Source organism: Triticum urartu, chromosome 4 (genome assembly GCF_003073215.2).
Source record: "Triticum urartu cultivar G1812 chromosome 4, Tu2.1, whole genome shotgun sequence".
Taxonomy (NCBI): domain Eukaryota; kingdom Viridiplantae; phylum Streptophyta; class Magnoliopsida; order Poales; family Poaceae; genus Triticum; species Triticum urartu.
Window position 1 is genome coordinate 368,026,562 of NC_053025.1, and position 72,089 is coordinate 368,098,650.

The following is a 72,089-nucleotide window of genomic DNA, read 5'->3' on the forward strand; positions in this document are numbered from 1 at the left end:
ACAATCCCTAGATTCATCAAAATAAGCACACAACGCAAAGAAAACAGAATCTGTCAAAAACAAAACAATCTGTAGTAATTTGAAAACTTCATATACTTCTGCAGCTCCAAAAATTCTGGAAAAATAGGAAAACGTAGGAAATTTGTATATCAATATTGTGTCAAAAATTCAGATTTTTATGGCGCTTCTGTGATTTATGAAATTATTTTACTCTGCACAAAAGTTTCTGTTTTTCAACAAGATCAAATCAACTATCACCCACCATGAGCCCAAAGGCTTTACTTGGCACAAACACTAACTAAAACATAAAAAAAACACAATCATAACAGTATCATAACTGTGCGAACACTCAAGAACAGAAAGAAAAAGGTAAAAATAAAATTCATTCATTGGGTTGCCTCCCAACAAGTGCTATCGTTTTATGCCCCTAGCTACGCATAAATAATTGTAATGATGCTCACATGAAAGATTGCAATTGAAACACGAAGAGAGCATCATGTAGCTTGTGAAAAACAATTTTAAGTCTAACATACTTCCTATGCATAGGCATTTTATAATCAAACAAATTATCAAGACAAACAAAAACTGGCATATGCAAGGAAGAAGAAAGAAACAATAACAATCACAATATAACAAGAGGTAATTTAGTGACATGAAAATTTCTACAACCATATTTTGCTTTCTCATAATAATTACATGTAGGATCATTATCAAATTCAACAATATAGCTATCATATAAAATTTTCTCTTCATGATTCACACGCATGGAAAGTTGACACTCTTCCAAAATAGTGGGATTATCATCAAACAAAGTCATGACCTCTCCAACCCTAATTTTATCAAAAAATTCATAATATTGATCATTCTATAAAGTAGTGGGATCATTATTACCTAAAGTTGGAAATCTTCCAAACCCACTTTAAACATTATCGCAAACATATTCATCATGAGGCTTAAATAAATTTTCAAGATCATAAGAAGAATCACCCCAATCATAATCATTGCTATAAGTAGCGGACATATCAAACTTAACACCCCCAAGCTTGGGGTTTTGGATATCATTAGCACAACTAACATTAATAGAATTTGTAATAACATAATTGGAATCATGCTTTTCATTTAAGGAGCTATCATGAATCACTTTATAAATTTCTTCGTTTAACACTTCATCAATATTTTCAGATTCACGAATCTCAATCAAAACTTCATAAAGAAAATCTAGTGAACTCAATTTACTAGAAAGTGGTTCATCATAATTGGAACTTTTGAAAAGATTAGCAAGTGGATGAGGATCCATATCAATAGATTTTTAGCAAGCAAAGATGCAAGTAAATGGAAGACACATGTCAACATAAGTAAAGAAGAGATCTAACAAGAAAAAGGCAAACAAAAAGAAGGCAAATATTTTTGTGCTTTTCGCAAAAACGTTTTAGAAGTGGGGGAGATGAAAACGACAGGCACATGGAAAACAATGTAAATTGCAAGGAGATGAGATTTGTGATTAGGAACCTGATAGATGTTGATGATGTCCCCCAGCAATGGCGCCAGAAATTCCTTTTGATGTCGCTCGAAACTGCGTCAGTATTTACCCAAAGAGGAAGGGATGGTGCAGTTCAACTACGGTAGGTATTTCCCTTAGTTTTGAAACCAAGGTATCAATCCAGTAGGAGAACCAAGCAACACTATGTAAACGGTACATGCACACAAAGAACAAATACTTGCAACCCGACGCGTATGAGGGGTTGTCAATCCCTCTTTCGGGTAACGGCGCCAGAAATTGTCAAGTTGAGGGATACATTTGTGATAGATTGGATAAATAGATCTCAAATAAGAACGAAATAAAATATGCAAATAAAAAGTGCAGCAAAGTATTTTGGGTTTTTTTTTGGAATAATAGATCTAAAAATAAATGCAAATAAAATAGATCTCAAAGCAAATAATAGATCGGAAAGCAAATATGATAAGGAATAGACCTGGGGGCCGTAGATTTCACTAGTGGCTTCTCTCAAGAAATAGCACATGGTGGGTACACAAATTACTATTGGTTAATTGATAGAAAATCGAATACTTATGACGATATCCAGGCAATGATCAATATATAGGCATCACGTCCAAGATTAGTAGACGGACTCCTGCCTGCACCTACTACTATAGCTCCACACATCGATCGCTATCCATCATGCATCTAGTGTATTAAGTTCATGGAGAAACGGAGTAATGCAGTAAGAATGATGACATGATGTAGATGAGATCTATTCATGTAGGAATAGTCCCCATCTTGTTATCCTTAATATTAACGATACATGCGTGTCTTGCTACCCCTTTGGTTACTGGGAAAGAACACCGCATGATCGAACCCATCACAAAGCACCTCTTCCCATGGCAAGAAAAATCGATCTAGTCGTCCTAACTAAGCCAAATATTCGAAGAAGAAATACGAGGCTATAAATAATCATGCATATAAGAGATCAAAAACTCAAATAACTTTCATGGATATAGATTTGATCATAAACTCAAAGTTCATCGGATCCCAACAAACACACCGCAAAAAGAGTTACATCAAATAGATCTCCAATAGACCATTGTATCAAGAATTAAGAGAGAGAGAGAGAGAGAGGAAGCCATCTAGCTACTGCCTACGAACCCGTAGGTCTATGGTGAACTACTCACACATCATCAGAGAGGCACCAATGAGGATGATGAACCTGTAACACCCCGGATATGACTTTCCCAATTTGAACTCCAACTCTTGCCGTTTTCGACGTTAAGTTATTTTATTTTCTTGGGTTCGGGTTTTTGTCTCCGTGTGTTGTTGTCGTTGTAATGCATCCCATATCATGTCATCTTGTGCATTGCATTTGCATACGTGTTTGTCTCATGCATTCGAGCATTTTCCTCGTTGTCCGTTTTGCATTCCGGCGCTTCGTTCTCCTCCGGTGGTCATTTCTAGCTTTCTTTCGTGTGTGGGGATTAAACATTTCCGGATTGGACCGAGACTTGCCAAGAGGCCTTGGTTTACTACCGGTAGACCGCCTGTCAAGTTTCGTATCATTTGGACTTCGTTTGATACTCCAACGGTTAACCGAGGGACTAAAAAGGCCTCGTGTGTGTTGCAGCCCAACACCACTCCAATTTGGCCCAAAACCCACCAAACCCTTCTCCATCATCTAGAGCGTTCGATCACGATCACGTGGCCGAAAACCGCACCTCATTTGGACTCTCCTAGCTCCCTCTATGCCTATAAATAGACCCCTCCTCCGAATCCGGATCTCCCCCTCGTCCCTAACCCTAAAAATCCGCTCGCACCGCGCCGGACATGTTCGATCCGGCCGGACAAGCCGCCGCCGTCGCCCGCGGCCACTAAGGCGCCGCCACCTGTCGCCACCACGTCGCCCACCACCGCGGCCCGCGGGAGCCCGGAGCCGCCCCCCCGGCCCAAGCCGCCTCCGATCCATGCCCGCGCCTCCTCGCCTACCCCGCTGCCCGATCCACCGCGCGCGCCGCCGAACCTCGCCTCGCCGCCGTTCGCGTTCACCGGCGCCGGCAGCCGCCCCGCTCCGGCCGCCGAACCTCGCCTCGCCGCCGCCCGCGTTCAACGGCGCCGACAGCCGCGCCGCTTCTCGCCGGCCACCGCCTCCCCTGTCCCCGGCAGCTCCACCATCTCCGGCCGCCATCGTCTTCAACTCCGGCGAGGACGGCGTCGAACCTCGATCCGCGTGCCCCGATCCAGATCTGGGAATATTAGGGTTGACCCCGTTTTTTTCCCTAAGTCCTGAGATTTCAGATCCATGTGCTCATGTTCATAGCATCGTATCTTTGCATCCGTAGCTCCGATTTGGGCATATAGCATATCAAAATGTTCATCTCAGAGAGTACATCATTTCACTCCATTGCATCATTTTCATTTGAGTTCATCTTGATGCCCAAAATGCTATTAGAAGAGGGTTACTTGAGATAATTGTCAGATCTGCTACTCCATTTGCATATTTGTCATTTTTGCCATGATTATTGTGTGCATGATATGCCCATGAGCTCTGCATATGTTTTGTTAAGGGTTTTGTCATCTTTCCAGAGGTGCAACCCATGTATTTTTGTGATGTGTGTGGTGACTAGCACAAGCTTGCGAAGTGAGGCAGTTGGTAGTTCTGATTTCAGGGACTTAGCAATTCCACTAAGTCCTTGAGCTGTTTATCTCATGTTGTCATATGTTCATGTTGTTTCCTAGTGATCCGTGCCTCTTTTGAGGATGTTTTGTTAATCTTGTAGTGCTCTATCCATCCATGTCTTTGTTTGCAATTATGGAGCACCCTAGATTCAGTCAATCGAGCTCTACTTTTGCTACTTTGTGAATCTGGGCAGATTGTCAACTTGTTTGCAATTTTGCCGAGGATGTTGTAGTTGACCCATGCATGCTATGCTATTGTTCTTGCCATGTCTAGCTTGCATTTTGTGTGTTCTTGATAGATGTATGCTTAGTTTGTCATGACTTGCTTCGTAGTGAGTGCATCGAGCTCGTAAACATGCCTACTTGATATCTGTTCTCAGCATGCTCCAGTTTTTACTAAGTCTGAGAACTGATTATGTTTTTGCCATGTTCACATGCTTGCAATTGTATTTTCTAATCCCTTTTGGCTCAAGGTCACTAAGGGACTTTTGTTAATCTCTTTGAGTAGCTCCATGCCATGCTTTAATTTGCCATGTTCAGGTCCTGTAGCATGTAGTTTTGTTGCTCCGAAGAGAGCTACCTGATCTGAAATTCCAGACAAGTGTTAATTTCACTAAGTCTGAGATCTGTTTGCCATATGCATTTTTGCCATGCTTGTTTGAACCTGTTAATGGATGAATTGGCCGTAGCTCAGTGCTAGACTTTTGTTAAGCATCTTGAGTGCAACCCTGCCATGTATTTTTTTGTCATGTTTGGGTGCGGTATCATGTTCATCTCATTGCATTTAGTTGGCTACTTGCTGTAAATCGCAGACCGGTGTCATATTTGTTTTGCTTGCCATTTCCAAACCGTAACTCCGATTCCGGTGATCTTTATATCGTTTTCAATCGATTTCATCTCATATTTCCAGTGGCACACTTGGATTTCCAAGTTGAGGCCAGGTTCATGCATTCCTTGTCAAATCTTGCATATGCATCCCGCATCGCATCCCGCATAGCATATCATCTTTGCATCATATTGGTTGATCCTTGAACGTGGTTGATTGTGTCCTTATTGCTTGTTTGTCTTGTTTGGGTAGAGCCGGGAGACGAGTTCGCTAACGAGGAGCCCGTTGAGTTTGATTTCGAGGATCCAGTCAACTCTGACAACTTTGCAGGCAAGATGATCATATCCTCGAAATCACTACTATCTTTGCTATGCTAGTTTGCTCGCTCTTTTGCTATGCCAATGCTATGATGCCTACCACTTGCTTTCAAGCCTCCCAAATTGCCATGTCAAACCTCTAACCCACCATGTCCTACGCAAACCGTTGATTGGCTATGTTACCGCTTTGCTCAGCCCCTCTTATAGCGTTGCTAGTTGCAGGTGAAGATTGGAGGCCGTTCCTTGTTGGTACATTTATTTACTTGTTGGGATATCATTATATTATCTTGTTATCTTAATGCATCTATATACTTGGTAAAGGGTGGAAGGCTCGGCCTCTCGCCTAGTGTTTTGTTCCACTCTTGCCGCCCTAGTTTCCGTCATATCGGTGTTATGTTCCCCGATTTTGCGTTCCTTACGCGGTTGGGTTATAATGGGAACCCCATGATAGTTCGCCTTGATTAAAGCTTTTCCAGCAATGCCCAACCTTGGTTTTACCATTTGCCACCTAGCCTCTTTTCCCTTGGGTTTCCGGAGCCCGAGGGTCATCTTATTTAGCCCCCCCCCGGGCCAGTGCTCCTCTGAGTGTTGGTCCAACCGAGCGATGTCCGGGGCTACCAGGGGCAACTCTGGGCTGGCCTACCCGACGTCTGGCTCATCCGAGTGTGCCCTGAGAACGAGATATGTGAAGCTCCTATTGGGATTTGTCGGCACATTCGGGCGGTGTTGCTGGTCTTGTTTTAACCTGTCGAAGTGTCTTGAAGAACCGAGATACCGAGTCTGATCAGAACATCTTGGGAGGAGGTCTATTCCTTCGTTGACCGTGAGAGCTTGTCAGGGGCTAAGTTGGGACTCCCCTGCAGGGATTTGAACTTTTGAAAGCCGTGCCCGCGGTTATGGGCAGATGGGAATTTGTTAATGTCCGGTTGTAGATAACTTAAACCTTAACTTAATTAAAATGAATCAACTGAGTGTGTTACCGTGATGACCTCTTCTCGGCGGAGTCCGGGAAGTGGACACGGTGTTGGAGTAATGCTTGCGCAGGTTGTTCTCTAGTTTCTCGCTCGGGCTTTGCCTCCTCTTCTCGCTCTCTTTTGCGAACAGGATAGCCACCATATATGCTAGTCGCTTGCTGTAGCTCCACTTATATTTACCTTGCCTTTCCTATAAGCTTTAATAGTCTTGATCGCGAGGGTGCGAGATTGCTGAGTCCCTGTGGCTCACCGTTTACTATTACACCAGATGCAGGGCCTGATGATTCCGCTCTAGGTGACGCGCTCGAGCTCAAGTGGGAGTTCGACGAGGACTCTCAACGTTATTATGTTTCCTTTCCTGATGATCAGTAGTGGTGCCCAGTTGGGGGTGATCGGGACCATGTCGCATGTTGGGTTATCTTTTATTTTGGCGCCGTACTCGGGCCATGAGTGTTTTGGATGATGTAATGTTATTTATGTACCTTGATTGACGTGGCGAGTGTAAGCCAACTATGTTATCTCCCCTTTATTATTATATTACATGGGATGTGTAAAGATTACCTTACTTGCGACATATTCCTTCAATGCGATTATGTCTCTAAGTCGTGCCTCGACACGTGGGAGCTATAGTCGCATCGAGGGTGTTACAAAACCCCTCCGTGATGGTGTCTAGATTGGATCTCGTGGTTCTGGAACTTGTGGCGACTAGAATTGTGTTTTGTCGACTCCCCTAGGGTTTCTGGAATATTTGGGGATTTATAGGGTGAAGAGGCGGTGCGGGAGGCCACCAAGGGGGGCATAACCCCCTAGGGCGCGCCTCGGCTCCTGGGCGCACTCTGGTGGGTTGTGCCCACCTCGGGCCTCCCCTCTGGTACTTCTTTGGCCCATCCTGGGTTTTCTGGTCCATAAAAATTCTCCAAAAAGTTTTGCTGCGTTGGACTCCATTTGGTATTGATTTTTTACGATGTAAAAAACAAGCAAAACACAACAACTAGCATTGAGCACTATGTCAATAGGTTAGTCCCAAAAAATGATACAAAGTTGCTATGAAATGATTGTAAAACATCCAAGAATGATAATATAACAACATGAAACAATCAAAAATTATAGATACGTTGGAGATGTATCAGCGTGTTACTTGTGATAGGCGTTGGGATTTATCCGAAGACGAAGGGTGATGTAGTACAGTAGTAGATAGTATTTCCCTCAGTTAAGAACCAATGTTTAATGAATAGGTAGGAAATGCGGGCAAATAAAGGTAAGTAGTACCTGCACACACACATGCACACACACACAGACACACAACAAATACTTGCACCTAACATGGGCATGAGGGTTGTCAATCCCCTTGTACTTATTAATTGCAAGGATTAACTCAAATAGTGGTAAATAGATAAATATAAAAAGAAATAAAATTAAATAAATTGCAGCAAGTATTTTTTAGGTCTTTAGTAAATATAAAGTGAATGGACCAAGGGACCGTAGCGTTCACTAGAGGCATCTCTCTCATGAGCATAGTACGGTGGGTAGACAAATTACTATTGGGAAGTTGATAGAATAGTGCGTAGTTATGATGATATTCATGGCATGATCAATACATAGGCATTACATCCGAGACAAGTAGACAATTAATCTTATTAAATCTACTACTATTACTCCATCCCTTGACCGCTATTCAGCATGCGTCTTAAGGTATTAAGTTCATAACAAACAAAGTAATGCTTAGAGCATGCTGACATAATGTAGACAAAGTAAAATCAATTAATATGATTGAATTTACCCTTAGTAGCAACAATACAAATACATGCCTTGCAACTCCACCTGTCATATAGTAAGGACAACACAAGATTGAACCTACTACCAAGCACCTCTCCCACTAAAGATAAATCAATCTAATTGGCCAAAAGAGATAGATAGATCAGAGAGAAATACAAGGCTATAAAATCACACATTATAAATCTCAGAAAAGACTATTAATTTCAATTAATAATCTAAATAAACCTATAATTCATCAGATCCGAACAAACACACCACAAGAATTACATCAGATTGATCTGCTAAGAGATCATTGTATTGAAGATCGAAAAGAGAGAGAGAGAGAGAGAGAGAGAGAGAGAGCGAGAGATCCATGTAGCTACTGCTATGGACCAGTAGGTCTTGTGGGAACTACTCACACATCATCATGGAGGAAGAAAGGTTGATGAAGATGGCCTCCATGATAGAAGAGTACCGGCGGAAGAACATAGGCTTGCGGCAGTGATAAAATTGTTTCGGGTCTCGCTTTGGGGATCTCTCGATTTTAGAGAATTTATAACACTAACATTAGGTCAAACGGGGCCTCGTGGGACCCACAAGCTCACATGGAATGCCCCCTAAGGGTGCGCTACCTGAGCTTGTGCCCCCCTCGAATATGCTCTGGTGCATCCGCGAAGCTTCTAGGATCTCTTTTGGTCCAAAAAATATCATTGTAACATTTCATCGTGTTTGTACCTCGTTTGGTACGGTTTTTCTGCGAAACAAAGAAATAGGAAAAAAATAGGAACTGGCACTTGGCAATGAGTCAATAGGTTAGTTCCTAAAAATGATATAAAATGGCCTATAAGCATACACGATTGGTAACATAATAGCATGAAACAATAAAAAATAATAGATACATTGGAGATGTATCAGCATCCCCAAGCTTAATTCCTGCTCTTGCACGAGTAGGTAAATGATACAAATTATAATTTTTGATTTGAAATGCTACCTAACATATCTTAATCCTGTAATACTTTTGGGTATGAATGTTGAGAAGTGATGATTTAATAGATATCGCAACGATAATATAAAGTATGCCAGAAAATAATCATTACTCTTCAAAATAAACAATGCTGAAGAATGTTGTTCCTACTCATTTGATCATGTAAGCATGGCATAACTCGGTCTTCCTAGCGTAAAGTATAAATCACGAACACCCCGGTGCCAAACCAAGCAATTTTTTTGTACGTTTTCTCGCTTTAGCAGTTTCAAGTCCACTAGATACCTGATCATGAGCCATGGACTCAGCACTTTGGATGGCAAAGAGAATGATGATAGGTGATAGAGTAAATTCCCGTAAGATCCCTCGGTAGGGTTCATGACAAGACATGAAGTATCAGAATGGAGTCTGCACACACAATCTACCCAGGTTCGGGCCTTCAAAGAGTAATACCCTACATCCTGCTTTGTCTTGTTATTCATGGTGAGGGGTGTAACACCCACAATGCGGCTATATCTCCCACATGCCGGGGCCCGACTTAGAGGCATAGCCGCATGGTAGTTTTGTCGCAAGAGGGGTAATCTTCACACAATCCCATCTACTGAATAAGAAAGGGATACAGAGTTGGCTTACAATCGCCACGTCACACAATACAACAAGTTAAACATACATCATCCAGAGTACAATCAAAGGTCCGACTACGGAACCAAAATAAAGGAAGACAACCCCAAATGCTAGATCCCCGATCGTCCCAACGGGGCTCCACTACTGATCATCAGGAAATGAAACGTAGTAACGACCCAGATCCTCGTCGAACTCCCACTTGAGTTTGGTAGCATCACCTGCACTGGTATCATCGGCACCTGCAACTGTTTGGAAGTATCTGTGAGCCACGAGGACTCAGTAATCTCACACCCGCGAGATCAAGACTATTTAAGCTTACGGGTAGGGTAAGGTAAGTAGGTGGAGCTGCAGCAAGCACTAAGCATATATGGTGGCTAACATATGCAAATAAGAGCGAGAAGAGAAGCAACACAACGGCAAGAAGCTAGAAGTGATCAAGAAGTGATCCTGAAACTACTTACGTTCAAGCATAACACAAGACCGTGTTCACTTCCCGGGCTCCGCCGGAAAGAGACCATCATGGCAACAACATAATACAATATGGCAAGAGATGGGCATGGCAATGCAATATAACCAATGATGAACATGATGCAAGAAGAGAAAATGTGACAAAGGCACTCAACATAGAGGAATGAAATATGCAAAATAATTATGATAATGCAACAAACAAAATAAACACACAATAACAATGAAAAGAAAAGGAAGGAATCTGGAGCATCGGACTCGGGGCGTCACAAGGGGATACCTTGTGCAGATGATTACAATTGTGTTTGAGATGTCTACTAGAAGTTGAGTTTTCGATTGGATATCTAATGAGGACCTAGGCCTCCCTTTATATAGACAGGAGATGCCTAGGGTTTACACAGGGAGGGTAGATTAGATCAGTTTGGCACCACCCTCTATCTTGGGGAACACGCTTGTCGCTCATCGCCTTCGCTTTCTTAGGTTTACCAGATGCACCTTGAGCCTAGTGGGCCCTGGTAAAGGTCGAGGTCGGGATCCTTTACATTAGGTACCCTGGGTTTAGGACCCCGCCAGTAGCCCCCCAGTGTGGTGGAGGTTGCGAGCATTCGGGCTTTGAGACCTCCGTCGGGCTCCTCTCTTCATGCATTCGGCCTCTTGAGTCGTCATAGGGCAATTTCCTCCTCCTTACGAGTAGTGTTGGTGATTTTTCCTGGGTGATAGGGCTCAAAAGCTCCACGGGCCAGACCACCACCCGCACACGCGCCGTCTCAGGCATGGTTTGTATGCTAGCCTATTTAAATATGACGGCTGAATGGTCACATTGGGTCCTGCTTGGCCCCTCTTCTCCACCGCCAGGTCTTCCGCTGGCTCCCTCTAGATCGACGGCATCCACGCCTCTCTCTATCGTAGAGTCATGGCTTTCACCCCTTCCACCTCCGGAGAAAAACCCGGTCAAGGTGACCTGCTTGAGGCCACATTGCCATGCCTTCCTCATCTGCCCGAGTGGGTTAGTGATTGGGAGCGCTCCTCCATCTTGCCATACCAGTTGGAGCAATTGGTAATGATGGGGCACCTTCCGGAGTTCATCAATATGGGCTAGATGGTGCCTCGATCAAGAGATAAGGTCCCGCGACCATTATGTTGGAACCAGGTGATGCATGTAGCATTCATCCATCGCCCGAATGAGGTTTCCACTTAATTCTTTACCAAGGATGTGCTGGCCTTCTACGGGCTTCCACTGCATCACCTAACCCTGAGTGGTGTCCCGCACCTCTCTTGCTTCGTGGCCCTTTGCAAGTGTTTCTTAGGCATTTGGCCCCCACTTCGGCCTTTTCTGGTACTTCTTAGAAGGGATTCCCCACCTCAAGGATGGAAAGATCCCTTCCTGTGGCAGGGCCATCCTCCAACCCCTTCAGGGCTTCAGTTACTTTGGCTTGACATTAGCCCTGGAGATAGAGTCGTGAAAATAGGGGTCATTCTACGCCCTGCTACATGTAAACTGTGTTAGGATTTCCCCGAAGAGGAGGGGTGAAGCAGTACAGGAGAGATACGTATTTCCCTTAGTGAGAATCAAGGTTATCAAACCAAGAGGATAACCACACAATTTCCCGTCTTCAGTACCTACACACACAAAAGCAAATACTTGCACCCAACACGGCCAAGAGGGTTGTCAATCCCCTTGAACTCGTTATTTGCAAGGATTAATTCTGATAGTGATAGATAGATAAAAAGAAAAGTAAAACAAAATAACAAAAAATAATTGTAGCAAGGTATTTTTTTATAATACGATAAAAGTAGACCCCGGGGGCATAGTTTTCACTAGAGGCTTCTCTCTCGAACACATAGCATACCGTGGGTAAACAAATTACAGTTGGGAAATTGATAGAAAAGTGCATAGTTATGACGTTATTCATGCCAATGACCACACATATAGGCATCACGTCCGTGACAAGTAGATCAACTCCTGCCTGCATCTACTACTATTACTCCACCAATCGACCACTATCCAACATGCATCTATGGTATTAAGGTCATGAAAAATAGAGTAACTCTTTAAGCAAGATGACATGATGTCGACAAAGTAAACCCAATCAATATGAATAAACCGCATCATTTTATCCTTAATGGCAACAATACAATACATGCCTCGCTACACCTACAGTCACTTGGTGAGGACACCGCAATATTGAACTATCAACGTTCTGGGAACCAGGGTACCCAAACTTGCCTGCCTACAGCCCGCCGTGTGGCTGCATCGACGGCCTGGTATGGCCCATCTTTAACACCAGCAAGACAAGACCCTCGCAAGGGGCCAAGCCTCATGAGGCAGACGACATCAAGACCTCCGAAGTGAGCGTCCTCCTCAGGGTGGATCCCGAGGAGCAGAGGTTCCTATGCAGGCGCCCACCTCATGAGGTTGAGGTGACGCCAGCCATGACGATCAAGGCTAGGCGGGCGCCAGCGGGCGTAGAGAAACTGGTTTCCTCTTTGCTGTTAAGGTGGCAAGCGCATGCGCGAGGTCCTGAAGAATCAGCCGAAGGTTTCCATTCCCGTGCAACAATACCAAGACCACCAGGACGACATGATGGATGTCATCACCGAACCCACCCCGACATCACGATCGAAAGCTTTGTAGGAGAAGACCACCTTTCATCAGGATAGGATGTACTTCCTGCCCCCTTCAAAATTGGCCACTTTGGGATCCCTTCCCACCTTCATTTGGAGGAAGAGGACCAAGGCTACTATAAATATAGCTTAGCCACCACCATAGAAGGGGAGAGACTTCTCTTACTCACACTCGCACTAGAACAGACCTCGTGAGGTTGTTCTCCCTCTGTACTAGTTCATCCTCAGCCCCTCGTGAGGCCAATCCACCCCAAAGCAGGAGTAGGGTATTACACCACATGTTGCCCGAACCTAGGTAAACTGTTGTGTCTGTTTTCTTCCTTGTTCATCGAGCTAGGACATGGGAGCGACGAACTGGCTGGCTGGTGAGGTTGAGTTCTTTGCACACGCCCCAGAGCTCGAACCTCTCTTGGGTCTGTGGAGACCTGAATCCGACATTTGGCGCGCCAGGTAGGGGCATGATGACCCACAAGTGTAGGTGATCTATCGTAGTCCTTTCGATAAGTAAGAGTGTCAAACCCAACGAGGAGCAGAAGGAAATGATAAGCGGTTTTCAGCAAGGTATTCTCTGCAAGTACTGAAATAAGTGGTAACAAAAAGTTTTGTCATAAGATAGATTGTAACGAGCAACAAGTAACAAAAGTAAATAAAGTGCAGCAAGGTGGCCCAATCCTTTTGTAGCAAAGGACAATCCGAAACAAACTCTTATACTAGGAAAAGCGCTCCCGAGGACACATGGGAATATCGTCAAGCTAGTTTTCATCACGTTCATATGATTCGCGTTCGATACTTTGATAATTTGATATGTGGGTGGACCGGTGCTTGGGTGCTGTTCTTACTTGAACAAGCATCCCACTGATGATTAACCTCTATTGCAAGCATCCGCAACTACAAAAAAAGTATTGAGGTAAACCTAACCATAGCATGAAACATATGGATCCAAATCAGCCCCTTACGAAGCAACACATAAACTAGGGTTTAAGCTTCTGTCACTCTAGCAACCCATCATCTACTTATTACTTCCCAATGCCTTCCTCTAGGCCCAAATAATGGTGAAGTGTTATGTAGTCGACGTTCACATAACACCACTAGAGGCTAGACAACATACATCTTACCAAAATATCAAACGAATACCAAATTCACATGACTACTCATAGCAAGACTTCTCCCTTGTCCTCAGGAACGAACGTAATTACTCACAAAGCATATTCATGTTCATAATCAGAGGGGTAATAATATGCATATAGGATCTGAACATATGATCTTCCACCAAATAAACCAACTAGCATCAACTACAAGGAGTAATCAACACTACTAGCAACCTACTAGCACCAATCCTAGACTTTGAGACAAGAATTGGATACAAGAGATGAACTAGGGTTTGGATATGAGATGGTGCTGGTGAAGATGTTGATGGAGATTGCCCTCTCTCGATGAGAGAAGCGTTGGTGATGACGATGGTGATGATTTCCCCCTCCCGGAGGGAAGTATCCCTGGCAGAACAGCACTGCCGGAGCTCTAGATTGGTTTCGCCAAGGTTCCGCCTCGTGGCGGCGGAGTCTCGTCCCGAAAAGTTCCTCCTTATTTTTTTCTCATCGAAAGACCTCATATAGGAAAAGATGGACGTCAGAGAGCCACCAGGGGGCCCACGAGGTAGGGGGCGCGCCCTAGGGGGGGGCACCCTCGTGAGAAGGGTGTGGTCCCCCTGGCCTTCATCTTTGGCAAGGATTTTTCTTTGTTTCTTTTAAGATGTCCCGTGAAGTTTCAGGACTTTTGGAGTTGCGCAGAATAGGTCTCTAATATTTGCTCCTTTTCCAGCCCAGAATTCTAGCTGCCGGCATTCTCCTTCCTTATGTAAACCTTGTAAAATAAGAGAGAATAGCCATAAGTATTGTGACATAAAGTGAAATAACAGTCCATAATGCAATAAATATCGATATAAAAGCATGATGCAAAATGGACGTATCAACTCCCCCAAGCTTAGACCTCGCTTGTCCTCAAGCGAAAAGCCGATAACAATAAATATGTCCTGATGTTTAGAGGTAGAGGCGTCGATAAAAATAAAATACGGACATGAAGGCATCATGATTATTCTCATAACAGCAACATATATAGATTTTGTCATATGATTACTTATGTTCAAGTGATGATCTATTCACAATGCAAAAGTATAAATCATAAACCTTATTGGGCTCCGACAAACTATAATCTCAGTCATTGAAGCAATTGCAATTTATCATAACATCGGAAAGAGTCTATGTCAGAGCTAAAAAGCAAGTCCACATACTCAACTATCATTTAGTCCTCCATAATTGCTAACACTCACGCAATACTTGTGGTTACGGAGTTTTAGTCGGACACAGAGAAAGATAGGGGCTTTATAGTTTTGCCCCACAACCTTTTACCTCAAGGGTAAGTCAACAATAATGGTTCATGCTCCCCTACATCCAGGTAGATATATATATCATGTTCTTTCCAACATGCTGAGCTTGCCAAAGGATAAAATGAAAAAGAAAAGGTGAAGATCACCATGACTCTTGCATAAGGTAGAAGATAATAATAAAGTATAGGCCCTTCGCAGAGGGAAGCAGAGGTTGCCATACGCTTTTATGGTTGGATGCATAAAATCTCGATGCGAAAGAACGTCACTTTATATTGCCACTTGTGATATGAACCTTTATTATGCAGTCCGTCGCTTTTATTACTTCCATATCACAAGATCGTATAAAGCTTATTTCTCCCACACCAATCAATCATACATATTTAGAGCAATTTTTATTGCTTTGCACCAATGACAACTTACTTGAAGGATCTTACTCAATCCATAGGTAGATATGGTGGACTCTCATGGCAAAACTGGTTTAGGGATATTTGGAAGCACAAGTAGTATTTCTACTTGGTGCTGAGAATTTGGCTAGCATGAGGGGGAAAGGGAAGCTCAACAAGTTAGAGGATCCATGACAACATACTTTATCTCAGATATAAGAAAGACATAACTCATTACGTTGTCTTCCTTGTCTAACATCAACTCTTTAGCATGTCATATTTTAATGAGTGCTCCCAATCATAAAAGATGTCAATGATAATATATCTATATGTGAAAACCTCTCTTTCCTTATTACTTCCTATTAATTGCAACAATGACCAAAGCTATGTCTGCCAACTCTCAACAACTTTTAATCATCATACCCTTTCTATGTGAAGTCACTACTCTCAATAAGATCAATATGAACCCTTTGTTTCTTTTTATTCTTTTTCTATTTTATTTTATTCATCCAAGATCATGGAAAAATAATCAAGCCCTTGACTCAACACTAATCTTTATTATATATTGCTCACGGACTCGATTACATAGAGAGATCATAAAGCAAAACTCAAAATTAGATCATGCCATAAAATTTATTCTACTAGATCAAGATACCACTAATAGGATCGAACTAAGAAAAACAGTAAAGATAGGAGTTGTGATTGTGATACGATATCGGGGCACCTACCCCAAGCTTGGCAGTTGCCAACGGGGGTGCCCATACCCATGTGATTATATCTCCTTGGTTGGTGAAGAAGGTGGTGGTGACGGATAATCGCGCATCGAGCGTAAGAGGTCCTTCAGCTTGTGAATAACGCCCTTGAGTGCGACAATATGCTCCTTCAACAAAATATTTTCTTGTGTGAGATACTTGTTTTGTATACGAGCTAACTCAATCATCTTGAAAGCTTCGATCTCACGAGGACGACCGGGCTGGGGAAACATGGGCGATGTTGCCTCCTGGCTCTGCGGAGGGAGGCACAGCCGCCGTACCCTCCTTCCTATTCTTCGCCGAAGATGTCTGCCCTATCAACCAAAGGCGAGCGTCAGGAAATAACAAGTACCAGTAGGGACGAAGCGAAGTTCGAGACACCTACCGGTCCACCGCAAGGTACTCCACCTTTCGCTTGTGAAGCTTGAGGCCCGACAGCATCGGGGCCTGAGGGGCAGGCGCTCGGGCTCCGGTGGCGCCATGCGGTGCGGAGGCAGAACCGGATCCCGCCCCAGGAGGCATTGGGGTGGAGGCGGCACCACGGTCCACCAGCGACGACCGACCCTTCGTCGGGACGATGGGTTGCTCCTTGCCACCTTGGTAGGCGTCGGCCTCGGCATCATCAGGAAGGGCGCGGAGAATCTCGGCCTTGCTCGGAGGGGAGGTCTCCCCCACCTCTTCCGGGGTCTCCTCCGAGTCCACCTCTTCTTCCCCTCTCCGTGGGACTCGCCAGAAGACACCTCCACCAGTTTCTGCGCCGTAGGAGCTCCCGAAAACACCGGCGGCACCAGCCCGCGTGCATCAAAAGTTGGCCTGGAGGCGACGAATTCCTCCCAGTCCCTGCGTTGAAACAGGGGAATGAAGGCAGTAGGCAGGTACTCCTGGTTGTCTCCGACTATGAGACGCAGGACGACGTCTAGTTCGTCATCAGGCAGGTCCCCTGGCCTCAGGCAGGCCTTGTTTTCCCCTCCTTCAAGCTCCTAGAAGGGGCGCGCACGTACCTGGAGTGGGGCAACCCGCAGCGTCAAGAACTCCCTCAGGAGCATCGCTCCCGTTATTTTGGCCGCCCTCGCATTGCCCGGCTTCAGGTCAGTCATCATCTGCCCCAACACTGACGATGCCCGCTCATGGACAAGCTCCGCCCTAGGCCACTCCTTGCCTTGCCAGGGCGCCTCCGTCGGCAGCACCACGCGCGGATGGGCGAGTTTGGCGTCCACCATCATCCATTTGGATCAAATGTTGTCGGCCCTCTTCCCGGTGCTCAAGATCGAGTTGGCCATGCCGGATGCAACGAAGTTTGCGCATCCAGAGATGTGACCCTCGCTGACGCGGAGGATGAAGAAATGGCGCAGGAGCACCACGGACGGCATCACGCCCAGGTACGCCTCACAATAGTAGGCAAAGATGGACAGGAGGAGGACAAAGTTGGGATGGATGCAACGCTTGCAGCCCATAGTGGTCGAGGACTTCATAAAAGAAATCAGAGAAAGGAGGGACCAACCCGACGGCAACGCTGCTCGAAAAGAAGGGAAAGAAGGTGCTCCCCTCAGGCTCCGGCTCGTCGGAGGCAAGCCGGAGCTCCGTCTTCCCCCACTCATTGCTCTCCCCCGCCGTCAGCAGGAGCACGGAGGCAAGGCTCTTCTCCATGACAGTGGGCGCCTCAAGAGCGGGCTCGTACCAAGCCGGAGCTGAGGAAGTCTTGACCTTGCGCGGCGCCAAGGGCGGTAGATGCGGAGCAAGGCCGAAGCCGATCTGTAGGTAGCGGCGGCGAAGAGAAAGAAAGGGGATCTGGAGCGAGGCAAGGAAGAAGCGATGAAAGCAAGATCCGCCCGCGCCAGCCTTTTGTCAGGTCAAGCAGTTGCCGAGGCAACGTGGGGAAGCGGAGACGCCCACGTCCAATCAACCGCCACGTGTTGACCAAGGCCACAGGCTTTTTGGGTCCGCGGTGCTCCGAACTTGACCCTTGGCTTCGCCGCGAAGCCAAGCCCGCGCGCACCTTGGGCCCGGGGGCTACTGTCGGCGTTCTGGGAATGGGGGTCCCCAGACTTGCCTGCCAGCGGCCCACGGCGTGGATAAGCCAGCGAGCCGTTCGGCCCATCTTCATCAACAAAGCATCCAATACCCTCGCGAGGGTCCGATCCTCGCGAGGCGGACGATGCAAGATCTCCTTTGGAGCGGCCTGGTCGGGTAGGCTCGCGAGGAGCGGAGATATCAAGGCGAGGCGAACCTCACGAGGCTCTCATAACGTAATCCATGACGATCAACACCAGGCGGGTGCCAGGCGGGCGCCAGCACGAGCAGCGTCCTTGTTTCCTCTTTGGTGCAAAGGAGACAGGCACAACCGCGGAGTATCGAGGCCTCAGGCAAAGGTTGCCATTTCAGTGCAACAAGACCAAGACCATGGACTGCAAGACGGAGGTCATCGTGGAGCCCAAGACGGCGTCACCACTAGAGCTTTTTGCAGGCGAAGACTATGCTATCTCTTGAGCACTACGTTGGTTTTCCCCAAAGAGGAAGGGATGATGCAACAAAGTAGCATAAGTATTCCCCTCAGTTTTTGAGAACTAAGGTATCAATCCAGTAGGAGGCTACGCGCGAGTCCCTCGCACCTGCACAAAACAAATAAATCCTCGCAACCAACACAAATAGGGGTTGTCAGTCCCTATAAGGCCACTTACGAGAGTGAGATCTGATAGATATGATAAGATAATATTTTTGGTATTTTTATGATAAAGATGTAAAGTAAAATAAAGGCAAAGTAAATAGCAAAGGAAATAACTAAGTAGTAGGAGATTAATATGATAAAGACAGACCCGGGGGCCATAGGTTTCACTAGTGGCTTCTCTCGAGAGCATAAGTATTCTACGGTGGGTAATAAAGCCCAATAATGTCCAAAACAGTAGATAATATAGCACAAAGCAATCAAAAATTATAGATACGTTGGAGACGTATCAAGCATCCCCAAGCTTAATTCCTGCTCGTCCTTGAGTAGGTAAATGATAAAATAGAATTTTTGATGCGGAGTGCTACTTGGCATAATTTTAATGTAATTCTTCTTAATTGTGGTATGAATATTCAGATCCGAAAGATTCAAGACAAAAGTTCATATTGACATAAAAAATAATAATACTTCAAGCATACTAACAAAGCAATTATGTCTTCTCAAAATAACATGGCTAAATAAAGTTATCCCTACAAAATCATATAGTCTGGCTATGCTCTATCTTCACCACACAAAATATTTAAATCCCGCACATCCCCGATGACAAGCCAAGCAATTGTTTCATACTTTTGACATTCTCATAACTTTTTCAATCTTCACGCAATACATGAGCATGAGCCATGGATAAAGCACTATAGGTGGAATAGAGTGGTGGTTGTGGAGAAGAGAAAAAGGGAGAAGATAGTCTCACATCAACTAGGCGTATCAACGAGCTATGGAGATGCCCATCAATAGATATCAATGTGAGTGAGTAGGGATTGCCATGCAACGGATGCACTAGAGCTATAAGTATATGAAAGCTCAAAAAGAAACTAAGTGGGTGTGCATCCAACTTGCTTGCTCATGAAGACCTAGGGCAATTTGAGGAAGCCCATCATTGGAATATACAAGCCAAGTTCTATAATGAAAGATTCCCACTAGTATATGAAAGTGATAACATGAGAGACTCTCTACTATGAAGATCATGGTGCTACTTTGAAGCACAAGTGTGGTAAAAGGATAGTAACATTGTCCCTTCTCTCTTTTTCTCTCATAATTTTTTATTTGGGCCTTTTCCCCCCTTTTTATGGCCTCTTTTCTTTCTCTTTTTTTATTTGGGCTTCTTTGGCCTCTTTTATTTATTTTTCGTCCGAAGTCTCATCCCGACTTGTGGGGGAATCATAGTCTCCATCATCCTTTCCTCACTGGGACAATGCCCTAATAATGATGATCATCACACTTTTATTTTTCTTACAACTCAACAATTACAACTCGATACTTAGAACAAAATATGACTCTATGTGAATGCCTCCGGCGGTGTATCGGGATATGCAATGATGCATGAGTGACATGTATGAAAGAATTATGAATGGTGGCTTTGCCACAAATACGCTGTCAACTACATGATCTTGCTAAGCAATATGACAATGATGGAGTGTGTCATAATAAACGGAATGGTGGAAAGTTGCATGGAATATATCTCGGAATGTCTATGGAAATGCCATAATAGGTAGGTATGCTGGCTGTTTTGAGGAAGGTATAAGGTGGGTGTATGATACCAGCGAAAGGTGTGCGGTATTAGAGAGGCTAACAAAGGTGGAAGGGTGAGAGTGCGTATAATCCATGGACTCAACATTAGTCATAAAGAACTCATATACTTATTGCAAAAATCTACATGTTATCAAAGAAAAGTATTACACGCATGCTCCTAGGGGGATAGATTGATAGGAAAAGACCATCGCTCGTCCCCGACCACCACTCATAAGGAAGACAATCAAAAAATAAATCATGCTCCGATTCATCACATAACGGTTCACCATACGTGCATGCTACGGGAATCACAAGCTTCAACCCAAGTATTTCTCAAATTCACAACTTCTGAACTAGCATGACTTTAATATCACCATCAGAAGGTTGCCGTTGCCCAGTTGTGCGTGCAACATGACGTCCTCGTCTACCACTACCACCTGGCCACAAGGCCTTGCGAGGATTTATCCAGGTTTATCGACAGCTCCGACTACAATTTCGCTATGGTGGACACCACCAATGATCTAAAAGCGCTCAAGGTTTCAGGCTTGAAATGCCCGAATCTTGTCAACATCCAGCACCACTACAAGGTCAGGGGGAGCGACAACAACAAACTGAATTCCCTGGTTGACCTCGCCTCGACCACCATCGATCCCTACTACGTGAAGATGAAGGAAGAGAGCAAGAGGGACAAGAACACCTGGCACAGTGTTTGGCATGAGAGACTGGATGAAGAACACGTCAAGTACGCGGCCAAGGACACGTACACAAGCTATGAGACGTACAGGCAGATCGTTGACATGAGAAACTGTCTTCTTCCTGCCCTAGACGAGGGATCGAGCCACAGAGCAGTGGTGGGAGCGTCACAAGAAGTAGATGGCTAGACGATCGATTCTCCTACTTTAGAATGCATGCAATTGTTTATTGAGGTGTGTGTGCGAATGATCTGTAAGTCACTTATGTAATTGGAAGTTTATTGCAGTTATATATACATACATGTTATTCTTCTATAGACAGAGCAAATCACACGGCTTATTAACAGCAATTGTCTGTGTTATTATTGGTCTTCGCACACATTTCTGATTACGGACCTGTTTGTCGCGTATCACACACATCTTGTTCAGTTGAACCATTTCCATTGTGTTGCCTAATCACACACAGTTCCTCCTAGTGAACCGTATCCTGTATATCGCACACATCTTCATCTGGCTGCCCGTTTCTTTTGTTCCTCCTCATCACAAATAGTTAATTGAACTGAATTGTATGCCCTGCATCACACACGCAACTAAAATCTGAACCGTGTTTGATGCATCCATCGTCGCAAATGTTTTGCATCTTTTTTGATGGTTCTTTTACACTACCGTTTGTGATTATGGCATCCCACACAGCTTCGTCGAAGGGTCTCTAATCGTAGTGTCGCGTTTGGACCATGATGCAGTAGTGATGGTTGTTGCGGCCACTAGCAAACCAGGGAAAAAGAAGACAAGGAAATAAATAAGCCCAAAACTAACGCTAGGCTATTAAGGCGATTGCACAAATTACATCTATTGGGCATCAAAGTTCGCCACCAGTGCAAATATAGGGAACACCATACACTATAAAAAATGGCTTGCTATTTTCTTCAGCTGGTGGCTGCACGTTAAGAACAAATTTTGTATCACAACAAAACAAATTACAACCATAAAACAAAAGGAAGGTTGGCATAAGAGTTAATTGTTGGAAATATGCCCTAGAGGCAATAATAAAAGCATTATTATTATATTTCCTTATTCATGATAATTGTCTTTATTCATGCTATAATTGTGTTATCCGGAAATCGTAATACATGTGTGAATAACAGACACCAACATGTCCCTAGTAAGCCTCTAGTTGACTAGCTCGTTGATCAACAGATAGTCATGGTTTCCTGGCTATGGACATTGGATGTCATTGATAACGGGATCACATCATTGGGAGAATGATGTGATGGACAAGACCCAATCCTAAACATAGCACAAGATCGTATAGTTCGTTTGCTAGAGTTTTTCCAATGTCAAGTATCTTTTCCTTAGACCATGAGATCGTGTAACTCCCGGATACCGTAGGAGTGCTTTGGGTATACCAAACGTCACAACGTAACTGGGTGACTATAAAGGTAGACTACGGGTATCTCCGAAAGTGTCTGTTGGGTTGACATGGATCAAGACTGGGATTTGTCACTCCGTATGACGGAGAGGTATCACTGGGCCCACTCGGTAATGCATCATCATAATGAGCTCAAAGTGACCAAGTGTCTGGTCACGGGATCATGCATTACGGTACGAGTAAAGTGACTTGCCGATAACGAGATTGAACGAGGTATTGGGATACCGACGATCGAATCTCGGGCAAGTAACATATCGATTGACAAAGGGAATTGCATACGGGGTTGATTGAATCCTCGACATCGTGGTTCATCCGATGAGATCATCGTGGAGCGTGTGGGAGCCAACATGGGTATCCAGATCCCGCTGTTGGTTATTGACCGGAGAGTCGTCTCGGTCATGTCTGCTTGTCTCCCAAACCCGTAGGGTCTACACACTTAAGGTTCGGTGACGCTAGGGTTGTGAAGATATGTATATGCAGTAACCCGAATGTTGTTCGGAGTCCCGGATGAGATCCCGGACGTCACGAGGAGTTCCGGAATGGTCCGAAGGTAAAGAATTATATATAGGAAGTGCTGTTTCGGCCATCGGGACAAGTTTCGGGGTCACCGGTATTGTACCGGGACCACCGGAAGGGTCCCGGGGGTCCACCGGGTGGGGCCACCTATCCCGGGGGGCCCCATGGGCTGAAGTGGGAGGGAACCCAGCCCAAAGTGGGCTGGGGCGCCACTCCCCTAGGGCCCATGCGGCTAGGGTTGAGGGTAAACCCTAAAGGGGGCGCCCCCTTGCTTGGGGGGCAAGCCCCCCCACCCTTGGCCGCCGCCCCCCTAGGAGATTCCATCTCCTAGGGCCGGCGCCCCCCCTAGCACCCCTATATATAGTGGGGGAGAGGAGGGACTTCATACACCAGCCCCTGGCGCCTCCCTCTCTCCCCGTTACGTCTTTCTCTCTCGTAGTATAGGCGAAGCCCTGCTACTGTGACGCCCTGCATCCACCACCACGCCGTCGTGCTGCTGGATCTTCATCAACCTCTCCTTCCCCCTTGCTGGATCAAGAAGGAGGAGACGTCTCCCGTCCCGTACGTGTGTTGAACGCGGAGGTGCCGTCCGTTCGGCGCTTGGTCATCGGTGATTTGGATCACGTCGTGTTCGACTACATCATCACCGTTCTTTGAACGCTTCCGCACGCGATCTACAAAGGTATGTAGATGCATCCGATAACTCGTTGCTAGATGAACTCCTAGATGGATCTTGGTGAAACGAGTAGGAAAATTTTTGTTTTCTGCAACGTTCCCCAACAGTGGCATCATGAGCTAGGTCTATGCGTAGTTCTTCTTGCGCGAGTAGAACACAATTTGTTGTGGGCGTAGATTTGTCAACTTCCTTGCCGCTACTAGTCTTTTCTTGCTTCGGCGGCATTGTGGGATGAAGCGGCCCGGACCAACCTTACACGTACGCTTACGTGAGACCGGTTCCACCGACTAACATGCACTAGTTGCATAAGGTGGCTGGCGGGTGTCTGTCTCTCCCACTTTAGTTGGAGCGGATTCGATGAACAGGGTCCTTATGAAGGGTAAATAGAAGTTGAAAAATCACGTTGTGACTTTAACGTAGGTAAGAACACGTTCTTGCTAGAACCCTATTTCAGCCACGTAAAACTTGCAACAACAATTAGAGGACGTCTAACTTGTTTTTGCAGCAAGTGGTTTGTGATATGATATGGCCAAAGTTGTGATGAATGATGAATGATCTATATGTGATGTATGAGATGTTCATGCTATTGTAATAGGAATCACGACTTGCATGTCGATGAGTATGACAACCGGCAGGAGCCATAGGAGTTGTCTTTATTTTTTGTATGACCTGCGTGTCATTGAGAAACGCCATGTAAATTACTTTACTTTATTGCTAAACGCGTTAGCCATAGTAGTAGAAGTAATAGTTGGCGAGCAACTTCATGGAGACACGATGATGGAGATCATGATGATGGAGATCATGGTGTCAAGCCGGTGACAAGATGATCATGGAGCCCCAAGATGGAGATCAAAGGAGCTATGTGATATTGGCCATATCATGTCACGTTTATTATTTGATTGCATGTGATGTTTATCATGTTTTGCACCTTGTTTACTTAGAACGACGGTAGTAAATTAGATGATCCCTCATAATAATTTCAAGAAGTGTTCCCCCTAACTGTGCACCGTTGCGACAGTTTGCTGTTTCAAAACACCACGTGATGATCGGGTGTTTTATTCAGACGTTCACATACAACGGGTGTAAGACAGATTTACACATGCAAACACTTAGGTTGACTTGACGAGCCTAGCATGTACAGACATGGCCTCGGAACACAGAAGACCGAAAGGTCGAGCATGAGTCGTATAGAAGATACGATCAACATGAAGATGTTCACCGATGTTGACTAGTCCGTCTCACGTGATGATCGGACACGGCCTAGTTAACTCGGATCATGTAATACTTAGATGACTAGAGGGATGTCTAATCTAAGTGGGAGTTCATTCAATAATTTGATTAGATGAACTTAATTATCATGAACTTAGTCTAAAATATTTTACAATATGTCTTGTAGATCAAATGGCCCACGTAGTCCTCAACTTCAACGCATTCCTAGAGAAAACCAAGCTGAAAGACGATGGCAGCAACTATACGGACTGGGTCCGGAATCTGAGGATCATCCTCATAGCTGCCAAGAAAGATTATGTCCTACAAGCACCGCTAGGTGAAGCTCCCGTCCCACAGAACCAAGACGTTATGAACGCTTGGCAGACACGTGTTGACGACTACTCCCTCGTTCAGCGCGGCATGCTTTACAGCTTAGAGCCGGGGCTCCAAAAGCGGTTTGAGAGACATGGAGCATATGAGATGTTCGAAGAGCTGAAAATGGTTTTTCAAGCTCATGCCCGGATCGAGAGATATGAAGTCTCCGATAAGTTCTTCAGCTGTAAGATGGAGGAAAATAGTTCTGTCAGTGAGCACATACTCACTATGTCTGGGTTACATAACCGCTTGTCTCAGCTGGGAGTTAATCTCCCGGATGATGCGGTCATTGACAGAATCCTCCAGTCGCTTCCACCAAGCTACAAGAGCTTTGTGATGAACTTCAACATGCAGGGGATGCAAAAGACCATTCCTGAGTTGTTCACAATGCTGAAATCAGCGGAGGTAGAAGTCAAGAAGGAACATCAAGTGTTGATGGTCAATAAAGCCACTAAGTTCAAGAAAGGCAAGGGTAAAAAGAACTTCAAGAAGGACGGCAAGGAGGTTGCCGCGCCCGGCAAGCAAGCTACCGGGAAGAAGCCAAAGAATGGACCCAAGCCCGAGACTGAGTGCTTTTATTGCAAGGGAAGCGGTCACTGGAAGCGGAACTGCCCTAAATACTTAGCAGACAAGAAGGCCGGCAAAAAAAGGTATATGTGATATACATGTAATTGATGTGCACCTTACTAGTGTCCGTAGTAGCTCCTGGGTATTTGATACCGGTGCAGTTGCTCACATTTGTAACTCAAAGCAGGGGCTGCGGAATAAGCGGAAACTGGCAAAGGACGAGGTGACGATGCGCGTCGGGAATGGTTCCAAGGTCAATGTGATCGCCGTCGGCACGCTACCTCTATATCTACCTTCGGGATTAGTTTTAAACCTTAATAATTGTTATTTAGTGCCAGCTTTGAGCATGAACATTGTATCGGGATCTCGTTTAATTCGAGATGGCTACTCATTTAAATCCGAGAATAATGGTTGTTCTATTTATATGAGAGATATGTTTTATGGTCATGCTCCTATGGTGAATGGTTTATTCTTTATGAATCTCGAACGTAATACTACACATGTTCATAATGTGAGTACCAAAAGATGTAAGGTTGATAATGATAGTCCCACATACTTGTGGCACTGCCGCCTTGGTCACATAGGTGTCAAACGCATGAAGAAGCTCCATGCAGATGGACTTTTAGAGTCTCTTGATTATGAATCATTTGACACGTGCGAACCATGCCTCATGGGTAAGATGACCAAGACTCCGTTCTCAGGAACAATGGAGCGAGCAACCAACTTATTGGAAATCATACATACTGATGTGTGCGGTCCAATGAGTGTTGAGGCTCGCGGTGGCTATCGTTATGTTCTCACGCTCACTGATGATTTAAGTAGATATGGGTATATCTACTTAATGAAACACAAGTCTGAAACCTTTGAAAAGTTGAAGGAATTTCAGAGTGAGGTTGAAAATCAACGTGACAGGAAAATCAAGTTTCTACGATCAGATCGTGGAGGAGAATACTTGAGTCACGAATTTGGCACACACTTAAGAAAATGTGGAATAGTTTCGCAACTCACGCCGCCTGGAACACCTTAGCGTAACGGTGTGTCCGAACGTCGTAATCGCACTCTATTAGATATGGTGCGATCTATGATGTCTCTTACCGATTTACCGCTATCTTTTTGGGGCTATGCTTTAGAGACTGCCGCATTCACTTTAAATAGGGCTCCATCGAAATCCGTTGAGACGACACCGTATGAATTATGGTTTGGGAAGAAACCTAAGCTGTCATTTCTAAAAGTTTGGGGATGCGATGCTTATGTCAAGAAACTTCAACCTGAAAAGCTCGAACCCAAGTCGGAAAAATGCATCTTCATAGGATACCCAAAAGAAACTATTGGGTACACCTTCTACCTCAGATCCGAAGGCAAGATCTTTGTTGCCAAGAATGGGTCCTTTCTAGAGAAAGAGTTTCTCTCGAAAGAAGTAAGTGGGAGGAAAGTAGAGCTTGATGAAGTATTACCTCTTGAACCGGAAAATGGCGCAACTCAAGAAAATGTTCCTGAGGTGCCTGCACCGACTAGAGAGGAAGTTAATGATAATGATCAAGATACTTCTGATCAAGCTCCTACTAAAATTCGAAGGTCCACAAGGACACGTTCCGCACCAGAGTGGTACGGCAACCCTGTCTTGGAAATCATGTTGTTAGACAACGGTGAACCTTCGAACTATGAAGAAGCGATGGCGGGCCCGGATTCCGACAAATGGCTAGAAGCCATGAAATCCGAGATAGGATCCATGTATGAAAATGAAGTATGGACTTTGACTGACTTGCCCGTTGAACGGCGAGCCATAGAAAATAAATGGATCTTTAAGAAGAAGACAGACGCGGATGGTAATGTGACCATCTATAAAGCTCGACTTGTCGCTAAGGGTTATCAACAAGTTCAAGGGGTTGACTACGATGAGACTTTCTCACCGGTAGCGAAGCTAAAGTCCGTCCGAATCATGTTAGCAATTGCCGCATTCTACGATTATGAGATATGGCAAATGGACGTCAAAACGGCATTCCTTAATGGTTTCCTTAAGGAAGAATTGTATATGATGCAGCCGGAAGGTTTTGTCGATCCTAAGAATGCTGACAAGGTGTGCAAGCTCCAACGCTCGATTTATGGGCTGGTGCAAGCATCTCGGAGTTGGAACATTCGCTTTGATGAGATGATCAAAGCGTTTGGGTTTACGCAGACTTATGGAGAAGCCAGCGTTTACAAGAAAGTGAGTGGGAGCTCTGTAGCATTTCTCATATTATATGTAGATGACATACTATTGATGGGAAATGATATAGAACTCTTGGACAGCATCAAGGCCTACTTGAATAAGAGTTTTTCAATGAAGGACCTTGGAGCAGCTGCTTATATATTAGGCATCAAAATCTATAGAGATAGATCGAGACGCCTCATAGGTCTTTCACAAAGCACATACCTTGATAAGATATTGAAGAAGTTCAATATGGATCAATCTAAGAAGGGGTTCTTGCCTGTGTTACAAGGTATGAAATTGAGCTCAGCTCAATGTCTGACCACGGCAGAAGATATAGAAGAGATGAGCGTCATCCCCTATGCATCAGCCATAGGTTCTATTATGTATGCCATGTTGTGTACCAGACCTGATGTAAACCTTGCCGTAAGTTTGGTAGGAAGGTACCAAAGTAATCCCGGCAAGGAACACTGGACAGCGGTCAAGAATATCCTGAAGTACCTGAAAAGGACTAAGGAAATGTTTCTCGTTTATGGAGGTGACGAAGAGCTCGTCGTAAAGGGTTACGTCGACGCTAGCTTCGACACAGATCTGGATGACTCTAAGTCACAAACCGGGATACGTGTATATTTTGAATGGTGGGGCAGTAAGCTGGTGCAGTTGCAAGCAAAGCGTCGTGGCGGGATCTACATGTGAAGCGGAGTACATGGCAGCCTCGGAGGCAGCACATGAAGCAATATGGGTGAAGGAGTTCATCACCGACCTAGGAGTCATACCCAATGCGTCGGGGCCAATCAAACTCTTCTGTGACAACACTGGAGCTATTGCACTTGCCAAGGAGCCCAAGTTTCACAAGAAGACCGAGGCACATCAAGCGTCGCTTCAACTCCATTCGTGAAAATGTTCAAGATGGAGACATAGATATTTGTAAAGTACATACGGACCTGAAATGTAGCAGATCCGTTGACTAAACCTCTCCCTAGAGCAAAACATGATCAACACCAGAATTCCATGGGTGTTCGATCATCACAATGTAACTAGATTATTGACTCTAGTGCAAGTGGGAGACTGTTGGAAATATGCCCTAGAGGCAATAATAAAAGCATTATTATTATATTAACTTGTTCATGATAATTGTCTTTATTCATGCTATAATTGTGTTATCCGGAAATCGTAATACATGTGTGAATAATAGACACCAACATGTCCCTAGTAAGCCTCTAGTTGACTAGCTCGTTGATCAACAGATAGTCATGGTTTCCTGACTATGGACATTGGATGTCATTGATAACGAGATCACATCATTAGGAGAATGATGTGATGGACAAGACCCAATCCTAAACATAGCACAAGATCGTATAGTTCGTTTGCTAGAGTTTTCCAATGTCAAGTATCTTTTCCTTAGACCATGAGATCGTGTAACTTTCGGATACCGTAGGAGTGCTTTAGGTGTACCAAACTTCACAACGTAACTGGATGACTATAAAGGTATACTACGGGTATCTCCGAAAGTGTCCGTTGGGTTGACACGGATCAAGACTGGGATTTTGTCACTCCGTATGACGGAGAGGTATCTGGGCCCACTCGGTAATGCATCATCATAATGAGCTCAAAGTGACCAAGTGTCTGGTCACGGGATCATGCATTACGGTACGAGTAAAGTGACTTGCCGGTAACGAGATTGAACGAGGTATTGGGATACCGACGATCGAATCTCGGGCAAGTAACATATCGATTGACAAAGGGAAGTGCATACGGGGTTGATTGAATCCTCGACATCGTGGTTCATCCGATGAGATCATCGAGCATGTGGGAGCCAACATGGGTATCCAGATCCCGCTGTTGGTTATTGACGGAGATCGTCTCGGTCATGTCTGCATGTCTCCCGAACCCGTAGGGTCTACACACTTAAGGTTCGGTGACGCTAGGGTTGTGAGATATGTATGCAGTAACCCGAATGTTGTTCGGAGTCCCTGATGAGATCCCGGACGTCACGAGGAGTTCCGGAATGGTCCGGAGGTAAAGAATTATATATAGGAAGTGCTGTTTCGGCCATCGGGACAAGTTTCGGGGTCACCGGTATTGTACCGGGACCACCGGAAGGGTCCCGGGGGTCCACCGGGTGGGGCCACCTATCCCGGGGGGCCCCATGGGCTGAAGTGGGAGGGAACCGCCCAAAGTGGGCTGGGGCGCCACTCCCCTAGGGCCCATGCGGCTAGGGTTGAGGGGAAACCCTAAAGGGGGCGCCCCCTTGCTTGGGGGGCAAGCCCCCCACCCTTGGCCGCCGCCCCCCCTAGGAGATCCATCTCCTAGGGCTGCCCCCCCTAGCACCCCTATATATAGGTGGGGGAGAGGAGGGACTTCATACACAGCCCCTGGCCCTCCCTCTCTCCCCGTTACGTCTCTCTCCTCCTCGTAGTATAGGCGAAGCCCTGCTACTGTGACGCCCTGCATCCACCACCACGCCGTCGTGCTGCTGGATCTTCATCAACCTCTCCTTCCCCTTGCTGGATCAAGAAGGAGGAGACGTCTCTCCGTCCCGTACGTGTGTTGAACGCGGAGGTGCCGTCCGTTCGGCGCTTGGTCATCGGTGATTTGGATCACGTCGTGTTCGACTACATCATCACCGTTCTTTGAACGCTTCCGCACGCGATCTACAAAGGTATGTAGATGCATCCGATAACTCGTTGCTAGATGAACTCCTAGATGAATCTTGGTGAAACGAGTAGGAAAATTTTTGTTTTCTGCAACGTTTCCCAACAGGAGGCTCTTCAAATTCTTGATTTCATTTGTTCATCTTTCTTTTCTGGAGTTCCAAGCTTTTGCGCATTATCTTATGACGGAGATCCATCTAACTCATTACAAGGTTTCGCCTTGTGTGTTCAACTTCTCTCTCTCTTCGTTATCTTTTGTTTACCGGAGTTCTTCATGAAAGTTCTACATGATGGTTCATCAAGGATTTATATTTCTTCTCGAAGTGTTCATCGAGATTCTTTTCTAAGAAACTCAAGCATTCTTCATATTGTTATCCGGAGTGCATTTCTGTCTATCGTATCATTGGAGGTGGTATTATGTCATTCTTGATAATTTGAGTTCATGTTTCACAAAGTTATCGAGAATGGGGTATTTTAAATCCATCAATCTCGTCATTGGAGTTATCTTGGGTTATATTTCACCTAAAGCTTTCCCTAAGGATCTTGCTATTGTGAGGCGTATAATTGACCCAAGTTCTTCATTTATTCCTCCCAGTGAAATAGTTTCTTGTCTCCTTGTTCATATCAATCCAATTCTTCTTCCCGTGAGTCGCAGGTTCTCACCTCATAATTTGAGATGTATTCCATAAGACCATATCAAGTTTATCCTTTTCGTTGTTGTTTTTTCCAACAATTCCGTTCTAGCTTTTGGTGTCAGCGTGCTCCCTCAAGATCGTGCTTCCCTTCGTTCACTCCATTCCATTCTTACTTTTGCTCCGGAGCCATTGTGTTGTTGCTCTCTTCAACCCATCTTCTTGTTTTGTCAGGATCGTGTTCTTTTCTTGGCTTATCCATTTAACCGGAGTGTTGTGTCCTCGGCTCAAGTTCTTTCATCTTAACAAGTCTTTCATCTCTTTTAACCGGAGTGCTACCCGAATTGGTTCTTTCTTATCCCTCTTTCTTAACGGAGTGCTTTCAACTTCGTTCATCGCCGTTGCGTCTTTCTTTCAATTTGCTCAACCTTGCAAGGTTCTTTGGTTTCACTCGTTTATCAAAGAAGCAACTTAGTTTTACCTCTTCTATTTCTTTTCCGTTTGTCCCTCCGGTGCCATTCTAGATCTCGGGACGAGATCCTCTCATAGTGGTGGAGTGTTGTGACGCCCCCAGACCGATGTGCCAGGTGTCCTTCCGCTTATTTGTTGTTGTTGCCTTGTCTTTTGCGTGTTGCATCTTGTCATGTCATCATCCGCATTGCATCATCATGTTTTCAAAACTTGCATCCGTCCCGGTCTCCTCGTTCCGTCCATTGTCCGTTCTGAGCCCAGACACACTTGCACGCGCCCGCGGCATGTCCGAAATATTATTTTATAAGTGGCCGGAAAATGTTCTCGGAATGGGATGAAAGTTGGCGTGCGGTGTTGTTTTGTTGTTAGTAGGCCGCCTGCGAAGTTTCATCGCATTCAGAGTCCGTTTGACGCACCAACGGATAACTATAGCGGCAATAGTAGCGGTCTAACGTCGGACGTTTTCGGTCTCCGAAAACAGTTGCCGGGCTGCACTCCTCTCCTCTCATCTCATCCCAACCTCTCTTCACAACCCACTAGCCCACCTATCTAACCCCCCTCCGCTGCGGGTCATCCGATCGAGATCGAACGGCTCCGAAACGGCCTCAAACCCCCTAACCCTAGCCCCCTTACCTTATATAGACCCCCTCCATGCCATTTTGGGCCTTCTCCTTCCTCCTCCTCGAAATCCGCACCCCAATCATCAGCCAGCTGCCTCCCACCTCCTCTCCTCGTTTTCCGCATCCCGGCCAACCTCCCACCACCGCCAAGCCCGCCAGGACCCGCTTCGGGCCCTGGGAAGCCCATAGGGGCCCAAGCGCTCCGCCGCCGTCGCCCGAATGCTCCGCCCCCGAGCGGCGCCGTTCCCGCAAGGAGAGCCCCGACCTCCCTTTCGCCCTCATCACTGCCTCCCTGCCAACGTCGCCGGAGCATGGCCGCCCACGAGAACCTCCGCCAGGAGAGCCCCGACCCCAGGCAGATCCGCTGCCGCGCCATGTCTCCTTTCCCTTCTTTATCTCTCTGCCTAACCCCCTCAGTTTTCCTTCCCCACAGGCCCGCCATCGCCATGTTCAACCATCGCCGGAGCTCTGCATCGTCATCGTCGTTGGCCAGATCCGGGCCAGGCGCCCCGGATCCAAGCTCCACCACCGCAGATCTGACCTCCCTTTTGCCTCCCCAAGCGGATCCGCCACCCCATGTCGTCGTTGGCCGCCGGAGCCGCCGTCGCTGCCTTCCCGGGCAAGAGGAGGCCGAGCCCCTCGAGCCCCTCGCCCTACGTGCCTCCTCTGCCCGCACGTGCATGGGCTCCCGCGCCGCAAGGCCCAGCACACCACTCCTGCAGCCCGTCTTGCTCCTCCTTGGACCGGGCCGAAGCCCACTGGGTGAGGCCACCCCCCTGAGCACCTTCCTTTTTTTCCCTTGCTGTTGGGCCATGCTCTATACGCCCAGTTTCGGCCCGTATAGTGTTTTTCCCTGTCTGCGAAATTTACCTATTATCCTGAGACTGCAGTTTTACAGAAAAGACCCTCATGTTCATGCATATAATAACTCACAATTCGTGCATCGGATTAAAATGATTTATATATGAAACTTGCTCAGAATTTTGTCTAGTTTAATAATATGTCACTTTCATCCATGTTTAAAATGTCTAAAATGTTGTTTGTTTAAATTTGCTCCTATGCCATGCTAAAATATTTAATTCATAACTATTCAACCGTAGCTCCGAATTTAATAAACTTTATATGTAATTGGGGCAGAAAAATGCCTAGTTTAACATGGTGGCTTCATTTTGCATGCTTAACAACTCTAAAATTATGTTTAGGCAGAACAGTACCAAACCTAATATATGCATATGAGGAGTTTCCGGAATTGTTGTTTGTTTCCGGCCTCATTTAAACTTGACTAGATAGGTAGTTTTTCATTTGCTTCACCCCTTGCCATGTTAATCAACATTTAATATTGTTGGGTACATAAACGAGAGTGAACTAAATAAGTCATGTGGTGTTTTTGTTCAATATGCAACTTGTTGCATATTGAGCTCCACTTAATTTGTAGATTGTTTGTGCACTTTGCCATGCCATGCCTCTAAACCGGACATGCATCATACTTGGTTGTGCATCATGCCAGTTTATGTGTTGGTTGTTTACTATGTTGTGTGCTTCTTTCCGGTGTTGCTTCTTCGGGTTGGTTCCGATAACGTCGCGTTTGTGAGGACGTTCGACTACGTCTGTTTGTCTTCTTCACGGACTCGTTCTTCTTCCTTGTGGGATTTCAGGCAAGATGATCATACCCTGAAATCACTTCTATCTTCGCTTGCTAGTTGCTCGCTCTTTTGCTATGCCTATGCTGCGATACCTACCACTTTCTTATCATGCCTCCCATATTGTTGAACCAAGTGAAAGCACAAGTGCTCCCTAGGTGGTTTTGATAATTGATGACAACATATCTCTTGTTGGACTAACATTTCTATCTAGTATGTTTCAGATAAGTTCAACAATGGAGTGGCATGGACTAAAGGTTGTGGAAAGTCTCCAAGATGCTAAGGACGAAGGATTGGCTAAAGCTTAAAGCTCAAGACTCTTCATTTTACATTCTAGTGATCCAAGATCACATTGAGTCCATAGGAAAAGCCAATACTATCAAGGAGGGATGAGGTGTTGCTTAATGAGCCTCTTGCTTCATGTGCTTAGGATATGCTCCAAAACTCAACTACTTTCCCATATCCACATATGACCTAAACCCTAAGCCAAACTCGACTACCGATTCTTTCTATCCGGCGCCACCGAGTTTCACTTGTCATAGCCACTGCCAGAAACCCTAATCAGTTCGGTCTCACCGATGGGATCTCGGTCTCACCGAGATGGGCTTGCAAACTCTCTGTTACCTATTGCAATATTTTCGGTCCCACCGAGATATGCAATCGGCCCCACCGAGTTTGCTTGGCCAACTCTCTGTTTCACTTATGACCCAAATCGGTCCCACCGAGTTTGAGTAATGGTCAAACCGAGTTTTGGATTTACCCTAACCCTAGCACATCGGTCCCACCGAGTTGATCCAGTCGGTCGCACCGAAAATCTCTAACGGTCACTAGGTTTCCTATTTCGGTCTGACCGAGTTTGTTGATTCGGTCCCACCGAGATTGGAAAACTGTGTGTAACGGTTGGATTTTGTGTGGAGGCTATATATACCCCTCCACCTCCTCTTCATTCGTGGAGAGAGCCATCAGACTAAGCCTTACACTTCCAGCATCCTATTTCTGAGAGAGAACTACCTATCATGTGTTGAGACCAAGATATTCCATTCCTACCATATGAATCTTGATCTCTAGCCTTCCCCAAGTTGCTTTCCACTCAAATCTTCTTTCCACAAATCCAAATCCTATGAGAGAGAGTTGAGTGTTGGGGAGACTATCATTTGAAGCACAAGAGCAAGGAGTTCATCATCAACACACCATTTGTTACTTCTTGGAGAGTGGTGTCTCCTAGATTGGCTAGGTGTCACTTGGGAGCCTCCGACAAGATTGTGGAGTTGAACCAAGGAGTTTGTAAGGGCAAGGAGATCGCCTACTTTCGTGAAGATCTACCGCTAGTGAGGCAAGTCCTTCGTGGGCGATGGCCATGGTGGATAGACAAGGTTGCTTCTTCGTGGACCCTTCGTGGGTGGAGCCCTCCGTGGACTCGCGCAACCGTTACCCTTCGTGGGTTGAAGTCTCCATCAACGTGGATGTAGGATAGCACCACCTATCCGAACCACGGGAAAAACATCCGTGTCTCCAATTGCGTTTGAATTCTCCAAACCCTTCCCTTTACATTCTTGCAAGTTGCATGCTTTACTTTCCGCTGCTCATATACTCTTTGCATGCTTGCTTGATATGTATTGTGTATGTTGAATTGTGCCTAAAACTCCACTCAAACCAAAAGATTAAAAATTGCAACTTTAGCACTAAGTGTCTAATCACCCCCCTCTAGACACATCTACTTCTAGATCCTACAAGTGGTATCAGAGCTTTGGTCTCCATTGCCTTGGTTTAATCACCATTGGAGGAAGATGGATGTGTCTATCTTAGGGAGTCTTAGACATAGAGTGCCTATTCTTGATGGAGAATATTTTCATGAGTGGAAGAATGAGATGCTTGTAATCTTCAATCAGTATCGTTTGAACAATTATGTTGCTAGCCCTTGTGCACCTCATATTGATCCTTTGCATCCTACCCTAGATGAAGATATTGACATGATTCGCAATCTTAGAACTATTGAGCTCATCGTTAGAGGATTGCCCAAAAATTTGATTACTAGTTTGCCTACTCTTAATTGTGCCTATACTATATGGAAATTTCTTGAGGAACGATTTCCCGATCATTCCTTGAAAAATTTGGATGAAATTCTCCATAAATCTATTGCCTTGAGTAAGATGAACTCTAGTGATCCTAGTTTTGGTGATTGTCTATTTGAGCTCGCTAATCTCAAGCGAGCTAAAGGAGATGGTGGAATCATTAGTGATATTATATTCAAAGCTATAAGAATTCATAAAGACCACTTTGATGATCATTTATCTAATGAATTACCCTCTCTAGGAAATGATGAGTCACAAGATCATGGTGAACATGGATACAATGATGATGATGATAGTGACTTCGATCTTGATGATGCAATGAGACACTTTGGTCTTACGGCAAATCTTCGGGGATATGCGTCAGGAGGAAAGGAATGGGTTCTTGATAGTGGATGTACTGATCATATGACCGGAGATCGAAGAGATGTTCCGTGAGCTTGCTGAAAATGACGGCCCTCGAAAATATGTCACCTTTGGTGATAATTCAAAGGGTAAAGTGGTTGGCCTTGGTAAGGTGGCCATCTCACATGATAGTTCCATTCAAAATGTCATGCTCGTTGAATCTCTCGGCCAACTTACTTTCAGTATCTAGACTTGCTGATTTCGGTTTGAATGTCATATTTACTGAGGTAGATTGCCAAGTATTTCGTCGAGACAACATAAAATGGTCTTACCGGTATGCATAGAGGTGATCTTTACATTGTCGATTTCTCTAAAAAGGCACAACCTAAAACTTGCTTTATTGCTAAATCCTCAAAAGGTTGGTTGTGGCATAGACGACTAGGTCACGTTGGCATGAGAAACCTTGACAAGCTTATAAAAGGAAATCATATCCTTGGAGTTAACGATGTCATATTTGATAAGGATAGACTTTGCAGTGCTTGTCAAGCAGGTAAACAGGTTGGAGGAAGGCATCCCGTGAAGAACATCATGACCACAAGGAGGCCACTCGAGCTACTTCATATGGATCTTTTTGGTCCCAGCACCTACAAGAGTCTCGGTGGGAAATTCTTTGGTCTAGTTATAGTTGATGATTTTTCAAGATTTACGTGGGTGTTCTTTCTTAATGACAAGTCGCAGGTCCAGAAGATCTTCAAAACTTCGCTAGGAAGGCCCAAAATCAGTTTGACGTGAAGATCAAGAAGGTTCGGAGTGACAACGGAACGGAGTTCAAGAAGCAAATGTGGACACCTTTCTTGACGAAGAAGGGATTTCACACGAGTTCTCGGCTACGTACACACCTCAACAAAATGGAGTTGTTGAGAGGAAGAACTAGAAGCTCATCGAAATGGCAAGAACGATGCTTGATGAATACAAGACGCCGAAGCATTTGGGCAGAAGCGGTTGAGACAGCTTGTCACGCAACAAATCGCTTGTATCTTCACAAGCTACTCGGCAAGGACGGCATACGAGCTCCTCACCGGTAACAAACCCCAAGTTGGATACTTTCGAGTATTCGGCTCAAAGTGCTACATTCTTGATAAGCATCGTCGTTCAAAGTTTGCTCCTAAATCTCATGAAGGTTTTCCTACTTGGTTATGGCTCAAACTCTCACACTTACCGTGTCTACAACAATTTCACCCGAAAGGTTGAAGAGACGGTAGATGTGAAGTTTGATGAATCTAATGGCTCGCAAGTAGAGCAATTGCCAATTGATGTAGGAGACAAAGACCCTTCAGAAGCAATCCAAGACTTGTCCATTGGCAAAATTCGTCCAACGGAGGTGAAGGAGAGTACTTCGTCCGTCCAAGTGGAAGCTTCTACTTCACAACAAGGTGAACCAAGAATTGATACGGAAGCATCCACAAGTGGGACAACCCAAGATGAAGAAGACAAGAGATGCATCAAGAACAACATCAACAACCTCCTTCTCCACCACGACAAGAGAACGACAACGTCAACAATGAAGAAGGCCAAGAAGAAGAACAAGATGAAGAAGATGCTTCAACGAAGACCCAAGCAAAAGCTCTCACGAGTTCGAGCAAGAATTGCCAAAGATCATCCCGTCGAGCAAATCTTCAATGATATGACAAACCGGGAGAATCACTCGCTCAAAAACTCGTTTAGCTAACTTTTGTGAAAACTATTCATTCATCTCTAGCATTGAACCTATGAAGGTTGAAGAAGCATTGGAAGATCCGGATTGGATAAACGCTATGCATGAAGAGCTACACAACTTTGAGAGAAACCAAGTTTGGACATTGGTTGAGAGCCCGACAACAACCACAACATCATTGGTACCAAATGGGTGTTTCGCAACAAGCAAGATGAAGATGGACAAGTGGTTCGCAACAAAGCACGTCTCGTCGCCCAAGGGTACACACAAGTCGAAGGTATGGACTATGGTGAGACATATGCTCCCGTTGCTAGACTTGAGTCCATTCGCATCTTACTTGCCTATGCTAATCACCATAATATCACCTTGTACCAAATGGACATTAAAAGTGCTTTTCTAAATGGTGAAATAGAGGAGGAAGTTTATGTCAAACAACCTCCCGGCTTTATCAATCCTAAGAAACCAAATCATGTTTACAAACTTCACAAAGCTCTTTATGGTCTTAAACAAGCTCCTAGAGCATGGTATAAATGCTTGACCAAGTTCCTTACTACAAGTGGTTTTGAAATTGGTAAAATTGATTCTACTCTTTTTACTAAAAGGGTTAATGGAGAACTATTTGTATGCCAAATTTATGTTGATGATATCATATTTGGTTCAACTAACCCTCTCTTTAGTGAAAAGTTTGGAAAGCTAATGTCAGAGAAGTTTGAGATGTCTATGATGAGTGAACTCAAATTCTTTCTCGGTTTGCAAATCAAGCAAACTAAGGAAGGTACATTTGTATCTCAAACGAAGTACACCAAGGACTTATTCAAGAAGTTCAATATGCAAGAATGCAAAGGTATGTCAACACCCATGCCTACGAGTGGACATAATGATTTGACCAAAGATGGTGAACCGGTTGATCAAAAGGTTTATCGCTCTATGATTGGTTCATTGCTATATCTATGTGCTTCATGTCCCGATATTATGCTAAGTGTGTGCATGTGTGCACGATATCAAGCTGCTCCTAAAGAATGTCATCTTAAGGCCGTGAAAAGGATAGTGAGATACTTAATTCACACACCAAACTTTGGCATTTGGTATCCTAAGAGGTCTTCTTTTGATCTTGTTGGCTATTCCGACTCGGATTATGCCGGAGACAAGGTTGATAGAAAGTCTACTTCGGGTACTTGTCAATTTCTCGGTAGATCTCTTGTGTCTTTGTCTTCCAAGAAGCAAAACTCGGTATCCTTATCCACCGCCGAAGCGGAATACATTGCCGCTGGTTCATGTTGCGCTCAACTACTTTGGATGACCCAAACTCTTAAAGATTATGGGATCTATGTGAAACATGTTCCACTGCTTTGTGACAATGAAAGTGCTATTAAAATTGGTCATAATCCTGTACAACATTCTCGAACTAAGCACATTGAAGTTCGTCATCATTTCATTCGAGATCATGTTCCTAAGGGTGACATTGATCTTAAGCATTTTCGCACCGATAAGCAATTAGCGGATATATTTACTAAACCACTTGATGAGAAAGTGTTTTGCAGGTTGAGAGGAGAATTGAACATCATTGATGCTTCGAACTTGGAGTAGAAACTCCATTGGATACATGCAAGACATGAGCTTATGACTAATCCATGATATATCTCTTATGATGACTATCTTATGTCTTGGATATATTTGTACCTTGCATGTTGTCTAACCCATGTAGGTGCTTGGTTGAATCTAATTCCATGAGATTGCGATTCACTCACATCTTGAGCAATCTCTACATCACCAAGTCTCGACACAATGGTGGTTGAAGACAAGGAAGCACAAAACCATTCAAACATATCCTTTGACAAATTCTATGTTGAGCTTCATGATTGTCATTTTTTTGATACACAAGTGCTCTTCCTTGCAAAGAACTAACCCATGTAGGTAGATGAACTCAAACTCCAAGTGGTGCTCCCAACTCTTGATGAGCTACATCAACCTTGAGCGCCCACACAAGTTCAACTACATGCGCAAGAACCACACCACTACCCAAGGTATGTTATTCCATCTTAGAGAAGCTTTACTCCAAGACATGAGTCAAAGCAACTCAACAAGATGTGAATACACCAAGATGCTTAAACGAAAAATGGTAACCCCATTTTGAGCTTAAACGATGAGTATGACCTATGATCAAGTGTTCTCACTTGACTCCTAAGTCAATATACTCTAACATAGGTGACTATGTCACCGCCCAACTCTAGATGAAGTTCTCTTGTGTTCTTTTTGTGTTATTGCATTTGTCTCATGCATGTTTATTTTCTTGCTCTTTTTCAACTTCATCTAGTCCCTTCAGTTTCTTTTCTTTTCTTTTTGTTTTTGTTCTGCATTTTCTGCATCCAATTCCTTGTAAATCCTTCAGGTAATTCATTGCAAATCTTTGTGCGATCCTACATGTCTAGTGAGCTGAGGTGACAAGTTTTTTTCTCTGTGTGAACTCGGTTTCACCGACTTGTAATTTTTGGTCCAACCGAATCTTTTCGGTACCACCGAAACATGCCACTCGGTGCCACCGACTTCGCAACAGGAAAAACAGTTTGCCACTTGTTCTTTATTTCTTCTGATCCAGCTCTACTCAATGAATCTTGTCCTCTACAAGCATCACAGTTTTATCTATTGCTTTGTGCTGAGTCTCAACGACCAAACCTATACGACGGATTCCAGAAAGACCTTCTTGGAAATTGATGTCAAAGGGGGAGAGAGAGATCACATCAAAGCTCAAGGGAGAGAGAAAGTCTGAAAAAGTATTAAGGGAGAGAAAGAGATTTCCAGGGTGAGAGAATACTCAAGGATCCCAGATGTCCCAGATGCTTGATGTTCAAGAGGAGAGATGTCACATGTCTTCTTGGGGGAAAGACATGTTCATATGTGCTTATTTGCATTAAGTTCTATCCATTTGTATCTTTCAGCTCTGATTTTTTGTTCCCTATCTTTTCCCAATATCCCATGTAAGATTCACACTACTAGGAAAAGGCCTACTAATGGCGCACCTAATTTGGCCATTAATGGCGCATTAGTGGTGCGCCATTAGTGCCACGCCATTAGTATATTTTACTAATGGCGCACCTCAGATGCGCCATTAGTATATACAACAGTGCGCCATTAGTATGCCTCCCAGGGGGCCATGTATACCCAGGTGCTTTGGCATACTAATGGCGCACAACAACAAGATGCGCCATTAGTAACTTCGGCATACTAATGGCACACTGTTTAATGATGCGCCATTAGTATCCTTTGGCATACTAATGGCGCACTGTGATGTGATGCGCCATTAGTATGAATATTAGGTTTTTTTATTTTTTAATTTTCTGTTTTTTGCACAGGTTACAAAATGTATAATTGGACAAAATATAGACAGCACACATCAACAACAGATTCATCGAATACAATAGAAGATTAGTCTCTGAATACAATTCATCATATTAGTCTCCGAATACAATTCATCATATTAGTCTCCGAATTGAAAAGACCGAAGAAAGATAGAACATTATATTACAAGTCTCGAGACCGCGAGTAGCGAGTTTGTCTTCACATTACAAGTCGATATCGATCATCTAAACTACCATCACATAGAAGAGAGCTGCGGTCATCATGATGAAACTCGTCTTCATCCGGTTCCTCCAGCGCTCCCTCCCCTCTCCCGCTAGATAGCGGGCGTATCTAGATTCGGCCTTGGCCCTAGTGGTGTACCCTTTGTAACTGTTATCGCTGAATCGGTGAACCTGTCTCCGACACTCCTCCCAGTCGTCGTAGACTCCGGTAACCTTACCCTTGTACACGACATATGACGGCATCGCTATGCAGTAGCCAAACGAAACGTTAGTACCAATTCACAGACAATACATAAGCAATATATAAGTATGCAATAGAACGATCGGAAGAGAAAAGCAAGACATTAATAGCATCGATTACATCTAAGTTGAACGACTCTCGAAACCAAAGAGACATACTACAAGTTCATTAAAGTTTAATTACAACATGAGCCAATCGATGTTTCAGAACTAGACACAACATCACTGCTTTCGACTCGACTCAAGGGACCGGAGCATGGATGAAGCCGCCGTCTATCGTGGGAGTCATGAAATAACGGTCGTTGTCAGCCTGCATTTGTAGCATTGTGTCGATGTCACTGTTGGACGGTTGATTTCTGAGGTAGAACTGCCCCGAGGTACGAAGGACATCTTGATGGATGATTTCCACAAACACCGACTGGATGCGAAAGAATTCTTGTCTGATGTCCGCGTCTTGGATTGCCGACACGCTCGCGGCCCAATCTTTGAGTTTACTCGGTAGCAGAAGTTGATGATGGTCCCGTACGATCGCCCGCATGTGATGGATGGCGTAGTAGGCACCCTTCTGACCGCCAGGCAGCTGCTTGACGCAGCAGAACGTCGTATTGTGGGAGAACACGTGCTTGTCGTACTTATGAATAGGCCTGGTGAAGGTGCCTCCAGATTTGACGTAGCCGGGGAGAAAATCATCAAGAACCTTCTTGACATTTGTGTAGTCTACGTTCGACTGATGGTCCAGGTCGAAATACGTGGCCATGGAATATTTGGGGCTTAGGAAGATGAGCGTGCAATGTGTGTCACTGCAGAAAACACGGAATGTTAAAAGAAAAACGATCGAAATCTAAGAATTCATATGTTACGGGGCGGTTGAGGGGAGGACTTACTCGGGAAAGTAAGGCACGAGGAAGTTATCCTTATCTTGGTTTGCCAGAATGACGCCTTCGAGGTAAGAAGTCGCGACTTGCCGGTCCCCAGCGCTGCCCAAGATCTTGGCGCGCATGTAGAAGGGGTCGACTATCACGATGTCCGGGGTCTTGTCGCGAATGATCCGCATCTCCATACTCAGCGAAAATAGCCGAACGAAGGTGTAGTGCAGCGGATGAAGGTTCAACATAGCGTGGATGTCATCAAACCACAGGACGATCGTACCCCCGATGGAGTTATCCACAAAGCCCTTGCCCTCTGGAACCTTGGCCGCAAAAACCGGGTATGCCACATCCTTCTCTCCGAGACGCCGCTTCTCCAAGGAAAGAACACTGTCATGCAGACTCCGCATAGCACCGGTTGCAGCATCGAGCATATTTCTCGGTAGCATCGGCCTACCCGCCACATGCACCCTCCTCGAGATATCCTCAGGTGAAGGTGGCCCGTCCTGAGCACGGATCGTACTCGGTGCCGGCTGGCCCGCACCCTTGTTAGTCTTTCTTTTGCGTGCCTTCTTCTTCTCCTGTAATGGGACCGAGTTCTGCTCACAGACCGCCTTCTTGAGTGTGTTGGGGCTGATAATATTTCGCACCCCGCCTATCTGAGGCTCGGTGAAGTCGGCAGCTGGAGGCGTCTCCTGAGAGCTGAACGGCAGACGACGCCTGTTGCAACTTGGCTTCTCGGCGGTACCAGCTAGATCGCGCACGTCTTTTGTTGGGTTGGGTTCTTGAGAAGGAGGCCCCATGAAGTCGCCACCGTACCCATGATCGGCAAAGTACTGATCGACGTTGGCAAATGTATCGTCGTCGTCGTCGTTCTGATCCTGTGCCATATGCATGTTTGGATCCAGTGGCATAGGGATGTCCGACACCGTTGCGGCGGTCTTGCCATGGGGCCGACTTGGCGCCGGCACGACTGGCGGTGTTGTCTTTGGGGTGGTGTCCCCCGCCCCCAAACAAATCTGGCTCTTCAGCCAAAGCAGGGGCCAGCTTAGGCAGGCGCTGAGGGTCATCACGTCATCATCGTCGGCCCCGACGGGTCGAACCGGAGGTAACAACTCGTTGCAGCCTGGCAGCACCCGAACCAGTTGAACCCTAAACAAGTTGGGTGGCATCTGGGTACCGTGGAACAAGGGGTTGCCCGGTTGAACGATTTTGCCCTTGGCGACATCGACCAACTCGTTGTTCACGAAGTGCAGGAGAGTGCACGGAATGTCGGCGGCGCCCTGCGAAAACATGTAGGGCGTCAGGGATGCCCAGTCAAAGGCAAGGAGATGAAGTCCTCGGCCGAGAGAGGCTTAATTAGTTACCGTGATGATGGCGTCGAGCTCGGCTAATGTCGAGGCACCGCCAACGGTGGGTGTGCAGTTGACGGAGGGGCCGCTTGCTGCAGAGGTGCCGGCCGGCATACACCCGGGTGCATTAAGCTCCCGTGCCGGCGTCGGAGACACCAATGCCGCCTCCGCCGGAGACACCAATGGCCCCGCCATCACGTTCTGTGAGTTGCTGGCCGTGAAGCTAGGAATCGGGGGCGGCCCCTGTTGGCCGCCCGCAATCCACGCACTCAACCCCTGGATCAAGGTAGGCACAATGGCGGTGATCGTCGCTCCGAGTTGTTGTTGCACTTGCTCTTGGACAATCTCCGGAATCCGCACCACCTGTGCCTTGAGTTCTTGAACCTCGCGCGCCTAGCTTTCCGAGCTGGTCTTTTTCTCCTTTCGCCCACCAGTGTTATAGTATGACGACCATTTTGTCGACAAGCCTTTGCCGGCCACACGACCAGCTGACGACGGCTTACTGAGCTTATCCTTGTTCTTCATTACATTCAACGCCCTATTTAGAGTGGTGTCCCAAGGGTTGCTCTTAGTCGACCCCATGCTACTGCTTTCAGTCGCCTGCTGTGAACCATTTAGAAATTTGGCTTCATTAATTAGAATGCAACCATATGGAGCTAATTACGCGGGGGTGTATTCCTTACCAGAACAAGCTCAAGCACCCTGGTCTCCGGATCCATGGTAAGCTCCTTTGTTTTCGGGTCCTTCTTGTACCGGGCCCTGACAAAGTTCCTGGTCTGCTTGTCACCGTATTTATCAAAGAGGGGCGGTAGGCCTTGCTCGGCACGGTCCGCCTCCTCCTTGTCCCATATAGGCTCCACCACTCTGTAACCGCCGGGACCGAGTGTTTGTTCCCCTAAGTTCAGCTCCCGCATTTCTTTCCCCCACTTACTTGATTCGGAGTTTGCGGTGCTCGAGCAATTGATCCTGAAGTCGTCGTAGTCATCTTCGGTGATCGAAGGATTTTTCTCCTTGATCTTCTCATAACTCTCACCTTTCTTGATCATTCTCTTCACATTGCTTTTCCAAGTAGACAGGGCCTTGCTCATCTTCGTGAGGGCAGCATTGTTCACTTTATTCCCTTTGAGGCTTGTGTTTTCAAATTCAGCGGGGAACTTGTATTGTTCGTGCAGCTTCGTGAAGAGGAGGTTGCGCAAATTCCCTCGGTCAGGATGCCTCAGGTTCTCGGTGTTGATCGAGAGGATGCTCTGGAGAATGCACTCGAGCTGAAGCGAGTACCCCTTGACTATTCGTTCGGGCGCCGTTGGATTCCCGTCGGAGTCCACTTCAGTAACTTCCTCCTTGAGGGTGCGGAGCACGGTCGGGCGCCGGTCCTTCTGTTGCCTCTTCGGTTGGCTGCCATCTGTGCGTGTGCCGCCATCATCAGTGGTGGCATCCTCGGCGGCACCATCAATGGTGGCATCAGTGGGGTCATCCTCGGCGGTACCATCAGTGGTCTCAGGATCGGTGGGGAAGGCGGCGTCCTCATACAAGTGAGGTTGTTCCTCCATCTCCTGGGACAGCTCCCAGAATGCCTTGCCGCCCGAACCCCCGGCCTCATCGTTGTTGGCCATGTTTCTCTCTAAATAGGAACAAAGTTTGGTCAAAAAGTTGGTTATTGTCAAGGAACAAGATCATGGTCTCATCATTTAGGGTTTGTCGACACCGAGGCATCCTAAAAGCTAAGCTTTTATCATTGAGGGTTTTTCGACGCCGAGGCACCCTAAAAGCCTAAGCTTTCATCATTTCGGTTTTTATCGACACCGAGGCACCCTAAAAGCCATGCATTAGTCACAAGTACGCCGGGGCACTTGATCCTACTTAATTAACTACTAAGATACCCCAGCCCATGCATTAGTCACAAGTACCCCATATGTCCTATTTTTAGCAAAGTCATGCTAAAATTCACGGAAAATTTTAGCATGACCTTTGCTGAAAATAGGACATATGGAGTACCCGAATTTGCCGGAACGGAAGTTAATCGACATTCCAGCAAACTCAAGGGCCTCTCGGGTGGACAAGGCAAAAAAGGCCTCCATCACAACATGGAAAATACATTGGCATCTTCTGTGTCGCCAACTTTCAAAACATAACCGGAATTCTGTTGATAAATGGAAGCATTTTTATAGTCCCTCGAAACAAAATAATCACAATACAGAAGCACCTAGGTAAGAAGCTGGAAAATAATCACATATCACAGTGCCTATCAGTAGTCAGTCCTACTAACAGCATTTGCAATCCTATCTGTATATCCAAATATCAATCCCCAATTCCAAGAAAACTAAAACCCCATATCACAGCAGCCACCCAACTGAAGCTCCAATAGTACAAAAGCATGATGAACAAATAAAATCAGTTCAGAGGCAGGTTTGCAAAGATCCCCAAATCACCCACTACGCCATTAGAACAACTATTGTGTCGATAGGCATAACTTAGGAAACAACCTACACCATTTCCTAAGGATATGACTAAAATGGCAATATTCTGTTTCACACCATTTCCTAAGGATATGAGTTCAATTCCCATGTATGGCATTGTGTGCCTGTCCAGTATGCTCATGTTACTAATTTTACCTTGCATGTGTGGTGTTGTTTTCCACTCTAGTTCTCTTTCCAGATATGAACATGTGCCACTAGCCATGTAGATTCTAGAAGCTGTGCGCAACCAATTCTGCTATACAACTACAGTACCATTCAAAATAGGCATGCACCCCATGGCAATGAAACTCTAAACCGTTATTACTTGAGAAACTAACAGGTCAAACTGTACATTCTTAATTTCTATTTATAGGTTGTTTACTTCTTTAGTAGCATTCAGTAGAATCATGACTGACATGTGACAACTCTCAACAGCTTGTGAAAAGGTGCATCGTCAACTCATCTATATAATATATCTGAAGAACTCACACGTATAATTAACCCTACTAGACATAGTAAATCTATCTGAATCTTCAGCCCAATTAAGCAAAGCAGAACACATTGACATGATCCAAATCATCACTATGAGAAATAACAGCGAATTGACAACTAGGCAGTAGCCTAGTGCCAAGGTTCACAGTGGTGCACCCTGCGTCCAGAGTCCGAATCCCATCCGGAACGAATTTCTGATGCCTCACTCGGGTGAGCTTCTTCTATAAAAATATGTCCAGGGTGCTAGTGCCCATGGATCTCTTTTTTTGGAAATAACAGCCATCAAGAAACTCATTACTGTATGGTAATGCTATCCCTAGATAATTCACATTTGCTGTATGAACAAGACCACAAAAGATCCATTCAGTTCTGCCTTGCATGCATGCACAGCACAGCACAGCACATCCATACAATACATTCATGTACTCCCAACAAAAGACGCTAACAGCCAAGTAACTGAAATACTCCCAACAAACCAGATCAACACGAGCGCAGGTATAATAAATTGTAGCCTTGATCAAGTAAGATGAGTAAAAGCATGCAAACAACACCCAGATCACAAATGCACCACAATTACCGCCGTCCTCGCAATAATGACAGTTACTGAAGACTATTTGCACAGTTCAGGGGATGACTCCCGCAAAAGCTACACCCAACTGGACCTCAAAGGTCTCAAACCTCTCTAGAAATTTGTAAATGTCCCACCTCATTTAGTCCCAACTCTCATAATTCCACCCTGTGTCCCCAATCCGGGACATGACCGAGAATGTACTAAACGACGTAAGCGCCTGCCCGCGAGGGGGAGAGGGGGAGAGGAGGAGGGGGAGCTCACGGGGGCCGTAGGGATAGGGCAGTGGGGCGCGGGGAGGATGTCGGGGACTACGACGACACAGGGGAGGAGGCGACGAGGTCCGGGTGGTGGTGGTGCTCCGGCGACGGTGGTGTGGACGGGGTGGCGTCCGAGCTGCCGGCGACGAGGGCGGCGGGGCGATGGCGTCCAACGAGGTGGGGCGACGGGGAGAGCGGCGCCGGTGTCGGGGCCTCAGGCGGCGGTGGTTGGAGACGTCGCGGCGGGGTCGAGGCGGCGTCGGGGCGGCGTCGAGGCGGCGGGGCAGCGTCGAGGCAGCGGGGCAGCGGCATCGGTAGAGGAGAGGGGAAGGGGATCGAGGGCGAGGGCGAGGGAGAGAGAGGGGATAGGTTTGGGCCGGGGTGGAAATATGGATGGGGGCGGCACAATACTAATGGCGCACCACCCCTCGGTGCGCCATAAGTACATCCATACTAATGGCGCACCTCACCCTGGTGCGCCATTAGTATTTTTTTTTATTTCTGCTCGAGCCAACAGGTACATAAGTACATCCATACTAATGGCGCACATCACCCTGGTGCGCCATAAGTACATCCATACTGATGGCGCACCTCACCCTGGTGCGCCATTAGTATTTTTTTATGCATTTAAAATGCTGTTCGATACTTATTTGTGTTTAAATATGTTCAAACTTGTTTAAATCATAACAGTAATATTTTTTTTATAAGACAGTAATAAGTTTTTAAAAAATATCATCAAACAGTAATGCCGGTGGAGCGGGGGAGGGTGCGCGGGGTGCGAGGGGTCGGCGGCGGCGGTTGAGTAGGGGAATCGAGGGTGCGGGGGGTCGGCGGCGGCGGCCAGTGGACCGGGGGGTGCTCGGCGGCGAGGGGGACCGGATCTGGCGAGGTGGGATAGCGATCGAGATGGAGGGGGATCGAGATCGAGTGTCCATGAAATTTAAAAATATTCATGATAGTTCAAAAAGTGCCCATGAAATACAATCGAGAAATGAAGGCTACGATTTAAATACAATCGATCTTAGCTAGCTATCTGTTCACAATCTTCTTGCCCTTCTTTTTCGCAAATGGAGTTCTTCTGTGGAACGGACGTCCTTTAGGTAGGGTGGTCCTGCTTCTTCTTGCGGTGTATGCTGCTACTTCATAATCGTCGTCATGTTCGATCCTCGGGTCACCGTACTTGTCGAAGTCTTGCTCATTGGCTACTCCATCCATTCCGATGATCTTCCTTTTGCCTCTCCTCATGACAACACGACTGGGCTTTGACGGGTCGGTAATGAAGAAGCATTGGTCCACTTGGGAAGCCAGTACCCATGGCTCATTTTTCGCGGTGACGTTTGCGCCCGCGGTCTTGGATTTGGCTTCGGGTATAACCATGGTGGTGAAATACCGGTCTTCTTTTAGGACGCTCTTGGCCCATCTGACACGGAACATCGGGACCTTCTCTCCAGCGTAGCTCAGCTCCCAGATCTCCTCAATCCTTCCGTAGTATCTGTCCTTGTCGTTACCGGTGTAGGATTCCATCGTTACCCCGGAGTTCTGATAACCATCGCTCTTCATGTCCTTGGCCTCGGTGTAGAATGTGTAGCCGTTGATATCGTACGCCACATAGGTCATCAGGTTGTGCTCGGCGCCCTGTGACAAGGCGAATATGAGTTGTTCTTCCGCGGAAGAATCCTCATGTAAAGGGTACGACAGAAGCTTCTGCTTGAACCAACGCGTGAAACATGAGTTGTGCTCTTTGAGTATATCTCTGTCCGTCCTCTGTTGGCCTCGGTCATTGTACGTCTTCTTAATAAAGGTTTTGTGCTCTACCACCCAAGGATCGACCACGTCTATGTGTTGTAGCGCGACTAGGTTTGCTCTTTCAAAGTCGGCGAGTCGACCCTCGAAGTCGACATGCATTTCGCGGCGACCCTCACGGTGACCCCATCCAGCGAGCCTGCCGAGGTGCCTGTTGACGGGCAGACCAACGGGGTTCTCGATGCCTAGATAATTCGTCCAGTAGGAGATGCACTCTTCGGTCAGAAAGCCCCTGGCTATGCTTCCCTCTGGACGTGACATGTTGCGAACGTATCCTTTGACGACACCATTCATCCTTTCGAACGGCATCATGCTGTGCAGGAACGTCGGCCCGAGTTGGATGATATCGTCCACGATATGGACCAGCAGATGCACCATAATGTCGAAGAATGCGGGCGGGAAGTACATCTCAAGATCGCATAGTATCACCACGATCTCTTCCTGTAGCCTTCTGAGTTGCCTCACGCTAACAGACTTCCGAGAGATGACGTCGAAAAAGTTGCATAGGCCAAATAGGGTTTCACGGACGTGCGCGTCCATGATCCCACGGATTGCAACTGGAAGTATCTGCGTCATCAGCACGTGACAGTCGTGAGACTTCATCCCGCTGAACTTCAGCTTCGCTGGGTCTAGGTATCTGCTTATCTTCCCCGCGTAACCGTAAGGAAGTTTTACTCCTATGAGGCAGGTGAAAAACTGCTCGATCTCCTCCTGACTTAGAGTGAAGCATGCGGGAGGGTAGTCATTTCCGGTCTTCTTGGCCTTTTTGCCTTTGCGACGACTTTCCGTGTCCTGCTTCGCCTCATCATCATCATCATCATGATCATCATATATAGCGTGAAGCTCCTGCCTGATGCCCATTGATTTCAAGTCTGCCTTTGCTTTCAGCCCATCTTTGGTCCTCTCTGGCATGTTGAGCAGGGTACCAAGCAAACTCTCGCACACGTTCTTCGTTATATGCATTACATCAAGGCTGTGAGGCACACGGTGGATCTTCTAGTACGGCAAGTCCCAGAAAACAGACCTCGTTTTCCATACCTTCAGCAGCGGCTCGGGCGCCTTTCGCTTCTTTCCCGGCTCTGGTGCCTTTTGCTTCTTTCCCGGCAGTGGGCAGTCTTTCCAATTTTTCAACAGCTCGTCTATTTCCTCGCCGCTCCTCGTACGCGGGCGTCCTCGGGGTTCGGTTTCACCATCGAACAGATCCTTGCGTTTTCTCCACAAGTCATCGTCGCGAAGCCACCTTCGATGTCCCATGAACACGGTTTTCGAAGACCCGGGGTTTCTATCTAGCTGGCGATACGTTGTGTCATCCATGCACCTGACGCATCCAGAAAATCCGTGGACCACCTGCCCCGCGACATATCCGTAACCGAGATAGTCGTGCACCGTCGTGAGCAGCGCGGCTCTCATAGGGAAATATTCTTTCTCTGCGGCGTCCCACGTATTGGCTGGCGTTTTCCATAGTGTGTCAAGCTCCTCTTTCAGCAGCCCCAGATACAGATTGATGTCATTCCCTGGTTGTTTCGGTCCTTCAATTAGCATACTCATGTGAATGTACTTCCTCTTCATGCACAACCAGGGGGGAAGGTTGTACATCCACACAAACACAGGCCAAGTGCTATGTGTGCTTCTCTGGCTGCCAAACGGATTGACTCCATCGGTGCTCGCGCCCAGCACGATGTTCCTTGGATCGTTCCCCAATTCTGGGTCTTCGAAGTTCAACGCTTGCCACTGGCTCGCATCCTTAGGGTGACTCAGCATCTTGTCTTTTTTATCTATCTCCGGATCATTTGCGTCATCTTCTCGCTTCTTCTCCTCCCTATCCGCGTGCCAACGCAGGAGCTTTGCTACCTTAGGGTCCGCGAAATACCGCTGCAGACGAGGAGTGATCGGAAAGTACCACACCACTTTTCGAGGAGCTTTCTTCCTCTTCTTGTATCGAGTGACGCCGCACACCGGACATATGGTAGACTCCGCGTGCTCATCCCGATAAATGATGCAATTGTTCATGCACACATGGTATTTCACGTGCGGTAAATCCAGAGGACACACGATTTTCTTCTCCTCCTCCAAACTAGTCGGGCACTTGTTCCCCTTGGGAAGACGTTCGTGCCAGAATGACATATTCTCGTCGAAGCATGCGTCAGTCATTTTGTGTTTTACCTTCATCTCCAGAGCCATGAGCGTTACTTTCAGGCGGGTATCCTCGGGCCTGCATCCTTCATACAATGGAGTAACCGCGTCTAACTCAAGTTGATCCATCTTGGCTTTCTCTCGGGTGGCAGCTCTTGCGTTATCCGTCTGCTTGAGAAGCAGCTTTTGAATATGAGGGTCCTGCACCCAGCCCATCGATGGTCCAGCGTCGTCTGCTCCACCGGCATCATCATCTTCATGATCATGCCCGTCGTCTGCTCCGGCATCTTCCTCATCATCATGTCCTGCATCTTCTACATGATGACTGTGTATAGCATCACCGTCATGATCATCTCCTGGGGATTCTTCATCTTCTCGCCCGCCCGAGCCGCGGTGGTTGTCTTGCTGCCCTTCCTCATTTCTTGCCCGGCCCCCATGGACGACTTTGTAGTCATCTTCATCACCTTGCCACCGATAGCCATCCATGAAACCACGCAAGAGCAGGTGGTCCCGCACCTGCCCGGAATCCGGGTCCGCAATAAGGCTCTTCAGCTTGCATCTTCGACACGGACATCTTATCTCCGTCTCGTTCTTTTGAAGCATCTCGGCCTTCACGGACCTCAAAAACCTATTCACGATGCCTTCGGTCATCGTGCGGACCATGGTCGCCTGCGGGGTAGAGCAAAACGATATTTTAGAACCAAGAAAAAATTTGGCATGACTTTCCCTAAAAATAGGACCAAAAAGAATGCTTAATGCCAAAATTCTCACCGAAACGGAAATGAATCAACATTCCGGCAAAATATTGGCAACTATCGCATTTCAAATACCGGTACACCTCCAAACACAAACACATATGCAACACCACAAACATATGCAACACCACGAACATACATAGATCTAGCTAGGCCATAAAAAGTGCATGTGCACATTGTTGTAGGGAGAACAACATAAATATAGCTTTCCCCCTTACTTACCTATCAAAACAAGGTAATTTAACCACTTAAATTGAATGAATCTATGGTGGAAATGAGGTGAAAAAGAGGAGGCACCCGAGACAAGGAGGAGGTGGAGAGAATGAAGTGGGGAGAAAGTGAGTGTGGGTAGGAGAGGCTGTCCAAAATATCTTGTTGCTGCCCACTTACTAATGGCGCACCAACTCTAAATGCGCCATTAGTAATCCAGGTTACTAATGGCGCACCTTCTGGTGGTGCGCCATTAGTAGTTTTGCAAAAAAACATACTAATGGCGCATTGTTCCACAGTGTGCCATTACTAGTTTAAACTAGTAATGGCGCACGGTGGAACAGTGCGTCATTAGTAGTTTTGCAAAAAAAGGAATAAAAAATATAATAAAAAAACAACATTAGTGGCGCACTTTAACTAGTAATGGCGCACTGTGTCTGGATGCGCCATTAGTATGTTTGGACAGGCGCACTAGTTCAAATTTTTTTTTTGATACTAATGGCGCACCCTGGGCCAGGTGCGCCATTAGTAGTTTCAACTCTAATGGCGTATCAGAAGGTGGTGCACCATTAGTATATACTAATGGCGCATCGCTTGTCTGGTGCGCCATTAGTGTCAATCCCATCTATAGCCCTTTTGGGGACATGTTGAATCAAATGTGGTACCTTGTACTCACTCTCTACATGTCATCCCAGTCTTGGTATTCTTGTGGTTTCTTTTGTTTGCTCTGACTAGTGGATGTACCTGTGTTATCTAACTTTGTTTGTGCAGGTTCATTCCATCCTAAGCCAACCAAAGACTACAAGGTAAGTATATGCATCAAAATCATGAGTATGAGGAATTCTTGCTTATGTACATACTGTTTGCAAGAAAGACTCATGAGCATGAAGGTATTTTCCTTGACAATCTTTTGCTCTGATGCATATGGCCAAGATACATGTAATACATTGCCTACTCTGTCATGATTATGCTCTCACATGCCTCTATATTTCATATTTACATGAGTGCATACATGTAGGGGGAGCCTATGCTTGTTACATGTCCTTCCAAAGCTTTACTCGCTGTTCTTTATATCTTGATCTAAAGCTTTGATGTATGTTGCCATCAATTACCAAAAAGGGGGAGATTGAAAGCACAAGTGCTCCCTAGGTGGTTTTGATAATTGATGACAACATATCTCTTGTTGGACTAACATTTCTATCTAGTATGTTTCAGATAAGTTCAACAATGGAGTGGCATGGACTAAAGGTTGTGGGAAGTCCTCCAAGATGCTAAGGACGAAGGATTGGCTAAAGCTTAAAGCTCAAGACTCTTCATTTTACATTCTAGTGATCCAAGATCACATTGAGTCCATAGGAAAAGCCAATACTATCAAGGCGGGATGAGGTGTTGCTTAATGAGCCTCTTGCTTCATGTGCTTAGTGATATGCTCCAAAACCCACAACTACTTTCCCATATCCACATATGCCCTAAACCCTAAGCCAAACTCGGATCTACCGATTCTATCTATCCGGCACCACCGAGTTTTACTTGTCATAGCCCCTGCCAGAAACCCTAATCAGTTCGGTCTCACCGATGGGATCTCGGTCTCACCGAGATGGGCTTGCAAACTCTCTGTTACCTATTGCAATATTTTCAGTCCCACCGAGATATGCAATCGGCCGCACCGAGTTTGCTTGGCCAACTCTCTGTTTCGCTTATTACCCAAATCGGTCCCACCGAGTTTGAGTAATCGGTCAAACCGAGTTTTGGATTTACCCTAACCCTAGCACATCGGTCCCACCGAGTTGATCCAGTCGGTCCCACCAAAAATCTCTAACGGTCACTAGGTTTCCTATTTCGGTCTGACCGAGTTTGTTGATTCGGTACCATCGAGATTGGTGAATCATGTGTAACGGTTGGATTTTGTGTGGAGGCTATATATACCCCTCCACCTCCTCTTCATTCGTGGAGAGAGCCATCAGACTAAGCCTACACTTCCAGCATCCTATTTCTGAGAGAGAACTACCTACTCATGTGTTGAGACCAAGATATTCCATTCCTACCATATGAATCTTGATCTCTAGTCTTCCCCAAGTTGCTTTCCACTCAAATCTTCTTTCCACAAGATCCAAATCCTATGAGAGAGAGTTGAGTGTTGGGGAGACTATCATTTGAAGCACAAGAGCAAGGAGTTCATCATCAACACACCATTTGTTACTTCTTGGAGAGTGGTGTCTCCTAGATTGGCTAGGTGTCACTTGGGAGCCTCCGACAAGATTGTGGAGTTGAACCAAGGAGTTTATAAGGGCAAGGAGATCGCCTACTTCGTGAAGATCTACCGCTAATGAGGCAAGTCCTTCGTGGGCGATGGCCATGGTGGGATAGACAAGGTTGCTTCTTCGTGGACCCTTCGTGGGTGGAGCCCTCCGTGGACTCGCGCAACCGTTACCCTTCGTGGGTTGAAATCTCCATCAACGTGGATGTAGGATAGCACCACCTATCTGAACCACGGGAAAAACATTTGTGTCTCCAATTGCGTTTGAATTCTACAAACCCTTCCCCTTACATTCTTGCAAGTTGCATGCTTTCCATTCCGCTGCTCATATACTCTTTGCATGCTTGCTTGATATGTATTGTGTATGTTGAAATTGTGCCTAAAACTCCACTCAAACCTAAAAGATTAAAAATTGCAACTTTAGCACTAAGTGTCTAATCACCCCCCCTATAACGCCCCAAGACCGGAGCATCAGGTGCCTTCCATGTTTTCCGGGTTTCGTCGTGTGTTTTGTTTCGCTTGTTGCATTCATCATGGCATCATGTGCATTGCATCACGTCTTCTTGCACCTCTTCTTTAAAACTCAACTAAATAAACCGTATGGATCTTCGATCCATTTAAATTGAGGGAGATGCACATGGTGACTTCTCTTTAAAACATATTCTAAGTCTCCTACTATTTTTAGGGAGATGCTATAAAATATTCCATTAACTTTGGAATCACCATAACACACTTGCAATTCTAACTCCATGTCTATTATGCTTCAAGTTGCACCTCCAATCTTTGCCAACAATTCTTTTCCCATTTATCGAGGCTCCTCCTAAATTCTCAATTTTTTTTGGACCTACCAAATACCCACTTCTTATTCAAACTCATTTGGATTTAAATTCAAACAAGTTCGAATCCAATCTTCACGCACACGCTCACTTCTATTTTCTTGGATCAAGCTCGTTTTTGCGAGTCCGGAAAAATTATCCGCGTGTCCCACTTATTTTCCTAACCTCCTTTTTTCTTCTCTTTCTTATCTTTGTTTTGTTTTTTTCTTTTCTTTAGAGTGAGAGGGAAAGAGAGACCACCCCAGCCTTGCAGCCTTGCTCTCCTCATGCCCAGCCGGCGCCCTCCCCACTGGGCCGGCCTTTTTGGCCTATCTATTCCCCAGTTACCCCTAGTCCAACGGACCCTCTCCCTCGATCCCCTCCTCCTTGTCTCCCCGCTTGCGCCGCCAGGAGAGCCGAGCGCTCAATCCCAACCTTCCCTCGCTCGCACCGCATCTCTCCCTCGATGCCCCGCCTCCTTCTCCCACCAGCGCCACCAACCTCCCACTTCCTCTTGCTCCTCCCTCCTCTCGCTTCCTCCCTCCCTCTCAGCGTGACCAGGAGGGGGATCCCGATCCCCATGGCTACGCACCCTCGCCGCCGCACGTCCCATGCGTTCACCGCCGCCGAGCTCCATCAGGAAGGCCACCCGCGCACGACCCGGCGCCTTGCTGCCCTTCCACGCATCTGGGACTGCCTCCTCGCCCTCGCTGCCTGCCCGCAGGCCACGCAGCCTGATACCGGCGACCAGCGCCGCCATGGCCGTCCCCTCACCCCTCTGCCTCAGCGCCTCCTCCTGCCCGCGCCTCCCTCTACTACATGGCCGTCCTAGGATCCTCAGGAAGCCGCGCCACCCGCCTCTGGCCATGTCTCCGACAAGATTCCGGCAGCCCCACGCCGGAGCCGCCGTTCCTGCACTGCCGCCACACCATCTTGCCACCTCGCGCGCCCGTGGTCCTCCAGAAGTCTACGCTGCCTCGCCCGCCTATCAGGAACGCCATGGCTGGCCCCTCCGCGACCTTGGCATGAACCGAGCTCCTTCCTTCCCGAGATCTCCTGACCTGTCAAGTTCTGTACATGAAACTACATCTCCGAGGACTACCGTTACCCGTGTTTTTTTGCGTACTACCACTTCGGTTCGTCAAGGCCACCAAGTTCGACTACGGGGATTCACCAAGTACCATTCAGATGCACCAAGTTCGACTACATGGACCGCCAAGGCCGGCTACAACCCTTGTACCACTACTATCACCAAGTACCACGACGACCGACGCATAGTACCCCTACATTTGCCATGTACTTCGACCGTCACCGAAGACCCGTGTAGCACTAACGCCAAGTTCCCCTACCGTCCCCTCGGAAACATCGAATGCGTCAAGTCCTTCTCCGAGACGTGTACCACTACTTCCTCTACCGTCGCCGTGATCGCGAGAACGTCTACTTCCTATACTTGGCACCGAACGAGAACCGTCCCGTTTGCACACCTCGAAGGTATAACCCGAGACGACGTCCGTGAAACGAATGCTTGCGATGTTTGAGATGCTCATGTTCGAACCGTGTCCGAGTTGTCATTGCTCGTTCCTCCTCGGTTGCCTTGCCGTCGACCCATGGGAAAACCCGGTATCCGGGATCACCCCACCATCCTCGCATGATCCGTTCATCCACATTTTCTCTTGCACCGACATCTCAATGAGTTGTCGGATCACCCGGAATGTTGCCGTGGCACCATTTTCGTTGTAGTTGTCGTGGCACCCTTTTTGTTCCGCCATGACGACCAAATGCTTCTTAATGCTCTTGTCAAACTTTTAATAAAAATTGCATAAACTTGCACATGTCATCCGCATCATGATAACAACTTCAAGATTGGTTAAAATTGTTGTTTGCATTAAATTACTAATGCATATGGGGTTTTACCGAAATTGTTGTTTGTTGTTTTGGCCCCATTTAAACTTGCCTAAATGTTTAGTTTACTTATGCTTCACCTCTTGCCATGTTAATCAACATTTAATTTTGTTGGGTACTTAAACGAGATCGAACTAAATAACTTGTTGTGGTGTTTCGTCAATATGCAACTCGTTGCATATTGATCTCCACTTAATTTGTAGAATTGCTTGTGCACTTTGCCATGCCATGCCTCTTTAAACCAGACATGCATCATACTTGATTGCGCATCGTGCCATGATTATGTGATGGTTGTTTTACTATATTGTTTGCTTTCTTTCCGGTGTTGCTTCTTTGGGTTAATTCCGATAACTTCGTGTTTGTGAGGATCCATTCGACTACGTCCGTTTATCTTCTTCATGGACTCGTTCTTCTTCCTTGCGGGATTTCAGGCAAGATGATCATACCCTCGAAATCACTACTATCTTTGCTTTGCTAGATGCTCGCTCTTTTGCTATGCCTATGCTGCGATACCTACCACTTGCTTATCATGCCTCCCATATTGTTGAACCAAGCCTCTAATCCACCTTGTCCGAGCAAACCGTTGATTGGCTATGTTACCGCTTTTCTCAGCCCCTCTTATAGCGTTGTTAGTTCCAAGTGAAGATTGAACTTTGTTCCTTGTTGGAACATGGAGATACCGTTCTTTATTGGAACATGTTTACTTGTTGGGATATCACTATATATCTTATTTAATTAATGCATCTATATACTGGGTAAAGGGTGGAAGGCTCGGCCTTATGCCTGGTGGTTTGTTCCACTCTTGCCGCCCTAGTTTCCGTCATATCGGTGTTATGTTCCCGGATTTTGCGTTCCTTACGCGGTTGGGCTATTATGGGAACCCCTTGACAGTTCGTCTTAAGTAAAGCTCTTCCAGCAATGCCCAACATTGGTTTTACCATTTGCCACCTAGCCTTTTCTTTTCCCTTGAGTCGTCGGCTCAAGGGTCATCATTATTTTACCCCCCGGCAGTGCTCCTCTGAGTGTTGGTCCAACTTGTCAGCCGCCGGTGGCCACCAGGGGCAACTCTGGGCTGGCCTACCGGAAGTCTGGACGATCCGGTGTGCCCTAAGAAAGAGATATGTGCAGCTCCTATCGGGATTTGTCGGCACATTCGGGCGGTGTTGCTGGTTTAGTTTTACCCTGTCGAAATGTCTTGTTGTACCGGGATACCGAGTCTGATCGGAATGTCTCGGGAGGAGGTCTATTCCTTCGTTGACCGTGAGAGCTTGTGATGGGCTAAGTTGGGACACCCCTGCAGGGATTGAACTTTCAAAAGCCGTGCCCGCGGTTATGGGCAGATGGGAATTTGTTAATGTCCGGTTGTAGAAAACCTGAAGTTGACCTTAATTAAAATGTATCAACTGCGTGTGTAACCGTGATGGTCTCTTTCCGGCGGAGTCCGGGAAGTGAACACGGTTGTTGGAGTTATGCTTGACGTAGGTAGTCCAGGATCACTTCTTGATCATACTTTTATCGACCGTGCTTTGCCTTCTCTTCTCGCTCTCTTTTGCGAATAGGTTAGCCACCATATATGCTAGTCGCTTGTTGCAACTCCACCTCATACCTTTACCTTACCCATAAGCTTAAATAGTCTTGATCGCGAGGGTGCGAGATTGCTGAGTCCCTGTGGCTCACAGATACTTCCAAAAACCAGCTTGCAGGTGCCGAGGTTACCATGCGGATGACGCAACCAAGCTCAGGAGGAGCTCGATGAAGATCTTGTCCTTTGTGTTGTTTCGTTCTAGCTGATCAGTAGTGGAGCCCAGTTGGGGTCGGTCGGGGACCGTGTCGCATTTGGGGTTCTTCTTTTATTTTGGTTCCGTAGTCGGACCTTGATTGTATTTGGATGATGTATTGCTTTATTCATGTAATTGTGTGAAGTGGCGATTGTAAGCCAACTATGTATCTCTTTCCTTATTATATTACATGAGTTGTGTGAAGATTACCTCACTTGCGACATATGCCTTCAATGCGATTATGCCTCTAAGTCGTGCCTCGACACGTGGGAGATATAGTCGCATCGAGGGTGTTACAAGTTGGTAATCAGAGCCTTCCTCGACCTTAGGAGCCCCATTGCTTGATCGTTTTTAGCGGCCGAGTTGTGTCTAGAAAAATGTTTTGAGTCATTTAGGAATTATATATCGGAGAGTTTAGGAATTCTTTTTACTTCCCAGTCTCCTCATCGCTCTCGTAAGGCATCCTGACGTAGAGTTTTGACTCTTCTCTTCTCAAATTTCACTAACTATTTTTAGGATCACGCGGGTATCTTGGAATCGTTCCGATGGTTTTATGATGAGAACATTGTCTTGGTGCCTCCTGTCAGGGGTTTTGTGGAAGTGTCCCGGGGACTTGAGGTCTGAGGTGTTGTCGTCATAATTTTATCGTTGCAGTTCTGGAATACCTGAGTTTAGTACGCCGACATCGAAAATCTCTTTTATGCAGTTCGTTGGTGAGATAACCTCGACGCCACCCAGTACTGGGGCGGGAGTTCGGGAGTATCGCCATAACTTGTATAACGGATGCTTTTTGAAGGTTGAGGTAGATGATTTCCGAAGGTTTCTTGGTTATGTGTTGAAGGATGGATACAGCTGGATGTAGGATTTGCTAGTTTTTGGGCGAGATATTATGCTTCCCTTGTATCCCCAACACATGATTGCATAACCGGAAAGGTTCGGGAGTTTCATAGGTGGGAATTCAAGTAGCTCTTAGGATATCTTTCCGACAGATGTATGATATGAAATTGGGGTTCGACATCTAGTGGTCCGCCTATTCACGGTTGGTTTTACAGTGGTCTCGTTGTGTCTTAAAGAGTCCTTGGCTTTGCCGACTCGGGGACGCTTCGTATGTCATGTGCACTTCCTTGTACATGATGGTGCTGTACGATCGAGCCCGTGTAGGCCCCACCACGAAAACTTCGGACGAAATCTCTATCATATGTTTGTTCCGGCTTATTCTGCAAGCCAATCCTTTGTTTTGTTTTGAGTTGTGGTATTTGAGTTGCTTCGAAGGCAAATGTTGATTCCATACCTTCCCCAAATGGTGTTCTCATACTCCGATATGAATACTAATCCTTCTTGACAATCGGGATTGTCATGTTAATTCTTTTTCAACCGGTGTGTTTTCTCTTCTAGTGGATTCGATCATTTCATCATCTGCAAGACCAATTATCAGTTCTTATCAACGGTGCTCATTTTATCTGTCCCAAGCTGCCTTTGTTTTCCCACCCTCCCTCCCTTTGTTTTTCTCCAAGGATTCAGATCTCTTAATCAAGTATCTTTTTATTCATGTGAAGTCTCTCCATTCTTTTCCTTCATGTTCTTACCCAGTGGTTTCCATGAAGATGTTATACTAGTTCGTCACTCTTCACTCGTTTTCTTCTCCGGTGGATTCAAATCAAGCTTTCGGTGTTCATCTCATATCCCTTTTTCCTCGTTTCAAATGTCTTTTCATGCCGGTGCACCTCTTAAACTTCCCCGCTTGCTATTCTATTGTTCCGGAGTGTTCAAGATTTGTGTTTCCACTCTGCTTTCGTAATCCTTTCAAGCTCTTTCGAGGTTGTTATTTCATTCTAGCCATTTAATTCAACCGGTGCATTCCCTCTTTTAAATCATTCTACGGTGTTTCTTTTGAGTGGGCCTTAACCCACAGGTCTTTTCCCAGGACCTTACCTGACTCTTCTAATTCTCCCGGAGATATCCTTAAAATTCTTTTCGAAGTTTGACGTAAGAATGAATTGCCATCAGTCAAATGTCCTCCTCTAAAATCTTTCAAATTCTTTTTATCATTGGCTCAACTTTTCCATTTTTTTATTCCAGAGTGCCTCAACAATTCACGGTGGTGTTTCTCGTTGTCATTTGAAGATCGAAGAAGAGTTTCTCTTTAATCTTGCTCCATTCTCTTCAAGATTCGTGATTCTAGCTTGTTGCCATCCTCTCGTAATTATTTTCATCGTGAGAACTCTTTTCACCCTTCCGGAGTAATTTAAGAGTCTTCTCAGTTTGTTATCCGGAGTCCATCAAGTCAGGTTTATTCATTCTCAGCTTTCAGTTATCATTCTCCGATCTTACCCGTGCAGCGTTCAAGTGATCTCTAATCGGTCCATGATCTATTATATTAAATTGTATCTAAATTCTCTCAAGCATCTTCGTCCATTTTCTAATTCTTCCCGGTGTTTCTTTATCTTTACTTTGTTCATAACCAATTCTTACGGTGGTTCGTACAAGATTCCTCTTCTTTCGTTATCATATCAATTCATTCGTTGTTTCGACTCTACCGGTGGATCGTTGAAGACCTTCTCAAGTTCGCGCTATATCTCTTTTAATCTTTCTACGAGGATAAGTAGTATGCCAAATCCGTTGAGTGTCATCAATTTAATTGGTGAAGGATACGCATAACATAATTCTTATTCTTGTTTCATCCAAGTGATCTATTCTTGATTCCGGAGGCTCATCTAAATTCTTGATCCCAATTGTTCATCTTATCTTTTTCCGGAGTTCCAAGCCCTCTCAACTATATCGTCACGAAGATCCGTCTAATCATTGCAAGGGTTCATCCTGTGTTTTCAACTTTTCTTTCCATTCGTCTGACCATTCTTTTACCGGAGTTTCTTCATGGAGGCTATACTTGAGGGTTCATCAAAGATTATTTCCTTCTCGAAGCGTTCATCGAGATTCTTTTCAGAGGAGTTCAAGCATTCTTCATCTTGCTATCCGGAGTGCAAATTCTTTCTACCATATTATCAGAGGTGGTATTATGTCATTCTTGATAATTTGAGTTCATGTTTCATGATTCACATATTATTAAGAATGAGGTATTTTAAATCCATCAATCTCGTCATTGGAGTTATCTTGGGTTATATTTCACCTAAAGCCATCCCTAAGGACTGTCGCTATCTATGGTGTTTATAAATGACCCAAGTTATTCATCTATCCTCCCGGTGAAATAAGTTTCTCGTCTCTTTGTTCTTATCAATCCAATTCTTTTCCCGTGAGTGCCAGGTGGTCACCTCATAATTTGAGATGTATTCCACAAGACCATATCAAGCTTATCTTTTCGTTGTTGTGTTTCCAACAACTCCATTCGACCCTTATCCTAAGGATGCCTTTTCAAACTCTTTGTGACAGAAGTTGGCATTTTCTTCTCCATTCTTTATTTTAATCATCTATCTTCTATTACTCTCTCCCGGAGGAATTGTGTTGCTGCTCTTTTCAAACCTTTTCTCGTCCTCATCATGTTTATCATCTTAACCGGAGTGTTGTGCCCAAGGTTGTCAGAATCGCGATTTTGAATCGGATCGGAGCTTTGATGGTAGGATCGCAAATCGTAGAATCTTCACTATTAGGATCGTAAAAACGTAGATTCTATGAACTAAAATCATAGAATCAGAGGAGTTAGTTTGGATCGTAAAGTCGTAGAATCGTATAACAGAATCGCGGTTCTAACAACCTTGGTTGTGCCCCTTTGCTCAAGCTCTTTCATTTTATCTAGTCTTTCATCTCTTTTCATCCGAAGTGCTGTCCGAATTTGTAATTCCTTATTCCGCTTCCCTACCGGAGTGCCTTCAACTTCATTTATCTCCGTTGTATTCTTTTCTCGATATGGCTTAACCTTTTCAAGTTTCTTTGGTCTCACTCGTTTGTCAAAGAAGCAACTTAGTTTTACCTCTTCTCTTTCTCTTCCGTTTGTCCCTCCGGTGCCATTCTAGATCTCGGGACGAGATCCTCTCGTAGTCGTGGAGTGTTGTAACGCCCCAAGACCGGAGCTTCAGGTGCCTTCCATGTTTTCCGGGTTTCGTCGTGTGTTTTGTTTCGCTTGTTGCATTCATCATGGCATCATGTGCATTGCATCATGTCTTCTTGCACCTCTTCTTTAAAACTCAACTAAATAAACCGTATGGATCTTCGATCCATTTAATTGAGGGAAATGCACATGGTGACTTCTCTTTAAAACATATTCTAAGTCTCCTACTATTTTTAGGGAGATGCTATAAAATATTCCATTAACTTTGGAATCACCATAACACACTTGCAATTTTAACTCCATGTCTATTATGCTTCAAGTTGCACCTCCAATCTTTGCCAACAATTCTTTTCCCATTTATCGAGGCTCCTCCTAAATTCTCAATATTTTTTGGACCTACCGAATACCCACTTCTTATTCAAACTCATTTGGATTTAAATTCAAACAAGTTCGAATCCAATCTTCACGCACACGCTCACTTCTATTTTCTTGGATCAAGCTCATTTTTGCGAGTCCAGAAAAATTATCCGCGTGTGCCACTTCTTTTCCTAACCTCCTTTTTTCATCTCTTTCTTATCTTTGTTTTGTTTTTTTTCTTTTCTTTAGAGTGAGAGGGAAAGAGAGACCACCCCAGCCTTGCAGCCTTGCTCTCCTCATGCCCAGCCGGCGCCCTCCCCACTGGGCCGGCCTTTTTGGCCCTTCTATTCCCCAGTTAACCCTAGTCCAACGGACCCTCTCCCTCGATCCCCTCCTCCTTGTCTCCCCGCTTGCGCCGCCAGGAGAGCCGAGCGCTCGATCCCAACCTTCCCTCGCTCGCACCGCATCTCTCCCTCGATGCCCCGCCTCCTTCTCCCACCAGCGCCGCCAACCTCCCTCTTCCTCTCGCTCCTCCCTCCTCTCGCTTCCTCCCTCCCTCTCAGCGTGACCAGGAGGGGGATCCCGATCCCCATGGCTGCGCACCCTCGCCGCCGCACGTCCCATGACTTCACCGCCGCCGAGCTCCATCAGGAAGGCCACCCGCGCACGACCCGGCGCCTTGCTGCCCTTCCACGCGTCTGGGACTGCCTCCTCGCCCTCGCTGCCTGCCCGCAGGCCATGCAGCCTGATACCGGCGACCAGCGCCGCCATGGCCGTCCCCTCACCCCTCTGCCTCAGCGCCTCCTCCTGCCCGCGCCTCCCTCTACTACATGGCCGTCCTAGGCTCCTCAGGAAGCCGCGCCACCCGCCTCTGGCCATGTCTCCGACGAGATCCCGGCAGCCCCACGCCGGAGCCGCCGTTCCTGCGCTGCCGCCACACCATCTTGCCTCCTCGCGCGCCCGTGGTCCTCCAGAAGTCTACGCTGCCTCGCCCGCCTATCAGGAACGCCATGGCTGGCCCCTCCGCGACCTTGGCATGAACCGAGCTCCTTCCTTCCCGAGATCTCCTGACCTGTCAAGTTCTGTACATGAAACTACATCTCCGAGGACTACCGTTACGGTGTTTTTTTTGCGTACTACCACTTCGGTTCGTCAAGGCCACCAAGTTCGACTACGGGGATTCACCAAGTACCATTCAGATGCACCAAGTTCGACTACATGGACCGCCAAGGCCGGCTACAACCCTTGTACCACTACTATCACCAAGTACCACGACGACCGACGCATAGTACCCCTACATTTGCCATGTACATCGATCGTCACCGAAGACCCGTGTAGCACTAACGCCAAGTTCCCCTACCGTCCCCTCGGAAACATAGAATGCGTCAAGTCCTTCTTCGAGACGTGTACCACTACTTCCTCTACCGTCGCCGTGATCGCGAGAACATCTACTTCCTCTACTTGGCACCGAACGAGAACCGTCCCGTTTGCACACCTCGAAGGTATAACCCGAGACGACGTCCGTGAAACGAATGCTTGCGATGTTTGAGATGCTCATGTTCGAACCGTGTCCGAGTTGTCATTGCTCGTTCCTCCTCGGTTGCCTTGCCGTCGACCCATGGGAAAACCCGGTATCCGGGATCACCCCACCATCCTCGCATGATCCGTTCATCCACATTTTCTCTTGCACCGACATCTCAATGAGTTGTCGGATCACCCGGAATGTTGCCGTGGCACCATTTCCGTTGTAATTGCCGTGGCACCCTTTTTGTTCCGCCATGACGACCAAATGCTTCTTAATGCTCTTGTCAAACTTTTAATAAAAATTGCATAAACTTGCACATGTCATCCGCATCATGATAACAACTTCAAGATTGGTTAAAATTGTTGTTTGCATTAAATTACTAATGCATATGGGGTTTTACCGAAATTGTTGTTTGTTGTTTTGGCCCCATTTAAACTTGCCTAAATGTTTAGTTTACTTATGCTTCACCTCTTGCCATGTTAATCAACATTTAATTTTGTTGGGTACTTAAACGAGATCGAACTAAATAACTTGTTGTGGTGTTTCGTCAATATGCAACTCGTTGCATATTGATCTCCACTTAATTTGTAGAATTGCTTGTGCACTTTGCCATGCCATGCCTCTTTAAACCAGACATGCATCATACTTGATTGCGCATCGTGCCATGATTATGTGATGGTTGTTTTACTATATTGTTTGCTTTCTTTCCGGTGTTGCTTCTTTGGGTTAATTCCGATAACGTCGTGTTTGTGAGGATCTGTTCGACTACGTCCGTTTATCTTCTTCATGGACTCGTTCTTCTTCCTTGAGGGATTTCAGGCAAGATGATCATACCCTCGAAATCACTACTATCTTTGCTTTGCTAGATGCTCGCTCTTTTGCTATGCCTATGCTGCGATACCTACCACTTGCTTATCATGCCTCCCATATTGTTGAACCAAGCCTCTAATCCACCTTGTCCTAGCAAACCGTTGATTGGCTATGTTACCGCTTTGCTCAGCCCCTCTTATAGCATTGTTAGTTCCAGGTGAAGATTGAACTTTGTTCCTTGTTGGAACATGGAGATACCGTTCTTTATTGGAACATGTTTACTTGTTGGGATATCACTATATATCTTATTTAATTAATGCATCTATATACTGGGTAAAGGGTGGAAGGCTCGGCCTTATGCCTGGTGTTTTGTTCCACTCTTGCCGCCCTAGTTTCCGTCATATCGGTGTTATGTTCCCGGATTTTGCGTTCCTTACGCGGTTGGGCTATTATGGGAACCCCTTGACAGTTCGTCTTAAGTAAAGCTCTTCCAGCAATGCCCAACATTGGTTTTACCATTTGCCACCTAGCCTTTTCTTTCCCTTGAGTCGTTCGGCTCAAGGGTCATCTTTATTTAAACCCCCGGGCCAGTGCTCCTCTGAATGTTGGTCCAACTTGTCAGCCGCCGGTGGCCACCAGGGGCAACTCTGGGCTGGCCTACCGGAAGTCTGGACGATCCGGTGTGCCCTAAGAAAGAGATATGTGCAGCTCCTATCGGGATTTGTCGGCACATTCGGGCGGTGTTGCTGGTTTAGTTTTACCCTGTCGAAATGTCTTGTTGTACCGGGATACCGAGTCTGATCGGAATGTCTCGGGAGGAGGTCTATTCCTTCGTTGACCGTGAGAGCTTGTGATGGGCTAAGTTGGGACACCCCTGCAGGGATTGAACTTTCGAAAGCCGTGCCCGCGGTTATGGGCAGATGGGAATTTGTTAATGTCCGGTTGTAGAAAACCTGAAGTTGACCTTAATTAAAATGTATCAACTGCGTGTGTAACCGTGATGGTCTCTTTCCGGCGGAGTCCGGGAAGTGAACACGGTTGTTGGAGTTATGCTTGACGTAGGTAGTCCAGGATCACTTCTTGATCATACTTTTATCGACCGTGCTTTGCCTTCTCTTCTCGCTCTCTTTTGCGAATAGGTTAGCCACCATATATGCTAGTCGCTTGTTGCAACTCCACCTCATACCTTTACCTTACCCATAAGCTTAAATAGTCTTGATCGCGAGGGTGAGAGATTGCTGAGTCCCTGTGGCTCACAGATACTTCCAAAAACCAGCTTGCAGGTGCCGAGGTTACCGTGCGGATGACGCAACCAAGCTCAGGAGGAGCTCGATGAAGATCTTGTCCTTTGTGTTGTTTCGTTCTAGCTGATCAGTAGTGGAGCCCAGTTGGGGTCGGTCGGGGACCGTGTCGCATTTGGGGTTCTTCTTTTATTTTGGTTCCGTAGTCGGACCTTGATTGTATTTGGATGATGTATTGCTTTATTCATGTAATTGTGTGAAGTGGCGATTGTAAGCCAACTATGTATCTCTTTCCTTATTATATTACATGGGTTGTGTGAAGATTACCTCACTTGCGACATATGCCTTCAATGCGATTATGCCTCTAAGTCGTGCCTCGACACGTGGGAGATATAGTCGCATCGAGGGTGTTACACCCCCCTTCTAGACACACCTACTTCTAGATCCTACAAGTGGTATCAGAGCTTTGGTCTCCATTGCCTTGGTTTAATCACCATTGGAGGAAGATGGATGTGTCTACTTTACGGAGTCTTAGACATAGAGTGCCTATTCTTGATGGAGAATATTTTCATGAGTGGAAAAATGAGATGCTTGTAATCTTCAACCAATATCATTTGAACAAGTATATTGCTAACCCTTGTGCACCTCATATTGATCCCTTGCATCCTACCCTAGATGAAGATATTGACATGATTCACAATCTTAGAACTATCGAGCTCATCATTAGAGGATTGCCCAAAAATTTGATTGCTAGTTTGCCTACTCTTAATTGTGCCTATACTATATGGAAATTTCTTGAGGAACGATTTCCCGACCATTCCTTGAAAATTTTGGATGAAATTCTCCGTAAATCTATTGCCTTGAGTAAGATGAACTCTAGTGATCCTAGTTTTGGTGATTGTCTATTTGAGCTTGCCAATCTCAAGCGAGCTAAAGGAGATGTTGGAATCATTAGTGATATTATATCCGAAGCTATAAGAATTCATAAAAGTGACCACTTTGATGATCATTTATCTAATGAATTACCCTCTCTAGGAAATGATGAGTCACAAGATCATGGTGAACATGGATACTATGATGATGATGATGATAGTGACTTTGATCTTGATGATGCAATGAGACACTTTGGTCTTACGGCAAATCTTCGGGGATATGCGTCAGGAGGAAAGGAATGGGTTCTTGATAGTGGATGTACTGATCATATGACCGGAGATGAAGAGATGTTCCGTGAGCTTGCTGAAAATGACGGCCCTCGAAAATATGTCACCTTTGGTGATAATTCAAAGGGTAAAGTGGTTGGCCTTGGTAAGGTGGCCATCTCACATGATAGTTCCATTCAAAATGTCATGCTCGTTGAATCTCTCGGCTACAACTTACTTTCAGTATCTAGACTTGCTGATTTACTGAGGTAGATTACCAAGTGTTTCGTCGAGACAATCATAAAATGGTCTTTACCAGTATGCGTAGAGGTGATCTTTACATTGTCGATTTCTCTAAAAAGGAACAACCTAAAACTTGCTTTATTGCTAAATCCTCAAAAGGTTGGTTGTGGCATAGACGACTAGGACACGTTGGCATGAGAAACCTTGACAAGCTTATTAAAGGAAATCATATCCTTGGAGTTAACGATGTTATATTTGATAAGGATAGACTTTGCAGTGCTTGTCAAGCAGGTAAACAGGTTGGAGGAAGGCATCCCGTGAAGAACATCATGACCACAAGGAGGCCACTCGAGCTACTTCATATGGATCTTTTTGGTCCCAACGCCTACAAGAGTCTCGGTGGAAATTCTTTTGGTCTAGTTATAGTTGATGATTTTTCAAGATTTAGTGGGTGTTCTTTCTTAATGACAAGTCGCAGGTCCAGAAGATCTTCAAAAACTTTGCTAGGAAGGCCCAAAATCAGTTTGACGTGAAGATCAAGAAGGTTCGGAGTGACAATGGAACGGAGTTCAAGAACGCAAATGTGGACACCTTTCTTGACGAAGAAGGGATTTCACACGAGTTCTCGGCTACGTACACACCTCAACAAAATGGAGTTGTTGAGAGGAAGAACCGGACGCTCATCGAAATGGCAAGAACGATGCTTGATGAATACAAGACGCCGAAGCACTTTTGGGCAGAAGCGGTTGAGACAGCTTGTCACGCAACAAATCGCTTGTACCTTCACAAGCGACTCGGCAAGACGGCATACGAGCTCCTCACCGGTAACAAACCCCAAGTTGGATACTTTCGAGTATTCGGCTCAAAGTGCTACATTCTTGATAAGCATCGTCATTCAAAGTTTGCTCCTAAATCTCATGAAGGTTTCCTACTTGGTTATGGCTCAAACTCTCACACTTACCGCGTCTACAACAATTTCACCCAAAAGGTTGAAGAGACGGTAGATGTGAAGTTTGATGAATCTAATGGCTCGCAAGTAGAGCAATTGCCAATTGATGTAGGAGAAAAAGACCCTTCAGAAGCAATCCAAGACTTGTCCATTGGCAAAATTCGTCCAACGGAGGTGAAGGAGAGTACCTCGTCCGTCCAAGTGGAAGCTTCTACTTCACAACAAGGTGAACCAAGAATTGATACGGAAGCATCCACAAGTGGAACACACCAAGATGAAGAAGACAAAGAAGTGCATCAAGACGAACATCAACAACCTCCTTCTCCACCACGACAAGAGAACGACAACGTCAACAATGAAGAAGGCCAAGAAGAAGAACAAGATGAAGAAGATGTTCAACGAAGACCCAAGCAAAAGCTCTCATGAGTTCGAGCAAGAATCTCCAAAGATCATCCCGTCGAGCAAATCTTTAATGACTTACAAACCGGGAGAATCACTCGCTCAAAAACTCGTTTAGCTAACTTTTGTGAAAACTATTCATTCATCTCTAGCATTGAACCTATGAAGGTCGAAGAAGCATTGGAAGATCCGGATTGGATAAACGCTATGCATGAAGAGCTACACAACTTTGAGAGAAACCAAGTTTGGACATTGGTTGAGAAGCCCGACAACAACCACAACATCATTGGTACCAAATGGGTGTTTCGCAACAAGCAAGATGAAGATGGACAAGTGGTTCGCAACAAAGCACGTCTCGTCGCCCAAGGGTACACACAAGTGGGAGGTATGGACTATGGTGAGACATATGCTCCCGTTGCTAGACTTGAGTCCATTCGCATCTTACTTGCTTATGCTAATCACCATAATATCACCTTGTACCAAATGGACATTAAAAGTGCTTTTCTAAATGGTGAAATAGAGGAGGAAGTTTATGTCAAACAACCTCCCGGCTTTATCAATCCTAAGAAACCAAATCATGTTTACAAACTTCACAAAGCTCTTTATGGTCTTAAACAAGCTCCTAGAGCATGGTATAAATGCTTGACCAAGTTCCTTTTTGCAAGTGGTTTTGGAATTGGTAAAATTGATTCTACTCTTTTTACTAAAAGGGTTAATGGAGAACTATTTGTATGCCAAATTTATGTTGATGATATCATATTTGGTTCAACTAACCCTCTCTTTAGTGAAAAGTTTGGAAAGCTAATGTCAGAGAAGTTTGAGATGTCTATGATGAGTGAACTCAAATTCTTTCTTGGTTTGCAAATCAAGCAAACTAAGGAAGGTACATTTGTCTCTCAAACGAAGTACACCAAGGACTTATTCAAGAAGTTCAATATGCAAGAATGCAAAGGTATGTCAACACCCATGCCTACGAGTGGACATAATGATTTGACCAAAGATGGTGAACCGGTTGATCAAAAGGTTTATCGCTCTATGATTGGTTCATTGCTATATCTATGTGCTTCACGTCCCGATATTATGCTAAGTGTGTGCATGTGTGAACGATATCAAGCTGCTCCTAAAGAATGTCATCTTAAGGCCGTGAAAAGGATAGTGAGATACTTAATTCATACACCAAACTTTGGCATTTGGTATCCTAAGAGGTCTTCTTTTGATCTTGTTGGCTATTCTGACTCGGATTATGCCAGAGACAAGGTTGATAGAAAGTCTACTTCGGGGAGTGGCTTGACACTTTGCCGGACTTGGAGGAGGAGGAGTGGCCTCACGCGTTGGTGGACTTGGAGGAGCGGGAGTCTGCTGACTCGGTGGCGGACTTCGACGAGGAGTCGGGTGACGCGGTGTCGGTGGCCTTCGAAAAATGATGCAATCCTTTCTCCATAGGATGATACGATGTTTGGCATCTCCGAGTGTGTGCTCCTCATCACCTCCAGGAATGTCAAGCTCTAGCCCCGAATATTGGTCCACCACCTCATCAACCAAGACACGAGCATAGCCCGCTGGAATCGGGATGCAATGGAAGGTTGCCTCGGGGGAATTTGAAAAAGCAACGGCGTCCGCCACCTTCATGGATATGTTCTTCATTTTGAAGTGTAGCTTGCAGTTAGTGTTCTCCGTGA